Source organism: Gekko japonicus, unplaced genomic scaffold (genome assembly GCF_001447785.1).
Source record: "Gekko japonicus isolate JY-2015 unplaced genomic scaffold, Gekko_japonicus_V1.1 scaffold1940, whole genome shotgun sequence".
NCBI classification, from domain to species: Eukaryota; Metazoa; Chordata; class Lepidosauria; order Squamata; family Gekkonidae; genus Gekko; species Gekko japonicus.
The window spans coordinates 96,898-154,456 of NW_015162539.1; the positions used below are offsets into that span (position 1 = coordinate 96,898).

Here is a 57,559-nt window from a genome sequence, read left to right on the forward strand (position 1 = left end):
GCTCTGCAGCTTACCTGGCTGCTTCTTGCTCTGACTGAGGGCTGCTGGGAGCAAGGGGTGGGGCTTGTTGCATGTGCCCGCCCCCTAGGATCTTTACTGCCGGAGCTCCGCTCCTGTGCGCTCCTGCAGGAAATACCCCTGCAGCCGTCTCCTCTCCAGGCTAAACATACCCAACTCCTTCAGCCTTTCCTCACCATCTTCGTTGCTCTCCTCTGGACATGTTCCAGCTTGTCTTAAATCGTGGTGCTCAAAACTGAACACAATACTCTACGTGAGGTCTAACCAGGGCAGAGCAAAGTGGTACCATCACATCTCGTGATCTGGACACTATATTACGTATGGGAGATGTTAGCTTTGCCCTTGTCACCTATTCATTCAGTTTATTCCACCGTTCCTTCAAGTCTGGACACATTTCACTGCCTTCCATTTTGCTGTGAATATTACTCTTTCCACTGTCACCGTATACTTCTATAACTCACTGTGAACTGTTTCAATATTGCTTGGGAAGACATTTAATAGCATACTTTTTGGGTCCATTGCAAACTTAAGTTTATTTATTTATTTATTTATTTTATTAGCTTTATATACCGCCCTCCCCAATGGGCTCAGAGACCCAGTTTGGTGTAGTGGTTAAGTGCGTGGACTCTAATCTGGGAGAACCGGGTTTGATTCCCCACTCCTCCACTTGCACCTGCTGATGTGAACTTGGGTCAGTCACAAGTTCTGGCACAGCTGTCCTTGAAAAAGAGCCATTTCTGTCTCAGCCCCACCCACCTCACAGGGTGTCTGTTGTGGGGAGGGGAAGGGAAAGGAATTTGTAAGCCGCTCTGCGACTCCAAGTGAAGGGCGGGGTATAAATCCAATCTCTTCTCTTCTTTTTCTTCTTTTTCTTCTCAGGGCGTTGTACAACATTTAATATACAATTAAAACAATTGTATCTTTTGCGTTTCTTCATTTGTCTCTGCCCAGTAAATACCTACTTTTTTGCGAGCCACACTAGGGCGTTTTTTAAAAATACCATAAAAAGGCAAAATAACATTTTAAATTTTGCCAAAGAAGGAACATAGATAATTTCTTTGCTTGATTAGAAGAAGAGAAAGAGGAGGAGGAAGAAGAGGAGGAAGAAGAGATTGGATTTATACCCCACCCTTCACTACCCAAAGGAGTCTCAGAGCAGCTTAGAATCTCCTTTCCCTTCCCTTCCCCTCCCCACAATGGACACCCTGTGAGGTAGGTGGGGCTGAGAGAGCTCTTCTGAGGACTGCTCTTGAGAGAACAGCTCTGACCAAACTTGTGACTGACCCAAGGTCACACCAGCAGCTGCATGTGGAGGAGTGTGGAATCAAACCCAGTTCTCCCAGATTAGAGTCCACGCTCTTAACCACGCCACCAAACTGGCTACACCAAACTGAGGTGTTTATGGAGTCCCGCATTTCCTTTCCAACAGCGGCATGAAGTGGAGAGACAGTCCCCAGTTTTTTGTTCACAGGGATCTAGTATTAAGAGGTAGCCTGCTCCTTCCACAGAAGTTCTATCTATTTCATTTTATTTATGCTATTTATAGTCCACCTTTCTCACTTGGAGGCGGATTACACAGAGCGAGTCAATGCAATTGACAGGGCAGGACATCCAGTAGATGATGCAATAGGATTTAGGGTTGTAGAACCAACCGGAAGTCTAACAGCAGAAATGAAGCAAAGTATCAATACTAACATGACACTTGTTTCAGCGGGCTGTACACAGTAGAACAGACCACAGTGCCCAATCGTTGATCTAAGTAACCAGGGCTATTTTGGGGCAGGAACCCATAGCAACGGAGTTCCGGCTGGCTTCAGAGTTGGCCACACCCACTACAGCCAAAACCTCTGCGTGTGTGGCTACAGAGAGAAGGCCTGGAGAGCAAACCCCCCCCCCCCCAGGCAGGCGGGCCAGGGAGGGCCCTGGAAGGATCAGGGAGGCATTTAAATGCCTCCCCATGCCTTCCCTGGCCTATCCAAGGGCCGGCTTGCCCGGGCACCCCACAGCCGCGGGGCGCCTGGTCAAGCCAAGGGGAGGCATGGGGTGTGGCCTCATATGCAAATGAGCTGCACTGTCATTGGTGTGGCCTAATGTGCTAATGCGCTTCTGATGTTGGGTGTGGCCTATTATGCCAATGAGTTCCTGCTGGGCTTTTTCTACAAAAAAACACCAAAAAACCCTGCAAGTAACTTTGCGAAGCCTATTGTACAGTGCGACTCTATTGCCTGCGTAGAGAAACCCTCTTGAATAAATTCATTTTGCATAGTTTGTGGACAGCCAGGAGAGTGGGATCCTTCCTGGCCTCCTCAGGCAGGCCGTTCCACAAGGTGAGGGGCCACCACGGAGAAGGCCACGTGTTGGCTTTGCCCATTTGATGGTTGGCACCTACAGAGGATCCTGCTCCCATGAGCGGTGGCACAGAGGATTTATCCTCTGGTTAACATCTGAACTGAACAGAGTTGCTGTCAGTTCTAGCCCGCACTGGTGTGAGCTACCGGCCTTGTCCTCAGCTCGCCGTCCACCCAGCGGTTCGAAAGCTTCGGCGAGTAGATAAAATGGGTACCACTCCTTAGAGAGGGTGGGCACACTAAACCCCCGGAGGGGAGGTGTTAGCCGGCGAATGGAATGTCCAGCTCGTAAGCCTGATAAAAAGACCTTTTCGGCATTAAGAAGCCTGTAATGGGCCAATCCGGCCAGGCGGTGGCAGTGCGGCGCTACGATTCAAAGCAGCCCAGGAAGAACCAAGCCAAAAAGTGAATGCCTCCGGAACACGTCTGAAGCCTACAGCTGAACGAAAAAATCCCCGTCGGCTGCAAAATGTGTGCGATTTAAAGAATTATATGTTGTCCTCCCTTACCCCTATGAAATTGTTAGTTCCTTGTGTGAAACCGTGTAACTGTAAATCGCTCAGAGCCAGCAGCTCTGCCGGATTGAGCGATCAATAAATCGAAAGGTATTATTATTATTATGATGATGATGATGATGATGATGAGCGAAGCTGTCATGGTGGAGTTTAGGGGGAGAGGCGGTCTCACAGATATGAGGGTCCGAGGCCATGTAGGGCTTTGTATGTGACAGCCAATACCTTAAATTGAGCCCAGTAACTGATGGGCAGGCAGTGGCGTGACCGTAGAATGAGAGTGATACGCATGCTCTGTCTAGCTCCTGTAACCAGTGCATGGACTGGGCAAAGAGGGTTTTTTCCCCCTCACAGTGGCTTATGTGTTTTGATCTCACCCACCAGCATTTTCTAAGTCAAATGTCTACTAAAGGTAATACTTTCTGAGACCATTTGGTATGACAAGTTTCTTAAAAGATATTTATGGGTCTCTTTCTCAACTTTCTTATATCGGATCCAGAAGAACCAACTCTGAGTCACAGGGTAGTTTGAGCGCCAGTTTGGTGTAGCAGTTAAGAGCGGGGGACTCAAATCGGGAGAACCGGGTTTGATTCTCCACTCTTCCTCCACATGAAGCTGGGTGACCTTGGGCCAGTCACAAGCTCTCTCAGAGCCATTCTCTGAAGAGCAGCTCTCTCAGAGCTCTCTCAGCCCCACCTACATCACAGGGTGTCTGTTGTGGGGAGAGGAAGGGAAGGGGGTTGTAAGGCACTCTTGAGTGAAGTGCAGGGTATAAAGACCAACTCTTCCTCTGCTATTCCACAATGGAAGGGAGAAAGAAGTTGAGATTTCTCAGATTTTTGGATTTTACTTTGGAACCCACATGGCTGCTAACGATGTCTTGGAAAGAAGTGTGCCTTTAATGTCAGGCAGAGTCTGGAGTAGCAGAAGAAGCGTTGCCAACCTCTAGGTGGGGCCCAAAGGTTCCCCGGAATTACAGTCGATTTCCAAGCTACGGAGATCAGTTCGGCTGGAGAAAATGGCTGCTTTGGGCAGTGGACTCTGTGGCATTATACCCTCCCCAGGAATTTCCCAACCTGGAGTTGGCAACCATACAAGTCTGGTTCTCCTCACTCAGGAATTGCCATGAAATGCAGCGCTGAACAGATCAGGTCTCCTGGATCAGAGGGTCGGGCTTTTGTCTGGCGTCTCTCGTTTTTAGAAACGTGTATACTTTTGAAAAAGTGAAACAGGCCCACTTTCTGTGTAAGCGACTGGCGCCGAAAGGGACGGTCTTGGTTGATGCGTTTATGCCATTATTTTTAATCCGGTTCTGCAGCTGGGGAATCCGTATTGTTCTCCAAGTTCAGCTGAGTTTTACAGCTAAATATGCATTAACCAAACATAGCAGATTTGCAGACTTTATCTCAACGGTGCCTTGTCACAGGATGGGACACACAGCCCCGCCCCCATCAGCATGCATCCAGTCATATCTTTGTGGTCAAGAGCAGTGTTCCCTCTAAGCTGAGTTAGTGTGAGCTAGCTCACAGTTTCTTAGCCTCCGGCTCACACATTTTTGTCTTAGCTCAGGAAGGATGGCTCCAGAGCAAACTAATTTATGCAGCAACCAAATCGCTCACTCACAACTTTAATGCCAGTAGCTCACAAAGTAGATTTTTGCTCACAAAACTCCACAGCTTAGAGGGAACATTAGTCAAGAGGTCTAGAACCTTGCCTAACGAAAACGAAAAATTCAGCTAATATTCTCAGAACCGAATTCCTCAACCGGTGCGACATTTGACGCTTTTCTGACATTCTGAGAGAATCCTGTCTTAACGTGTTGTCTTGGGATCGATGTTTTTGGACGATATCGGTTTTTACTTCTCAAGCGGCCACTTTTTAAAAATTTGGGGCAGGTGTTCTAATAGGCATCTTTGTGGCCCTGGTTGGCCAGCCTTGGTGGGCTTTTTCGTGTTGGCTGTAACACTGGAGTGTATTCTCATCATCCAGCTAGTGTTAACGACAAACACCTTGTGCATTATAGGAAGTAGACAGAATGAGAAAGGAATGAATGGATCCTGGTGGAAAAACAACACTGGAGAATGAACCCACACAGCACAAAAACACACACGCACACACTTCCTTGAGTCCCTTTCCTTTCCTGTCTTCTCTAATGAGTTTCCCGGGAGGAAGAGGCTGATGAAACCGGCCCCTTCCTTACATAAGATCTGCCTGCCTGCGTTATCGAGCATATGCCCTGTCGAGCCGAGCCTGAATTCGGGCAAAGAATAGTACAGAAAGCACCCGTTTACAACTGGCCAGGTTTTCCTTTATTTACGCTGTTCTTTACACCTCTCTATGGAGCTGCGGTGGCTCAAATGGTTAAGACGCTGAACTGCAGGCTGTGGAAGGTCGGTAGTTCAGCAGTTCGAGACCCGAGTGTGCCGCATGACGGAGTGAGCTCCCGTCTCTAGTTCCAGCTCCTGCCAACCTAGCAGTTTGAAAGCAAGAAATTGCAAGTAGATAAATAGGTACCACTTCGGTGGGAAGGTAACAGCGTTCCGTGCGCCTCGGTGTTTAGTCATGCCGGCCACATGACCACGGAAATGTCTTGGAAACGGAAATGAGCACCGCAACCCTAGAGTCGGATTCAACTGGCTTTCGAGCAAGGGAACCTTTACCTTTACCTTACACCTCTCTGCTGTCCTTCGCAGGTCTCTGCTGTTGGAACGTCCCCTGCCTGCTTCCAATTAAGGAAACAAGTTTATTTTTAAAAGGATTTTTTAAAATATAATTTTTATTTTGAACTTTTTGAGGGAATCCAGAATTTAAAAAGGGGGTAAGGGGAAAGAATAAAAGGTAAAATTACTAAAACATAGTATAAAGGGCATTTTTTGCAAATTCAAATACTAGAATATTTAGGAAAATTATATAATATTATAACTTTAAAAACCGCTATAGCAACCTAGTCAACATATTACCATTTTCTCATAATATATTAACATTTTTATCTGATCTTGTCTCTCTTATCAGTTATATAATAAACAATGTATAACAATTTGTTGTGGTAAGAATCATACGAAAGAGAACATCTTTAATATTTCAGACTGAAACCGTCCTGTCATATGAACCATTCAACTGCATGACTAAAAAGACTGGTTGGAGTAATCATAGAAAACTCCCCAGTTATTTTCAATTTAGTCTTTCAGTCTCTGGTTAATGAAGTCTGTCAGTTTTGCCATAACAACATATTCTTGCATTTTACCTATCCCATTCTCAAGAGTTGGACAGCTTTTCCACTTTGCTGGAATTGCTACCCTTGCTGCAGTTAACATATATTTTAAAAGTTTTGTCTGTCCGGCTGTTAGCATTGTTTTAAAGCAGTGTGTGAAGCCGGTTTTAAAACGTGAAAAATCTCAGCCCCAATAGCGGCAAATGCACCACACTGGTCAGAGCCAGTGTGGTGTGGTCAGAGGTCATTTCATAGAAAAAGAGGTGCAGGAGCTCATTAGCATAACTTATTAGCATAACTTATTTGCATATGCCACACCCCCTGACATCACCGGAAGTGTGTCAGAAGGCAACACCCACTGCTCAGGCTCCACTGGACTGTTTTGGATTGCTGGCTACTGTGGGGGGGGGGGGAACGTGCAGATCTGTCCACACGAAGGAGGGAGAGCTTGTACCCAAAGGCAGGCGGGGGGGGGGGGCTCTGCAACTTACCTAGCTGCTTCTTGCTCCTCGTGGCCTGACTGAGGGCTGCTGGGAGTAGGGGGCGGGGCTTGTTGTTTGTGCCCGCCCCCTGGGCTCCTTACTGCCGGAGCTCCGCTCCTGTGCGCTCCCACAGGAAATGACCCCTGGGTGTAGTATACTGGTGAGAGCACTGACCTGGCTCCAGGGAGACCGGGAGATCTCCCCTCCCCCGGCACTGTTGTGAGGTGGGGGCAGCCCCCCCCCATATTTCAACTCTGAGTTTCTTGGAGGAAGGGGTGGCACAGAAATGTGGGGAATGAACCCATTTCCAGCAGTTCAGAATTTGCAGCACCTCTGCTGTGCTCGATCTCTTATCATTATGTTATTTAAGTTTGGGTTGCCATTTTGCCGTAGGGGCATCACGTTGACCGTTGTTGGAAAACAGGATGCTGGACTAGATGGATTTGGGCTCTGATCCAGCAAGGGGGTTCTTACGCAGGCCATTACGATCTCCTACCCCTCCTCCAAGTCCAAAGACTTTAACTGCTGTTGCCGCTATGGTTGCCAACGTTAGGTTGGGAAATTCCTGGAGATTTGGGGATAGAGTCTCTAGCTGGGCCTTTTTTTGGGCAGGAACGCGCAAGAGTTCCGGCTGGCTCCCAAGTTGGCCACGCCCAGCAGGAACTGATTAGCATAATAGGCCACACCCAACAGCAGAAACCCATTAGGATTGCCTCCATTAGGGGTGTGTGGCCTAACATGCAAAGGAGTTCCTGCTCCAAAAAAAGGCCCTGGGTTTTGACAACAAACAAGGTCAACAGAATAAGAAGCAAAAGGTGGGTGTGGCTGGATGAGCACACTTCTGGTAACCTGGGGGTGCGGCCTAATGTGCTAATGAGCTGTGCTGTCAGGGGTGTGGCCTAATATGCTAATAGGTTTCTGCTGTTGGGTGTGGCCTAATATGCTAATCAGTTCCTGCTGGGCGTGGCCAACTCCGGAGCCCTGGTCTCTAGAGGGTAGAGTCTGAGGAAGGAAAAGACCTTGACAGAGTACAAGGGCATAGAGGCCTCCCTCCGAAGCAGCCGTTGTCTCCAGGGGAACTGCTCCCTGTTGTCTGGAGATCAGGTGGAATGCCGGGAGAACTCCAGGTCCTTTCTGGAGACTGGCAACCCCTTGCATAAGCTTTCTGAGCATACCCATAGGAACAAAAATAAATGTGGAGAGCTTTTTTTTTATTATGAAAAAGAGAATAGGTATTTGACTGTGTATATGACAACAGCTGCAAGAATCTTATATGCCAAATATTGGGAAAGTATGGCGATACCAACGAAACAGGAGTTTGTGAATAAACTTTTTGAAACAGCAGAAAATGATAAACTGACTTTAGAAATGAGACTAAGCAAAGAGTGGACATTTCAAAAAACATGGGAAAAGTTTTATGATTGGTATCATGTAAATGAAATTGAGCCAACTTCAGAAGACAGCGGAAGACAGGAGGGCCTGGCGGGAGCTGGTCCATGGGGTCGCGGAGAGTCGGACTCGACTGTGCGACTGAACAACAACAAGAACATCATGTAAATATAACAGAAGATTAGGCCATTATAGCACATTGGACTTGAGAACGTAGAAGACAGAAGAATGGAAAGCGTCTGATAGAGCATTTTTATTAATTAAGTAATTGGATATAAGCATACAATGTAACTGTACTCTTGGTATATATGTTATGTGTAGTAGAGTGTCAGTTTGTAGTGTGTAGATTTGTTTGTTGTAGATTATAAAAGAAAAATTAATAAAAGTGTACCTATGGGTACTTTAAAAAAAATGTGGAGAGCTAATTTTATATGCCCATTTGCAAATTCTGCCCTGCTTCTGCACTCAGGACAAATGCAATGAATCCATGCGCATGGACGTCAAGCCCTGGGGTCATAGGTGTAGGCTTGCCTCCGACAGCAACCATACCTTTTGCCTTGGCTGCTGAGTCTGGGGTATGAGTGCACCAAGCTGCCTTATACTAAATCGGGCCCTTGATCCGTCAAGGTCAGTATTGTCTGCTCAGACCAGCAGCGGTTTTCCGAATCTTCCACGTCACCTACGACCTGGTTCTTTGAACTGGAGATGCTTGGGATTGAACCTGGGACCCTCTGCGTGCCATGGCCCCTACCCTCTGATCAACGGAGACAAACAAGGCTATTTGTGAGTTCACTGCAGCAACTCGGTGAGGCTCTGGGCAAGGAAGGGGGCTTCCCCCAGGGAATATTCTACAATTTCCCCCTCCCGTCGACCATAGTTCCTGTGCAAACGTCTGGCCGTGTACCTTTCAGTGCCCTGCGTGGGCGAGGACTGGCACGGCCGTGGGTCATGGGAACTCTGTCAGAGTTTCCTGCCAGCTTTTAAATTTAGTTCTGACCCGCTAAATTTAGACTGTGATGCTCGATGGCCAGAAGTCGAGGCAATTGAAGGAGATCGAGCGCGGAGGGATGTAGAAAAACCTGAGATGAACTCTTGGGGTGACGATGCAGATCTGGAGAGTCCCAAGGTTTTGTCCCCTGATCTGGGGATCTGCGATCTTCCTCTGCCCTTGGGGTGGTTTTGAATCATTCTTCCTTGCTGTTCAGCCTGAAAATCCCCATTTTGATTTTGCTCGTGCCCAAAACAGACATGGTTAAGAACATAAGAAGAGAGCCTGGCTGGATCCGACCAGCGGTCCATCTAGTCCAGCATCCTGTCTCACACAGTATCCAGACGGTCATCTTTATCTCTTCATCATTTCTGGGGTTTTTTCATGCTGAGTTTTTCCTGTAAAAGGTATGCTTTTTTCCACCCTGATTTGGGCACCCATAAATCGACTAGTGACATGCATTGCATGTATTAAAGCCGGATACAGTGCATGTGTTATATTTTTTAAAAAGTACAAACCAGTCTACAAAACCAGAAAAAATAACTCTCGAAAGAAATGAAATTGGGAACAGTTATTCACGTCTGTGTTGTGATTTAGTTGACATAATGGCCCTCTCTTTTTTATATGGGTTTCAAGTGATTTTATTTTGCTGTTGGCCTTTCATACTTTATTTGTATTGAATGTTCTACTGTGTGGTTTGCATTGAGTGGAAGTGTAAGAACATAAGAACATAAGAGAAGACAATGTTGGATCAGGCCAATGGCCCATCTAGTCCAACACTCTGTCACACAGTGGCCAAAAATACCAGGTGCCATCAGGAGGTCCAGCAGTGGGGCCAGGAGGACACTGGAAGCCCTCCCACTGTTGCCCCCCCTCCAAGCACCAAGAATACAGAGCATCCCTTGCCCCAACCTGAGAGTTCCTATCTAGACCTTGTGGCTAGTAGCCGCTGATGGACCTCTGCTCCATATAAGAACATAAGAGAAGCCAATGCTGGATCAGGCCAATGGCCCATCTAGTCCAACACTCTGTCACACAGTGGCCAGAAATACCAGGTGCCATCAGGAGGTCCAGCAGTGGGGCCAGGACACTAGAAGCCCTCCCACTGTTGCCCCCCCCAAGCATAAAGAATACAGAGCATCACCTGCCCCTGTACCTATCTATACCTTGTGGCTAATAGCCACCGATGGACCTCTGCTCCATATGCTTATCCAATTCCCTCTTGAAGCTGTCCATGCTTGTAGCCGCCACCACCTCCTGTGGCAGTGAATTCCATGTGGTAATCACTCTTTGGGTGAAGAAGTGCTTCCTTTTACCTGTTCTAACCCGACTGCTCAGCAATTTCATGGAGTGCCCACGAGTTCTTGTATTGTGAGGAAGGGAGAAAAGGACTTCTTTATCGACATGCTCTATCCCACGCATCTATATATCTAATAGTCAAGGTGCCCCCTGCGTGCGGATATCTAAATCTGCACATCAGGGGCACTTGGGGGGCAGGGAGATTTTCCTGCACTTGGGGCAATCCCCAGATGTGTACAAAAATCTAAAAACTGTAAAAAAATATAGGGGGGATATTTAAATCCCCCAAAATGTAGGAAAGCATTCATTGCACATGCGCAGTGAACGCACGGGGACCGGTGCGTCGCAGCCATTGTGGGGGGGGGGCTTGGCGGGCCTGCATCTGCGTGGACCTTGCTGTCACTGCTGGGGGGGGAGGTTTGTCAGTATTTAAATCCCCCCAAAAGTGTGTAGTCAGGCTGCGGCTTGGCGCTACAGAAGAGCAGGTGGTCGCGGAGCCTCCCGCTGCTGCCCCAGTGCCCGCTCGCTGGCTGGGTTGGAGTCCCTGTGCCCGCCCATCGTGCCACAGCTCTCCCCCTTGGCTCCGCAGTTGCCTTCTCTGCGCCTGGCACCACCCCCCTGATCTCCCGGCGGTCCGCCTTGCCGGCTCCCTAACACCGGAGCACTTCTACCCTTGCACGGCAGCCCAACTTCATGTCTGCACGCCTCTCCTGCTTCCTCAGCCCTGAAGAGGCCCCCCCTGCGAGTATCGCGGGTCCCTCTTCTTGTAATCTTATAAACCTCAGTCATGTCACCCCTCAGCCATCATTTCTCCAAGCTAAAGAGCCCCAAGCGCTTTAACCTTTTTTCATAGGGAAAGTGTTCCAACCCTTTTATCATTCTAGTTGCCCTTTTCTGCACTTTTCCCAATGTTATAATATCCTTTTAGAGATGTGGTGACCAGAACTGTACACAGTACTCCAAATGAGGATGTACCATCGATTTATACAGAGGCATTATGATAGTGTAGAATGTGGTTTAGAGGGTCAGGCTAGGGCCTAGAAGACCGAGGTTCAAATTCTGCTTGGCTGCAGAGCTCACTTGGCCAGTCATTTGCTCCCTGTCACATAGGGTTGCCAACCTCCAGGTGGCCTCTGGAGATCTTCCGTTATTGCAATTGATCTCCAGACGACCAAAATCAGGTCCCCTGGAGAAAACAGCTGCTTTGGAGTCTGTGGCATTATACCCTGCTGAGGTCCCTCCCCTCCCCAAACCCCGCCCTCTGTAGGCTCCACCCCCAAAATCTCCCAAATATTTCCCAACCTGGAGCTGGCAACCATACTGCCACAGCTACCTCACAAGGTTGTTGCTATGAGGACAAAATGGAGAAGGAGAAGAAGAAGAAGAAGAAGAGTTGCTTTCTATACCCAGCTCTTTACTACCTGAAGGAGTCTTGGAGCGGCTTATAGTCTCCTTTCCCCTCCTTTCCCCACAACAGACACCCTGTGAGGCAGGTGGAGCTGAGAGAGCTCTGAGAGAACTGTGACTGACCCAAGGTCACCCAGCTGGCTTCACGTGGAGGAGGAGTGGAGAATCAACCCCGGTTCCCCAGATCAGAGCCTGCCGCTCTCAGCTGCTACACCAAGCTGGCTGTGTTGGAGGAGAGATTGACTTCTTTTGTGAAACGTTAGACATTTTTAATGGAGAAGGCGCTACACAAGCGTCTCAGTGAAGCAAAAGGCAGATAAATCGGGCTGCCAGCATTCATGTGTTAGCTAGAGGTCTGCTGGGGTTCCAGCTGAAATCCAGGTGACGGAGATCAGTTCCCCCTGGAGAAAATGGTCACTTTGGAAGGTGGGCTCTATGGCGTTGAATCCCGTTGGAAGCCCCTCCCCTCCCCAAACCCCACCCTCCTCAGGCTCCACCCCCAAAACCTAGTAAGGTAAAGGTAAAGGTTCCCTTGCTCGAAAGCCAGTCGAATCCAACTATAGGGTTGCGGTGCTCATCTCCGTTTCAAAGCCGAAGAGCCAGCGCTGTCCGAAGACGTTTCCGTGGTCATGTGGCCGGCATGACTAAACACCAAGGCGCACGGAACGCTGTTCCCTTCCCATCGAAGTGGTACCTATTTATCTACTTGCAATTTCTTGCTTTCGAACAGCTAGGTAGGCAGGAGCTGGAACTAGAGATGGGAGCTCACCCCGTCTTGCGGCACCCGGGTCTTGAACTGCTGAACTACTGACTTTCCACAGCCTGCAGTTCAGCGTCTTAACCACTTGAGCCACCGCAGCTCCTCAAAACCTAGTAGGGGCCCAAATAAAGCCTCATAAAATGTACAAAGTTACAAATACATCACAAAAGAGAACAGTGTGTGACGCGACGCGTTCCGGCTCACAAGAGCCTTCTTCAGAGGTCAAATAGTGCAAAATGTAGCAAGCAACAGAGTCCCTGTAGCACATGTAAGGCAATTAACAATCAATAGAAAATAAATAAATAAAACAGGACCAAAATTGGAAGGTTCCAATATGGAATTGAATGGCACACCAAAAAGTTTCTATTTGGGGCCACAAGTATATCTGGCCTTGTGTCAGAAGTTGCTGTATGAACTGGAAATATTATGTATTATATTAAATATTATGAGCCGCCTCGGCGGGAGGCCAGGGTAAAAATCCAATTAATTAATTAATTGATTGATTGATTAATTAAATAAATAAATAAAATGTACCTTCCAGTTTAGGTCCTAAGAGTGCAAATAGAATTGCCTTGTCAGGGACAATGTGCCATCATGTGTTACATGTGCCTTACATGTGTTACCTCCTGCCAACCTAGCAGTTCGAAAGCAAGAAATTGCAAGTAGATAAATAGGGACCACTTCGGTGGGAAGGTAACAGCGTTCCGTGCACCTTGGTGTTTAGTCATGCCGGCCACATGACCACGGAAACGTCTTCGGACAGCGCTGGCTCTTCGGCTTTGAAACGGAGATGAGCACCGCAACCCTAGAGTCGGATTCGACTGGCTTTCGAGCAAGGGAACCTTTACCTTTACCTTTACATGTGTTACAGGGACTCTGTTGCTTGTTATATTTTGCACTATTTGACCTCTGAAGAAAGCTTTTGTGAGCCGAAACGCGTCGGGTCATACACTCTTCTCTTTTGTGTGTATTTGTAACTTTGTACATTTTATGAGGCTTTATTTTGGGCCCCTGCTAGGTTTTGATATGTCTTTGTAATAAACACTCTTTTGTACACCTACTTATGTTTTTGAATTTTCGTCCCTCAATTAGTTTCCTAAACTTCCTTTGTCAGTTTAGATTCCCCCCCCCCTCTCTTTTTGGGTGTCCACCTCCAAAATCTCCAGGTATTTCCCAACTATGAGTTGGCCAACCTACAAATAAACCTCAGGAGAGATACAGCCTGATGTCGCACTAGAGCTGCCTCGATGTTGTGCCGCCGTTTGCCCCGATACTATTGGCCAATTTCACACCCGAAGCCGCGGGGCTGCATTTGACCCGCGGCTTTGCCCGATTTCCTCCGCAGTTTCGTGATCCTCAAAAAAACTGGTTGACATTCATGGCCTGGATGTGTCCCACCTCTCACTTCTGGGCCTTGCCTTTCTGTCGGTGTCTAATCATCCCTTTCTCCTCTCCAGAGCTGCCTCTATCCCTGCCGATCTGCTATGGGGCGGAAGAAAATCCAGATCAGCCGGATTTTGGACCAAAGGAACCGGCAGGTGAGCCTTATTCCCAAACGGGTGGTGCTGCCGTGAGCGGCATGCTAGCTGTTCCGGAGAAGAATTGGGGTTATGTTTCCTGATCTTCGAAGGCCGGGGTCATGATTAATGTTTCCCCCCTCCCCGAATAAAAGACTGTATTACTACACTGAGCTCCTCCCCGCCTTCTGTACTCTGTGTTGAGCACCCCCTGCCTGCCTGCAAGGAAGGGAACTCATGCAGAGATGCAAGTTGTAGTCCTGTTTGTGTCTGCATGGGGAGGGGCTGAAGGCCTCATGGCACCTGGCACAGACAGACACAAGTGCAACAGGGTTACTCACAGAGCCTGTTGCCAGCCTCCTCTGCAATGAAAAAGCAAACGCAAGGCTAAAGCGGGGTGGTGGTGAATCATGCAGAGATGCGCCGGGCAGAGACGGTTTTGGTTAATGGGCAACAGGATAGCTGCCCCAGGACCCATGCGGGAGGGGCCTGGCTGCCCGTGGTCCCGCCTCCTGATGGGGGGGGGGAGAAGAAAAAGAGGGGTGTTCTACCACTGCTGTTTGCACATGTCCGGGGGGGGGGGGCTTAGGTGCCTGTTTGCATAGGGTTACCATTTCTGGGTTGGGGAATTCCTGGAGATTTGAGGTAACAACAGCAAAAATTTCCTGTTATTTTTAAATGTATTATTATGTGCATTTATGATGTGCATTTGATATGTAATGATTCGGCGTTTTTCTTTCCTTTTTGACAATTCCAGAAAGCAACACCTGGCTCTAAAGAAAATCTTTGTTCATATATTTATTTCTGGATGTGTGTTGTTTTACGGTAGTAGCATTGACCACTGAGGAAGGCCATAAGGGGCCGAAAGGCATATGGTCTACTGGTCATAGGGTGTTTGGAGTGAGAGCCAGATTGGTGTAGTGGTTAAGTGCGCGGACTCTAATCTGGAAGAACCAGGTTTGGTTCCCCACTCCTCCAATTGCACCTGCTGGATGACCTTGGGCAAGCCATAGTTCTGTCAGAGCTGTTCTTGAAAAAGAGCCGTTTCTGTCAAGAGCTCTCTCAGCCCCACCTACCTCACAGGCAGTGTTCCCTCTAAGCTGAGTTAGTGTGAGCTAGCTCACAGTTTTCTAGCCTCCGGCTCACACATTTTTGTCTTAACTCAGGGAGGATGGCGCCAGAGCCAACTAATTTATTGCTCGCTCACAGCTTTAATGCCAGCAGCTCACAAAGCAGAATAATTGCTCACGAGACTCCACAGCTTAGAGGGAACATTGTGTCTGTTGTGGGGAGGGGAATGGAAGGGAGTTTGTCAGCCGCTCTGAGACTCCTTTGGGTAGTGAAGGGTGGAGTATAAATCCAATCTCTTCTTCTTCTTCTACCCATCAATTGTATATGTAAAACGGTCAGTTCTCTGTGTAAAAAGTTTTAAGAGTCTGATATTTGGATCGTTTATTTTAACCTATTTTATCTTTTACTAATGTGTACACCATTATAAATATTTGTATTTTTATAACAACTTATTTTGGAAGGCTGCAAAGCCAGAGCAGTGACTCGTGCAGAGATATATTGGGCACACTCTTCTCTGCGTGTGTTCTTTCGGCTTTACGGTTCTTGAAAGAGTCTTATGAGGGGTACTGCTGCCCTTCCCAACTATGTCCTTGAATCATTTCCTTTCGGAAGCCCTCCCCTTCCACGCAAGCCAGCTGACCTGCCCTTCTTCCCCTTTGTGACCACAGCTGGCCCTGCCCTTCTTCCAAGGTTCTCCCCTCTGTATGGTCTTCACTACAACCCTGTGAGGTTGGCTAAGCTGAGAGAGTGAGAAAGAGTGCGCAACTGGTCCTAAGGTCACCCAGAGAACTTCACGGCCCTCTTTTCTCCCTCTTGCCCGGGGTCATCCACTGAAACTGAAGGGTGGGAGATTCAGGACAGACAAAAGGAAGTAGTTCTTCACACAGCATGTAGTTGATTTGTGGAACTCCCTGCCACAGGATATAGTCATGGCTGCCAACTTGGAAGGCTTTCAAAGGGGAGTGGACAAATTTCTGGAGGACGGGGCTATCAGTGGCTACTAATTATGATGGACAGCTACTCCCTCCAGTACCAGAGGCAGTGTGCACAGGGCAGGATGATGCTGTCGCAGTCTTCCTTAGGGTTGCTTGGTCCTTACCGTGTTCTGGCAGGGGGGCTCCTTCTTGAAGCCTTCGGTGTGTGCCTCCGGGTGATGTCAGCGCAGGGCGTGTTTTGAGGGGGGACGACGCTCTAGCATTTGAGAAAAAGCTCTATGGTTACCATAGAGGTTTTTCCTCAAATGCTAGAGTGTCCATCCGTCCCCGCAACATGCCCTGCACGATGACTTCACCTCTGGGTGACATCTTCACACCGGGCACGTCAGCGTGGACAGGGATGTTCAGGGGCGGGGCTGCCCTGCTGGCCAGCTGAGTGGCGGCATATTGGGCCTCCCGAAAGTGGGGAAGGATGGCAACCTTCGCCTTCCTGTTTATGGGCTCCGTAGAGGTAGCTGATTGGCCGCTCTGTGAACAGAATGCTGCACTGGATGGGCCTTTGGTCTGATCCAGCAGGGCTCTTCTTCTAATGTTACGTTCTTATGGCTACATCGGGAGTTGAACTCATGTCCTCCTGGAACCCAATCTGACACTCTAGCTCAGGGGTCCCCGCGGCACCTGCTGACAGCTTTCCCAGGGCCCGCCAAGTGTTTTTGGAAAGTGGGTGGGGCTTTTTGTCCAGCAGGGCTCCCGAGTGGCCATTGGAGGTTCAGTTGTGTGCACGGATTCTTAAATACATTGCTTGGGCAGGAGCGGCCATCACAGCACAACGTTCTACAGCTGAAAGCAAACTCCGGACGCCATTTTGTGGCTGGCCCTGCCTCCTGCTTCAGTAGGGACCCCAACCTGCCCCCCTCCGGTCCGGGAGGGGGTTCCCTGGATTTGGAGTGGGCTTCCCCCGACACGATGACGTCGCCCGGGAGTAACGGTTGCCACGCCGGAAATGTTGTGTAGGGGGTGCTCTGGTATTTGGGCAAACGCCATAGAGTTCCACCCAAATACCAGAGCGTCCCCACATGCCATTTACGGCGCAATGACGTCACTTCCGGATGACATCATTGTGTTGGGGATGTTGCGTGACGTCGTCCCCCCCCCCCGACCTCCCAGAATGCCCCCAGAGCCCCCTGCTGGCAGAGGTAAAGGTTACAACAATTTGAGGAAGTTCAGGAAAAATGTAAACCAGGGCTATTTTTGGGCAGGAACGCACAGGAACGGCGTTCCGGCTGGCTCCCAAGTTGGCCACGCCCAGCAGGAACTCATTAGCATAATAGGCCACACCCAGCAGCAGAAACGCATTAGGATTGGCTACATCAGGGGTGTGTGGCCTAACATGCAAAGGAGTTCCTGCTCCAAAAAAAGCCCTGGGTTTTGACAACAAGCAAGGTAAACAGAATAAGAAGCAAAAGGTGGGTGTGGCTGGATGAGCACACTTCTGGTAACATGGGGGTGTGGCCTAATATGCTAATGAGCTGTGCTGTCAGGGCTGTGGTCTAATATGCTAATGCGTTTCTGCTGTTGGGTGTGGCCTATTATGCTAATGAGTCCCTGCTGGGCTTTTTCTACAAAAAAAGCCCTGATGTAAACCGTATGAAACTTAACATCAAGAAAGCTCCACAGTATTACAGTTCCTAAACAGCTCTTCTTATTTCAGTTCAGTTCAGACCAATACAATACAATAGTTACACAGACAAATAAAGAACTTGAAGGGAACAAACCATCCCCAAGTGAGGCTTCACTGTTTTAGGTGGAGAAAAGGCTTCTCAGTTCCAAACTGGAAAAATGAATGTCCACGAAGCAAATGCATCCAGTCTTTAAGACTTGAGGCAAACACAAAATGATGAACTGCAGTCGATCCAATCCTCCACATGAAGCTGCTGGCGTGACCTTGGGACAGTCACAAGTTCTCTCAGAGCTGGTCTCTCAAGAGCAGTTCTCAGAAGAGCAGTGGACTCTAAACCAGAGAACCAAATTTGATTCCTCCCCCCTTCACCTGAAGCCTGCTGGGTGACCTTGGGCCAGTCACAAGTTCTCTCAGAGCTGTTCTCTCAGGAGCAGTCCTCGAAAGAGCTCTCTCAGCCCCGCCTCCCTCCCAGGGTGGGAAGGGAAAGGAGTTTGTAAGCCGCTCTGAGACTCCTTCGGGTAGTGAAGGGCGGGGGTATACATCCAATCTCTTCTTCTCTTCTTCTCTCTTATTCATCCCTCTTATCCATCTCTCCATCGATCCCTTCATCAGGACTGCACGTCGATGGGTTCTCCCAGCAAGTAGTGCCTCCAAAACTGCTTTGTTTTGCAGCAACAGGAACTCCCTCCGAACAATGTCTCAGAACTGCCTTATTTGTCCTTATTCATGATGGACATGTGGCCTCACTTTGCAGGCATTCTCTCATCTAACTATTGTATTGTATTGGTCTGAATTGAAATGAAAGAATAAGAGTTGCTTAGGAATTGTAATCCTGCCAACCTAGCAGTTCGAAAGCAAGAAATTGCGAGTAGATAAATAGGTACCACTTCAGTGGGAAGGTAACAGCGCTCCGTGCGTGTTTAGTCATGCCGGCCACATGACCACGGAAACGTCTTCGGACAGCGCTGGCTCTTCGGCTTTGAAACGGAGATGAGCACCGCAACCGTAGAGTCGGATTTGACTGGCTTTCGAGCAAGGGAACCTTTACCTTTAGGAATTGTAATGCTGTGGAGCTTTTTGGATGTTACATTTCATACGGCAGAGGTAAGGGACCTGGCAACTCTGTGCTTCAACCATTTTGTGACGGCCATTTTGTGTCAGAATTCCAAAAGTGGCCACAGCCTCATAAAGGTTGAGGGGGCCCCCCTGCTCCAACTATCCCACCACATTACCTCTTTGCCAGGTCACCTTCACCAAGAGGAAGTTTGGGCTGATGAAGAAGGCTTACGAGCTGAGCGTCCTGTGTGACTGCGAGATCGCCCTCATCATCTTCAACAGCACCAACCGGCTCTTCCAGTACGCCAGCACGGACATGGACAAGGTGCTCCTGAAATACACCGAATACAGCGAGCCGCACGAGAGCCGGACCAACTCAGATATCCTTGAGGTAAGTGCCGGATGCCCCCGGGGAAGGGCAGGAGGTCGGCTGACCCTTAGGAAGTTCAGGCCCTTCTTCAGACGATGCCTTTCGAACTTGTGGAACTCACTGCCACCAGACATGACAATGGCTCCTAGCTTAGGGTGCGTTCAGACGGGCAACTAATACTGCCGTTGGCCCAGCTCTAATTTGATCCCAATCTTTTTTATCCAGCGTTGCACGACCAGACAGCTCCCCTTCCCGCGTGCGTACTCCGCGGTGGATTGTCTAGACACCTGAAGGAGCCACACGGTCGGGGTTTTTTAAAAAAATTCTGTTTGCGCATGCGCATCCGCGCCTCAACGTGTACTTGTTTTCCCGCGCATGCGCAGAGTTGAATGGTTAAAGCACTGGCAGTGGTACCTCCCTCTAGGTACCTTTTTAATTTAACACAGTTCATAAAATTCACGGGCCGCTCAGAAACATGAAATTGTCCGCAACGTTTGAGCGGCTGTTGCGCGTTTACACGTTTATCGCTAAGAATTTTTTAAAATGGTGCCCGCTCGGGATGGTCTGACATCAGACCATGCCGATGGGAGGATTGCGCGCTGGAATGATCAGACGGGGGAAAGTCTGAAATCAGCCCATCGGGAAGCGAAAACTCCGGACTTTAACTAGTATCTTTTAAGTACGGCTCCGAAGCGCGGCAAAACGGGATGATCACGGAAGAGGCACGTTTCCCAGATGTTGCTGTCTGGTCATTACCTTTAAATTGCTGGCACGGGGAGTGGTGGCACAGTGGGTATATCCCAGTGTCTTAACATCTGAACTGTGTTAGTTCAAGCCCCGCACTGGTGTGAGCAGCCAGCCTGTTGTCCCCAGCTCATCATCCACCCAGCGATTCGAAAGCTTCGGCGAGTAGATAAAATGGGAACCACTCCTTAGAGAGGGTGGGCACGCCAATCTCCCTTGTGGGAGGGTGTTAGCTGACGGTCGGACGTCCTGGTCGAGGCTTGGAAGGCGAAACAGCTTTTCAGCTATGAAAGAATCCCTGCAATGGATGTTCAGGCCAGGCGGTGGCAATGTGGTGATTGACATTTGGGTCCTGAAGCCTGGCCAACACACAGCCGTGCGGAAAACGACAGAGCCAAGCCAGAAGACGTCTATACCGGGCAGTGAAGGCGTGTGCAATTAAAAATGAATATATGTTGTCTTCCCTATCCCCTACAAACATTGTTAGTCCCTTGTCTATATTGAGTAACTGTACATCGCTTTGAGCCCACTGGGGAAAGCGATTAATAAATGGAAATTATTATTATTATTATTATTATTATTATTATTATTATTATTATTATACCCATCTGATTGGGACCTTAGAATGGCTTTTAAGGGGTGATTTAACTTTTGGAGAAGGCATGAGAAGACAGGACTCACTGAAAATGACAATATTGCCGGGGAAAGTGGAAGGCAGGTAGGAAAAGAGGAAGCTGCAACATGAGATGCATTGACTCAGTGGAGGAAGCCCTGGTACTTCAGGAAACCACATTCTAGCTATCCTAAACCCCATTCTGTCTATCCTAAATCCTATGTATCCAAGGCAATTAGTCACAATAGCTAGATGGAGCTTCCGTGTATAGATGCACTCTATCTTTGAGCACTAGGTGCTGCGGGACGAGCCACAAACGGCTTGCGTGCTTCTCAGAGGCATCCGGTGGCCTACAAAACCTACGTACCTTTTTGACAGTGTGGACATTTAGTAGTATATAGTTTTAGTGTCTATTTTTGTTAGTTAAGAAGGCCCCTGCTTCCTCCTGGCTTAGTGAATAAAATGACAGACACGGATACCAGGGAGTCGAGCTCTGGTTTAACCACTGGACTTTCTCCTCCTTCGTTTGGGCTCTCCTGCACCTTCATTTCCTTATTGATTAAAAGAAGAAACTTTATTTTTTACTGTCTGTATGGAAAGTGGGTTTCACATGTGCAAAGATTCATAATTAAAATTGTTCATAACTGACAGAAGAATGGCTTTTCTTGTGTTGCCGAAAGCACCATTTTTTTTTTTTAAGTACGCTGAAACTTTGGGGGGTGGCGGGCGCTGTCTTTTCTTGGGGACATCAGAGGTGCACTATACCACACACTCCCTCAGTTTCTAGAGTGTTCCAAGTAAGTCTTGGATTTCTTTCCCCATTTCATTCTCACATGTATATTGTATGTTGAGTTCATTGAGGTTGGGATTGCTCTACATCTCAATTTAAAATATAGGCCTGTAAAGAAGAGCCCTGCTGGATCAGACCAAACTTGCTCAATGTAAGAGCCACATAGAATAAATGTCAGATGTCTGAGAGCCACGAGACATGAACAGATACTACAAGCACATTTTTACTTAGAAATATGCAAATTTGCTTTTTAATTAACACTAAACGAGACTGCCGAAAATAAAAGCAAAAGGGGTAAAAACAGATATTGATAATGATATTTATTTGTCCAATGATATTTCTTTGTTTGCTAATGATATTTATTTGTCAGAGAGAGAGGGAGGGAGAGAGGGGGGGAAGGAAAGAAGGAAAGAGGTGGAAAGAAAGAAAGAGAGAGAGAGAGAGAAACAAAGAATGCGGAAGGAAGGAAGGAAGGAAGGAAGGAAGGAAGGAAGGAAGGAAGGAAGGAAGGAAGGAAGGAAGGAAGGAAGGAAGGAAGGAAGGAAGGAAGGAAGGAAGGAAGGAAGGAAGGAAGGAAGGAAAAACATGTCTCCCCTCCGCATCCCCAGCCACCCTGCCAGGAGCCGCACAATATGTGTGAAAGAGCCGCATGTGGCTCCCGAGCCACAGTTTGGCCACCCCTGGTCCATAGTCTCTTTTCTGTTATTGTTCTCCAGTGACGTTCGCACTTATTCTGTCTTGGAACATGGAGATTCAATTTAGAGCTATTGCAAAATAGCCATGGAAAGAACCATTCTCTCTCGCTGTGTTCAATCTACTTTTGAAGCCCCTCTAAGCAAGCGGCTGCCATTCCATCTTGTGGCAGTGAGTTCCACGGATGAACTATTTATATGCGTGCGTGTGTTTAAAAGCATGCCAGTCCTTTCCAGTGTTCCCTCTAAGCTGAGTTAGTGTGAGCGAGCTCAGTTTTTTAGCCTCCGGCTCACACATTTTTGCCTCAGCTCAGGAAGGATGGCTCCAGAGCAAACTCATTTATGCAGCAGCCAAATCGCTCGCTCACAACTTTCATGCCAGTAGCTCACCAAGTAGGATTTTTGCTCACATGACTCCACAGCTTAGAGGGAGCATTGATTTCTATAAGCCTCAGAACCTACGCCAGGGGCCCCCAATCTTTTTGAGCCTCTTGGCACTTTGGGAATTCCGACACGGCGCGGTGGACGCAGCATCAAAATGGATGCCTTTGGAGGCGGAGCCAGCCACAAAATGGCTGCCACCGCTTAACTTCAGTCACACAGTGCAGATCCTTGTACTGTGACGGAAGCTGCTGCCAAAGCAACCTTTTAAAAAATCTGCACCTTTAAAAAAAATGCTGCCTTGCTGGGCAAAAGCCGTATCTGGCGCGGCCCACCTCCTAAAAACACTTGGTGGGCTCCAGAATGTTAGCTGGCGCCCACGAGCACCGTGTTGGGGACCCCTGATCTATGCTGCCTTATCCCTGTTTAGAGATGTAAAATTTCCGGAAATTTTGAAGCTCGGGAAAAAAAACTTTTTTTTTTTTCCGGGGGGAAACGGAAATTTTTGGAAAAATTGAAAAAATGCTACATTAGCATTTCTTTTGTCTTTTCCAGATTGAAAGTCATTCTGTTACTTTAGGAACATAAAATATGACTATGGACATTTTTACTTGGCATGAAATTATCAAAACTAGAATATTAAAAATATAGTGTATCCAAACAATTATTTCAAACAGAATACCCACCCAGATGCAAAAACAAAACTGAAACTTTTTTATTTTCTTCTGACAATCGCACCTCCTAAAGGAAGAAATGCATCTTGTTCTTGCATTGGAGGGTTCAGTTTGTAACCTAGGACTTGCTTGTCCTCAGTGCACAGAAATTAGATCAATCTGATACCATATATATATATTTTAGAAATGATTTGGAGAATATTTGAACACCTTGTCTTAAAATATTTTATTCATCGTGTTAAAATAAAACGTTCCATAATCAATTTTTTTTCTTTTTCAATTTTTCGGAAAAAAACAAAAAGGCTTCAGGAAAAAAATGGAAAAAACCCGTTCCCCCCCCCCCGAATTTTTCCGGTTTTTTTCCGGGCCTTCACATCTCTATTCCTGTTCTCTAGACTCTCAAACGAAAAGGCCTGGGTCTGGAGAGCCCGGAACTGGATCTTGAAGACGCTTTGGCCCCCGTGGGGAAACTGAGGCGCCTTGGTGAGGGTGTGGACCTGAGTGCGTCGCGGCCAAAACTAACCGTGAGTAATCACTTCCTGAGTCTAGACAGGCCTTTCTCCCCTCCACCCCACCCCCCAGCCTAACCTTTTTGCCTGTTCACCTCTCTTAGCAGTCGGCTGCTTCCTTGTGTAGTCTGGAGGGGGCGTCGGCGGGGACTCCCCCCTCTGGAAGCGAGGGGGGGCCGAGCAGCGCAGGAGGGTCTCCCCTTCAACCGAGTCGTCTGCCGCCGTTCAAGCCGGCTCTCCCCAAGCACGGGACTCCATCCAGGCCCTCTCCAAGTTCCCTCACATCCGGTATGGAATTCTTCCTTAGGCTTGGCCAGAGCAAGCGGACTCAGCTGCAGTGGGGGCCAGTTTGGTGCCGTGGTTAGGAGCACGGACTCTAATCTGGGAGAACCGGGTTTGATTCCCCACTCCTCCCCTTGCAGCTGCTGGTGTGACCTTGGGTCAGTCACAGGTTCTCTCAAGAGCAGTCCTCGAAAGAGCTCTCCCAGCCCCACCGACCTCACAGGGTGTCTGTGGTGGGGAGGGGAAGGGAGAGGAGTTTGTAAGCCGCTCTGAGACTCCCTTGGGAAATGAAGCCAGGGAAGTGAAGTTACCTTTACCTATACGTTAGCAGGGTGGATCCTCTGGGACTCTTTTCTCCACCAAAGCAATGACGTAAGCAACCCCAGGTTTTCCTTTCTCTTCCCAGGCCCTTTCTGCACCAGTCTTTTCCCTCGCTTTCACAGCGCATCTCCGTCGCAGTATCTTTTTCGTTCTGTGTTTCCACCCACTTTCACCTGGCATGTATGTTGGGGTTTGTTTGTTTTTTTAGTTCCGCATTGATGTTTGTCCCTTCAGCTCTCCGTTCGCTTTCCGTTCACTGTTTCCCCAGCTTTTCTGAGAGTGCTTCTGCTGTGGTCTTTCCCCTTTGAGAGTTGTGAAAGACATTTGCTCCTTGGTTAAGAAGAAATGGAAGGATGAGCCAGTGTGGGGTAGAGGTAACTGTGCCAGACTAGGATCTGGGAAACCCAGGTTTGATTCCCCGGGCCGCCATGGAAGCCTGCTGGGTGAGCTTGGGCCAGTCGCGCACTCGCAGCCTAACCTACCTCACAGGGTTGTTGTGAAAATAAAATGCAGGCCTCGCGAATATTCTGAGCCACTCTGGATCCCCAGTGGGGAGAAAGGTGGGGGTATGAATGAAGTAAATGAATAAAGGTCCTCTCCGCATTTGCCTGCCGCTCCAGATTTTCTGTGTTCGAGTTGAGGCCATTCATGTCCAGGGCAAAACAGCATCCAAATAAACCGGGGCAACAGCAAGCTGAAACCAGGCTGGAAGAAGAGGAAGAAGAAGAGGAAGAGATTGGATTTATACCCTGCCCTTCACTACCCAAGGGAGTCTCAGAGCGGCTTACAGACTCCTTTCCCTTCCCCTCCCCACAACAGACACCCTGTGAGGTAAAAGGAGAAGAAGAGATTGGAGTTATACCCCGCCCTTCACTACCCAAAGGTGTCTCAGAGCGGCTTACGAACTCCTCTCCCTTCCCCTCCCCACAACAGACACCCTGTGAGGTAAAAGGAGAAGAAGAGATTGGAGTTATACCCCGCCCTTCACTACCCAAAGGTGTCTCAGAGCGGCTTACGAACTCCTCTCCCTTCCCCTCCCCACAACAGACACCCTGTGAGGTAAAAGGAGAAGAAGAGATTGGAGTTATACCCCGCCCTTCACTACCCAAAGGTGTCTCAGAGCGGCTTACGAACTCCTCTCCCTTCCCCTCCCCACAACAGACACCCTGTGAGGTAAAAGGAGAAGAAGAGATTGGAGTTATACCCCGCCCTTCACTACCCAAAGGTGTCTCAGAGCGGCTTACGAACTCCTCTCCCTTCCCCTCCCCACAACAGACACCCTGTGAGGTAAAAGGAGAAGAAGAGATTGGAGTTATACCCCGCCCTTCACTACCCAAAGGTGTCTCAGAGCGGCTTACGAACTCCTCTCCCTTCCCCTCCCCACAACAGACACCCTGTGAGGAAGGCGGGACTGAGAGAGCTCTGAGAGAGCTGTGACTGAGAGAGCTGGCTTAATCTTGGAGGAGGAGTGGGGAACCAACCCCGGTTCTCCAGATTGGAGTCTGCCGCTCTTAACACTCACAACAGGGTTCAGCCATTTGCGATTCTCTGTCTCCACTGGCATGGCGCGGGGTGAAGTCTACCGTTCCTGGGTTGTGTCCCTGCACGGTGACCTCAGACTGATGTTTTCCCTGGGTCTCTCCCAGCAGGTGTCAGCTATCCGATCTTCTCGCATGGCAACCTGAGTCGCGCGCTGTCCAACAGAACCCCACCCCCACTGTATCTGGGGGCTGATGCCCGTCGGACCGAAGGGCACCATTCCGGTGGCAGGAACAACGTGGCGTCGGCTGTGAGTGCCACTTCACTCCCTTCTCCGGGCAGGGCAGGAGGGCCAATGTTTGTACCTCTTAGGGTTGCCGGCTCTGGGTTGGAGCACTCCTGCCAGTTTGGAGGTGGTGCCAGGTTTTGCAGGGGGAGGTGGGGCTCGGGAGGGCATGATGCCACTGAGTCCACTCCCTGAAGCTTTCATTTCCTCTGGGGAGCGGACTTCTGTCATCTGGGGATCAGTCTCAGGTAGGTGCACATCACTGTTCCCGCTAAGCTGAATGAGTGTGAGCTAGCTCACGGGGTTTTTAGCCTCTGGCTCACCCATTTTCGTCTTGGCTCAGGAAAGACGGCTCCAGAGCAGTGCTCCCTCTAAGCTGTGGAGTCTTGTGAGCAGGGGTCATTTCGTAGAAAAAGAGGTGCAGGAGCTCATTCGCATAACTCATTCGCATAACTTATTTGCATATGCCACGCCCCCTGACATCACCGGGAGTGTGTCAGAAGGCAACACCCACCGCTCAGGCTCCACTGGACTGTTTTGGATCGCTAGCTATTGGGGGGGGGGAACGTGCAGATCTGTCCTCGCAGAGGAGGGAGAGCTTGTACCTGAATAAAACTTGGCCTTAAAGGTGCCACTGGACTGTTTTGGATTGCTAGCTGGGGGGGGGGAATGCGCAGATCTTTGATCACAGAGGAGGGAGAGCTTGTTCCTGAATAAAACTTGGCCTTAAAGGTGCCACTGGACTGAGAAGGAAATGAGAGGGAAGGAAGGGAAGGGAAGGGAAGGGAAGGGAAGGGGAGGAAGGAAGGAAGGAAGGAAGGAAGGAAGGAAGGAAGGAAGGAAGGAAGGAAGGAAGGAAGGAAGGAAGGTTCTTGCTCCTTGTGGGCTGGGGCCGCTGAAAGCTGGGGGTGGGGCTTGTTGCATGTGCCCGACCCCTGGGCTCGTTACTGCCGGAGCTCCGCTCCTGTGCGCTCCTGCAGGAAATGACCCCTGCTTGTGAGCAAAAATTCTACTCCGTGAGCTCCTGGCATTAAAGTTGTGAGTGAGCAATTTGACTCCTGCCTAAATTAGTTTGCTCTGGAGCCGTCCTTCCTGAGCAAAGGCAAAAAATGTGTGAGCCGGAGGCTAAAAAACTGTGAGCTGGCTGACACTCACCCAGCTTAGAGGGAACACTGCTCCAGAGCAAACTCTTTTTAGCAGCAGCCCGATCGCTCGCTCACAACTTTATTGCCAGTCGCTCACAAAGTAGACTTTTTGCTCAGAAGGCTCCACAGCTTAGCGGGAGCGTGAACTGCCTTTTACTGAGTCAGACCCTCGGTCCATCAAACTCGGTATTGCCTACTCAGACTGGCAGCGGCTCTCCAAGGTCTCACGCAGAGGTCTTTCCCGTCCCTTCAACTGGAGAGGCCGGGGATTGAACCCGGGACCTTCTGCATGCCAAGCAGATGCTCTGCCACTGAGCCACAGCCCGTCCCTAATTGGGTAGCTGTGTCCGTCTCCAGTAGTACAGTTCGATTATAGTCCATAGCACCTTAGAGACCCACAGGAGTTCAGTTGTCATCTGGGTGAACTCCAGACCCCACCTGGAGGTTGGCAATCCTATGCTGGAAGGTGGAGTGATCCAGCACTGGCAGGGCGGGCAAGAACGGGAAAGGGACCCTATCTAATTAGGGTTCACCGTTCTTCTTTTGCACGCAGGCAGCTCTTGTGGTCAGGATGGGGTGGGGGGCAGTGTTGCCGGACACCTGTGATCTCCCCCTTCTCAATTATTTTCCCAGCAGCGTTCCTTATATCCCAGCTTCCAGACCATGAGCCCCGTGTTGCCCTCCGGAAGTAGCTCTCTTCCCGGACACGGTCTCCCGGGTTATCCTTTTCTCCCCTGCAGCCAAGCAGGTAAGGTCACCTTCTGGGATGCTGATGTGGCCAGAAATCGGGCCTGACTCTTGGGAGCTACTGAGAAGCTGTCTACAGATGGGGGAGGAAATTGGGGTGGGTGGGTGTTCAGTTCCCTGTGACTGGCAGGTAGTATGAAGTCTCTGGGTTGGCCAGGCCTGGTGTACAAGGGAAGAGGCTTCTGTGCTTACTGGAACAACAGAGTTCTCTGGTTGTCATTTCCTTTGCATAAGAACATCAGAACAGCCCTGCTGGATCAGACCAGTAGTCCATCTAGTACAGCATCCTGTCTCACCCAGGGTCCAACCAGTTCCTCGGGAAGGCCAATAACAGGGCATAGAGGCCGAGGCCTTCATCAGAACATAAGAAGAGCCCTGCTGGATCAGACAAATGGTCCATCTGGTCCAGCATCCTGTCTCACACAGGGGCCAGCCAGTTCCTCTGGGGGGCCAACAACAGGGCATAGAGGCTGAGGCCTTCCCTCATAAGAGCATAAGAAGAGCCCTGCTGGGTCAGACCAGTGGTCCATCTGGTCCAGCATCCTGCCTCACATAGGGGCCAGCCAGTTCCCCTGGAGGGCCAACAACAGCAGGGCACAGAGGCCGAGGCCTTCCCTGATAAGAACATCAGAAGAGCTCTACTGGGTCAGACCAGTGGTCCCTCTAGTCCAGCATCCTGTCTCACACAGTGGCCAACCAGTTCCTCTGGAGGGCCAACAACAGGGCAGAGAGGCCGAGGCCTTCCCCTGAGAAGAACATCAGAAGAGCCCTGCTGGATCAGACCAGTGGTCCCTCTAGTCCAGCATCCTGTCTCACACAGTGGCCAACCAGTTCCTCTGGAGGGCCAACAACAGGGCAGAGAGGCCGAGGCCTTCCCTGATAAGAACATGAGAAGAGCCCTGCTGGGTCAGACCAGTGGTCCATCTAGTCCAGCATCCTGTCTCACACGGGGGCCATCCAGTTCCTCTGGAGGGCCAACAGCAGGGCGTAGAGGCTGAGGCCTTCCCTGATAAGAACATAAGAAGAGCTCTGCTGGGTCAGACCAGTGGTCCCTCTAGTCCAGCATCCTGTCTCACACAGGGTCCAACCGGTTCCTCTGGAGGGCCAACAACAGGGCATAGAGGCCGAGGCCTTCCCTGATGTTGCCTCCTGGCTCTGGGCTTCAGAGGTTCAGTGCCTCTGACTGTGGAGGTTCCCCTCGGCCACCATGGCTAGTGACCCCTGACAGACTTGTTCTCCAGGAGTCTCTCCAATCCCGTGACATCCCTCTGGCAGCGAATCCCACATTTGAATCAGTGTGTCAAGCAGTCCTTCCTTTTGTCTGGAGAGCCAGTTTGGTGTCATGGTTAGGAGCGCGGACTCTGATCTGAGAGAAACAGATTTGATTCTCGACTCCTCCACATGCAGCTGCTGGTGTGACCTTGGGTCAGTCGCAAGTTCTTTCACAGCTGCTCTCTCAAGGGCAGTTTCTGTCAGAGCTCTCTCAGCCCTGCCAACCTCCCAGGGTGTCTCTTGTGGGGGAGCGGGAGGGAAAGGAGATTGTAAGCCACTCTGAGACTCTAAATCTCTTCTGCTTCTCCTCCTCCTCCTCCTCTCTCTCCTCCTTCTTCTCCTCCTCCTCTTCCTCCTCCTTCTACTCTTCCTCCTTCTCCTCCTCCCTCTCCTTCTTCTCCTCTTCCTCCTCCTCCTTCTTCTCCTTCTTTCTGTGGTACCCCCAAATGGCACTGCAGAGTATCCCTCTGGAGACGGCTCCTTGCATCCCTTTGGCTTCCAGGCTGGCACCGTGGCTCCGTGGCAACGAGACATGGCAGTTGCTGGACACCCATCGTTGGGGTAAGATGTGGAAGGGGGCGGCATGACCAACACAGCCCTTCCGTGCAGGGACAGCGTCAGCATACCCTGAAGTGGGACAGACTACCAGGGTGTTCAACAGGCCCGTAGCCACAGTGGGGCTTTGGGGGGCTCCGCCCCCTTTCTTAAAGGCACAACCCCACAAGAATTTATCCTGTAAATCAGGGATTTTTTTGGTAGAAAAAGCCCAGCAGGAACTCATTAGCATAATAGGCCACACCCAACAGCAGGAGCTCATTAGCATATTAGGCCACACCATTGACAGCACAACTCATTAGCATATTAGGCCACACCCCAAGTTACCAGAAGTGTGGTCATCCAGCCACACCCACCTTTTGCTTCTTATTCTGTTGACCTTGTTTGTTGTCAAAACCCAAGGCTTTTTTGTAGCAGGAACTCCTTTGCATGTTAGGCCACACACCCCTAATGTAGCCAATCCTAATGAGTTTCTGCTGTTGGGTGTGGCCTGTTATGCTAATGAGTTCCTGCTGGGTGTGGCCAACTTGGGAGCCAGCCGGAACTCCGTTCCTGTGCGTTCCTGCCCAAAAATAGCCCTGCTGTAAATGCATTTTTCAATCACTTTAAAACACCTGTACACCTTTAAGCAGAGTGGGGTGCTATAGTTGACAAATCCCCGCAATGAGAAAGGGGGTTGGAGTAGGTGACCCCTAGGATCCCTTCTAACTCTGTGTCAAGAAACTGGTCTCCTTTCTGAGAGTTCTGTTGGCTAAATGGCTTTTCTTTCTGCACTGAGAACGTCAGTCCCACCAGAAAAAAAATTGCCCCACAAGCCACAAAATCCTGCCTATGGGCCTTGTGTTGGATATTTAGCAGAGTAAATGAAGCTCAGTGGGGCAATGCAGCACAGAGACGTGGGTGATCTAAGGAAAACGTCTAAGGAAAAGTTGACTTCAAAATCAGGGAAAGGGTTACATGGAAAGAAAACAACACTTTAACAAACTCATCTTTATAGTTTTGATCTTCTCCAAATTGTTTCTTCGCGCCCTCTGACCCTAAGAAGGAAGGCATAGAAGTTTCCCCCAAAGCTCTTGTGTATGTGCAGAATAGCATGAACTATTTCCATTATATCCATTAGCCAATAGTCAAGGTCACCTCATAAGACCCTCCCCCTTTTTGGTTTCGAAGAATCTACTCAACACCTGATTGGTTCCGTGCTGAACTTGCTACTTATCAGCTTACAGAAACTTCAGATTAACCCTTTCATGGCTGAAGGAATGACACTTGCAAGTTTCTGGCATGGCCCACGGTCGTTGACCAGGAGCCTTCCCTGCTGCCCACCTGCTTGTCCCCCTCGGCCGTGCCTGCTGTCTGTGGTAGGCACTGCCCAGTATCATCAGAGAGCAGGCGTGTGAGCAAGAGCGGGCATCCATGAGTGCCGGTGGCGAGAGGACTTGCAAGAGGGTGGGGAAAGGCGGTGCAGGCATGTGGGTCAGCGGGTGGGATGGGGGGCCTGGGCACTCTCCGCCCAGGGCCTCCCCAAATCTGCAACCAGCCCTGCCTCTAAAGTTTCCCATTTGGAGGCGTCTCCGATCCCAGGGCCACCGCGCAGGCACGTGTGCTGTTCGGTCCCTCGGCCCCTTTCTCCCCAGCAGAGAGGTAGTAAAAGGCTATGGAAGGCCTCCCTGGGCAGAGCTTTCTCTTCCTCCTGCGCCTCAGTCGCTCATTCCCAGCCCTGAGCCAAAGCCTCAGAGGAGAGACCGTGCGGACCACACTGGGAGAGAAGGGGCCGAGAGGCCTTTGGCTGGTGTGGAAGTCCATCCAAACAAGAAGGTCACAGCCACAATCAATCACAAGCAGGGGTCATTTCCTGCAGGAGCAGGGCTCCTGCAGTAAAGAGCCCAGGGGGCGGGCACATGCAACAAGCCCCACCCCCTGCTCCCAGCAGCCCTCAGTCAAAGCAAGAAGCAGCCAGGTAAGCTGCAGAGCCCCCCCCTGCCCCCCTGGTCCAGTGGCACCTTTAAGACCAAGTTTTATTCAGGTTCAAGCTCTGCCTCCTCTATGAGGACAGATCTGCATGTTCCCCCCCCCCAATAGCTAGCAATCCAAAACAGTCCAGTGGAGCGTGAGCGGTGGGTGTTGCCTTCTGACACACTTCCGGTGATGTCAGGGGGTGTGGCATATGCAAATAAGCCATGCTAGTGAGTTATGCTAATGAGCTCTTGCACCTCTTTTTCTACGAAACGACCCCTGAAAGGATAGTATGCACAAAGCTGTGAAGGCAAGCGCTGTAATACACAAAAAGAAGACTGCACACTTGAACATAAAGTGAATATTATAATGGCAGATGAATATAGACACGTCCGGTAAGTATATAATGATAACAAAGTCTACGGTAAAGCACGGATTGAATAAGAAGTCCTCAGAAGACTTATAGCAATGAACCAAGTTGACAAAATTTCCCTGGAGTAAACTTCCATTTCGTTGGCAACTTCTTCCGAACGACATCAAAACAACAGAATTGTGTCTTCCATTATTCCATAGATTGCATATTCCAAAAGGGAATACAAAAGTCCTCATCCATTGTGTAGGGTGATTCTTAGAAAGCGGGCACATTACTTTTCTTACTAACGGAATTCTGAAGGCTAAGAGACAGCCCAAAGTCCATCACTTCCAACAGTCTCCTGGAGATCAGTTGTCTTAAGGTAAAGGTAAAGGTCCCCTTGCTCGAAAGCCAGTCGAATCCGACTCTAGGGTTGTGGTGCTCATCTCCGTTTCAAAGCCGAAGAGCCAGTGCTGTCCGAAGACGTTTCCGTGGTCATATGGCCGGCATGACTAAACACCAAGGTGCACGGAACGCTGTTACCTTCCCACCCAAGCAGTACCTATTTATCTACTTGCAATTTCTTGCTTTCGAACTGCTAGGTTGGCAGGAGACGCAGGTTAAACGCATCGGCAAAAGCAGAGAACTGAAATCCTGGCCCAAATTATTTTTTTATTTTGTTAGAAAGGACTGCAAGGAGGAGGGAGAGGGGGATTTTGCTGCTTGGTATTTTGACCGCAAAAGTTTTTCTGAAGAATTGTTCCAAGGCTGATGCGGCAAGTTGGACTGGAGGCCATTGATGGGCTCTGGTATCTGGCGCCACCTTGTGGCTTACGCTGTGCTTTGCACCAAGGAGGTCTTGGTGGCTTGCTGCATGGGTTAGCTGCTCAGGTGCTTTCTGTTTCTCTCCAATTTCTTGAACAAATCCAAGAATGCGGCTGGCCAATCCTTGACTGAGACGACTGAGAGGTGATATGGTCCCTATCTTCAAGTACTGTCATCTAGAGGATGGGGCGGAGTTGTTTTCTGTGGCCCCAGAAGATCTGACCGGAACCAGCGGGTTGAAATTAAATCAGAAGAGTTTTCAGCTAAACAGTAGGAAGAACTTCCTGACAGAGCGGTTTCTGAGTGGGACAGGCTTCCTCGGGAGGTGGTGGGCTCTCCTTCCTTGGAGGTTTTCAGACAGAGGCTAGAACCAGGGGTGTCAAACTCACTGGAAATGTGTTATTTAAAGTTTTTAAAAATCTTTTAATTGTGTTGGTCTGTGTCCTTTATAAAGTTTATATCTCTGCTAACCTGGCATTACCACCTATGACACACATGGCCCGGCCCAACAAGGTCTCATTTATGTCAGGTCCGGCCCTCATCACAAATGAGTTCGACACCCTTGGGCTAGATGGCCATCTGACAGCAGTGCTGGTTCTGTGATGGTGCAGCTGTGTTTGAAGTACTGTCTGCCCTTTGGTTACCTTGAGCCCCAGGGCGGTGTAGTGGTTAGAGTGCTTGACTAGGACCTGGGCAGTGTTCCCTCTAAGCTGAGTTAGTGTGAGCTAGCTCACCGTTTTTTAGCCTCCGGCTCACACATATTTGTCTTGTCTCAGGAAGGAGGGCTCCAGAGCAAACTGATTTATGCAGTAGCCAAATTGTTCGCTCACAACTTTAATGCCGGCATCTCACAAAGTAGAATTTTTGCTCACAAGACTCCACAGCTTAGAGGGAGCATTGGACCTGGGCGACTCGGGTTCGAATCCCCACTCTTCTATGGAAGCTCATCGGGTGACGTTGGACCAGGCACACTCTCTCCGCCTCACAGACCTCACCGGGTTGTTGTGAGGGTAAAGCAGAGGATAATGAGGTCAGCTGCTTTTGGTTTTCGTTGAGGAAGAAGATGAAGAGTTGGTTTTATATCCCACCCTTCACCGCCTGAAGGAGTCTCGGAGCGGCGTACAATCGCCTTCCCTTCCTCTCCCTACAACAGGCACGTATTGTGAGGCAGGCGGGGCCGAGAGAGCTCTGGGAGAACTGGTGACTGACCCAAGGTCACCCAGCTGGCTGCATGTGGAGGAGTGAGGATGCAAACCCGGTTCTCCCAGATTAGAGTCCGCCGCTCTTAACTGCCGCAGCACAGCTGGCTCTGGAGAGCAGCAGGGCACGAAGGATGTAAATCAATATCACAAAAGGGTTATCGTAGAGCTGGAGAAGGAATGGGAATCGACAACCCGATCAGTCAAGGGATCAGAGCGTGTTCCCAGCAAGGGATGTTTTATTTATTTATTTATTTATTTATTTATTTATTTATTCCATTTGTACCCCAGCCTGCTGTCAATTCATAAATAAAGTTAAGTTACCCTCAAGCATCCAACAGATGTTGGAAATGTAAAGCAAATGTGGGGACCTTTTACCACATGTGATGGAAATGTAGTGAAATTCAAAAATATTGGGAAATGGTATATAAAATTATTGTAGAAATAATGAATGTAGAAGTTGAGTTAACCCCTGGAATTTATTTACTGAATATGGTCCAAAAAGGTTATGTAAAGCAAGGTATATATCTAATAGTATATATTATAACGGCGGCGCGAATACTTGTGGCCTAAAATTGGAAGTCAGATAAAATACCCTCCAAAGAGGACTTAATATCAAAAATCTTAGAATTGGCACAAATGGATAGTCTGAGTTTATTACTTCAAGGTAAAGATCAAAATATACAGAATAATAGATGGATAAGAGTATATAAGTGGATAAAGGATGTAACGGCTTAATAAGTAACTAAGTAATAAGTTGTATAAGATTTGTAACTTGTTTTAACAACTCTACAAATTTATGTAATCTAAGAAAATGTTTAGTTTGCGGAAAATATGGAAAATATTTTTTTTTAAATAAGAACAACATAAAATCATCTAAAACAATGCCAGTATAACTAATACAATTTCATAAAGTGCTGAAGATGATTCGTTAGTTATTCAAGATGGCCTACTTTCAGAGAACACAAAGCTTAGCTGTCATTCCGCTCAAGATCTTTTTACAGCGCAGGCTAGACGTCAGAAACCAAGGCTAGGGGTCAAGAACCCAGAGCCAGGGCTCTATAGTGGTGGCGGCACCCTAGCTGGAAGCCTGGCGGAAGAGCTCCGTCTCGCAGGCCCCGCGGAACTGTAAAAGGTCCCACAGGGCCCTGATATCCGGGAGCTCATTCCACCAGGATGGGGCCGCCACTGAAAAGGCCCTGGAACCTACTGGTAGCAAGCCTGGCATCCTTGGGGCCCAGGAGGGTCAATCGATTTTGAGACCCCAACCCCTGTATACCCCAGAGAGCACTACGGTCGGGATCTCTTGGGCCTTAGGTGTTTTTGCTGTGCTTTTCTCCCAAAAGCAGCTTACAATCTCATTCTCCCCTCCGCCATTTTGTCCTGACAACCACCACCACTCTGTGAGCCGGATGAGGCTGAGCGAGAGAAAGAGGGACTGAGGCGAGGCCAGCCAGGGGGTTTCGAATCCGATCCTCCCGATTTAGAGAAAAGATCAGGGAGGAGAAACGGGACAGGGGTTTGTAAGGCTCGGCTCAGGGCTGATGAAGCAAGCGTTCCTTTGTATGCTTCATTTATGCCTCGCCTTTCTCCCCCATGGGGTTGTGAAGCACCTTCCATCCTCCTTTCCTCCTTTTATCCTCACAACAGCCCTAGGAGGTAGGCTAGGCTGAGAGCGTGCGACTGGCCCAAGGTCACCCAAGGAGCTTCCATGGTACAAGTGGGGATTTGAACCTGGGTCTCCTCCTCCTCCTCTTCCTCTCTGGAAGGGCCAGGGAAAAGTACTAAAAAGAAAAAAGTACTAAAAGAAAAAAAGTACTAAAAGAAAAAAAGTACTAAAAGAAAAAAAGTACTAAAAGAAAAAAAGTACTAAAAGAAAAAAAGTACTAAAAGAAAAGTACTTCTTCTCTTAATGCGTCATTGACATGTGGGACTCACGGCATTCAATAATGTTCACTACACTACTATATAATGATAGTAGAAGACAAAAGCAATTGTAGTTAACAGACTTAACAATGACAACTTGCCGAAAAGCTGAAGAACATGTAATAGAGAATGGTGTATACAAAGCAGCTGCAATGAAAAAGTACAAAATGTAAACAGCCGGTCCCGCTGCAAGTCTGAAGCTATTGAAGCTGACTACATGTTGGAGATTGGCGTCTGATTTTGTATTGAACTGTTCACAGAATATGAACAGTATGAAAACCACAGCAGCTTAAAGGGAACACCCTGATGAAGGATGAACTTTGAAACGTTGTTATCAAACATCCGGACACAACGTCAAATTATTTCGTAGTTCTCCATTGTTTAGACGTTGTAGCCAGTGTTCCCTCTAAGCTGAGTTAGTGTGAGCTAGCTCACAGTTTTTTAGCCTCCGGCTCACATATTTTTGTCTTAGCACAGGAAGGAGGGCTCCAAAGCAAACTAACTTATGCAGTAGCCAAGTCACCTGCTCACAACTTTAATGCAGGCAGCTCACAAAGTAGAATTTTTGCTCACAAGACTCCACAGCTTAGAGGGAACATTGGTTGTAGCACATACCAGTTCTCCACTGTTTTGGATTGCTAGCTATTGGGGGGGGCATGCAGATCTGCCCTCACAGAGGAGGGAGAGCTTGTACCTGAAGTTGGGGGGGGGGCTCTGCAACTTACGTAGACGCTTGCTCCTTGTGGCCCAACTGAGGCCTGCTGGGAGCAGGGGGCGGGGCTTGTTGCATGTGCCCACCCCCTGGGCTCCTTACTGCTGGAGCTCCGCTCCTGTGCGCTCCCACAGGAAATGACCCCTGGTTCTACTTTGTGAACTACTGGCATGAAAGTTGTGAGTGAGCAATTTGGCTGCTCCATAAATTAGTCGGCTCTGGAGCCATCCTTCCTGAGCTAGGACAAAAATGTGTGAGCCGGAGGCTAGAAAGCGGTGAGCTAGCTCACACTAAACTCAGCTTACAGGGAACACTGCCAGTCACTGTCCTGCAGTAGAGAAGAGGATTATGTCATTGGGTTATTCTTATAGTGAAGGATATGTATGTCCAGCGGTCATTTCCTGTGGGAGTGCACAGGAGCGGAACTCCGGCAGTAAGGAGCCCAGGGGGCGGGCACGTGCAACAAGCTCCGCCCTCAGCTCCCAGCAGCCCTCAGTCGGGCCATGAGGAGCAAGAAGCAGCCAGGTAAGTTGCAGAGCCCCCCCGGCCCGCCTTCAGGTACAAGCTCTCCCTCTCTGAGGGCAGATCTGTGCATTTCCCGCCCCCCCCCCATAGCTAGCAATCCAAAACAGTCCAGTGGAGCCTGAGCGGTGGGTGTTGCCTTCTGACACACTTCCGGTGATGTCAGGGGGTGTGGCATATGCAAATGAGTTATGCTAATGAGCGCCTGTACCTCTTTTTCTACTAAATGACCCCTGTGTACGTCCACACGATTTCACAGAAATGTGTTAATATTTATCAAACACTTGGAAAATTGAATTGACTTTTCGCAATTATATCATGGTTGTCATTGGCCAAGTGGTTAAGAAGCTGAACTGCAGGCCGGAAGGTCGGTAGTTCAGCAGTTCGAGACCCGGGTGCCGCGTGATGGAGTGAGCTCCCGTCTCTGGCCCCAGCTCCTGCCAACCTAGCAGTTAGAAAGCAAGAAATTGCAAGTAGATAAATAGGTACCACTTCGTTGGGAAGGGAACAGCATTCCGTGCGCCTTGATGTTTAGTCATGCCGGCCACATGACCACGGAAACATCTTTGGACAGCGCTGGCTCTTCGGCTTGGAAACGGAGATGACCACCGCATCCCTAGAGTCGGATTCGACTGGCTTTCGAGCAAGGGAACCCCCTTTACCTGTTGTTGTTTATTTTCCATTTACTGATCCCGTGGTCTCTCTGGCTACTGTAACTGCCTGGAGATTGGCAGCCCAATCCCCTGGCTCCTGTGTGTTCTGAGCCCTTCTCCCCACAGCTGCTAGGGGGCGTGATTTATTTTTTAAAGTACCCGAAGGTACACATTTATTGTTTTCTTATATTCCTAAACACAGACATAAACAACTACAACAAACAACATATAAACCAAGAGACTTATTACAGTTTGTTACTACACCTAATCCATCGCTTCATTATTCTCTAACATTTGTTAATATTCTCTAATTCCATTATTATGTATTACTACATACTCAAATATTATTTTTGCCATATCAGTTTAATCTTTAACTCCATTCACATTATACCAATCATATAGTCTCTTCCAGGTTTTTTGAAATGTCCACTTCTTCGTGCCTCTCATTTCCATAGTTAGTTTGTCTATTTCCGCCGCTTCTAAAAGTTTATTAATATATTCCTGTTTAGTTGGTGTTTCTTGATTCTTCCAATATTTGGCATATAATATCCTTACTGCCGTTGACATGTATACAATCAGGTATCCTTCCGTTTCCTCAAATTCTTTTGGAAAAATATTTAACAATAGCAATTCTGGAGTAAAGGGGATGTTACATCTTACTATTTTTTCCATTATACAATGTACCCATTTCCAAAAGTTTTTTTGAAACATCACATAACCACCACATATGATAAAATGTGCCTATCTTGTTTTTACACTTCTAACATTTATCTGAACAATTACCGCCTTGCTTTGCTAACCTATCTGGAGTAACATGCCATCTATCAAACATCTTATACATATTTTCTTTATAAGCAACAGCATTAGTCATGTTAACATTTTTCTCATTAACATTTTATTGGTAGGATTAAAACAATAAAACAAATATAACAATAAAAATATACATAAAGGTCATAAGAACAGTTATACATTCAAACCAACACACTAATTACAAAAATTAAGCTTTAAAGAATGATACATTCTTCAATAAATCTTTGAACGAAGTAACTTATTCTAGCCTCAAGTTGTAATTGATGCCTGTACTGTTTGTTGCTTTAGATACAACCAAGTGTCTTCTGCCCTCAAGAATATCTGTAGACATTCAATGATATATCTAACCATATTAAACACAAAGTACTACCCACAAATCAAGTTTTACCAAAGCCTACTTACTATATTTTATTTGAACCATAAAAAATCCTCACAACCATTTAACATAGTTATCCCAGGATGCTGAGATAAATTTTTTGTCTGATAGAGCTTCTAAAATTGGCATCCATTTAGCTTCGAACCCAAAATGTACGACGTTCCTTTTATTTCTGTTAACTTTATCAGTGATGCTTTCCATAATGAACTGATTCTACAGCTTCTTGTACCAAGTTTGAATGTTAGGGGGGGAGATATCTTTCCAGCAAGATGCTATTCATCCATATTTGCTCCCAATCCTCTAGTGGGCGTGATTGACCACTGTGGCAAAGGGGGACGCCAAGCCGGAAGGGTCATGGAGCTCTTCTGATAATCTTCTGCCTTTTTCTTTTCTGACAGGCCGAGCAGTCGAGTGGCCGACCAGCCTCCCCTGACTTCCGCTGCCCCTCCCTCGCACCCGCCGGTCAGCATCAAGTCTGAGCGGGCCTCCCCCACAGCCGGCTGTCTCTCAACCACCCCACAGCCCCCTCTCTGTGTCCGCCCGTCCCTCGGGGAGGCCCCCGTGGTGGACGACTACGTCAAAGCGTACCACTACTCCCTCCTCTTCTCCCGGCCCCTGGCTGAAGAACAGAGGCACCCCAGTGTCCCCGCACGCCGTTTGCAGTCCGCCGTTGAAGACTGGCAAAGATAAAGGGGCGAAATCGGCTGTGCAGCGTAAATGGGGGAGGGGTATTTGGGGAGGGGTGTGTGCGTATGTGTGCGTTCTGAGTCAGACTTTGGGCAGGGACTCCACAGGGTGGGGCAGGAGAGCGAAGACTGCTGTTTTTTGGGGGGGGTCATAAGAATACTGAACGAGACATGGTTTGCCTATAGATTCGGGATGGTTGGGGAAAACGCCTTCCTTCACCCAGGGCAAAAATGTGTTTAAGGCATTCATTGCCGTGAAACGTGGTGGCAGTGAATTCCACGGGCTTTGTAAAAATGGATTAGACCAGTTTATGCAGGAGGATTCATTGATGAATATGATCCCTGGTGGCCAAAGGAAACCTCCTGTGACAGAGGCAGTCTACCTTTGAGTATAACATGGTATAGTCCAGTGATGGCGAACCTTTTAGAGACCGAGTGCCCAAACTGCGACCCAAAACCCACTTATTTATCGCAAAGTGCCAACACGGCAATTTAACCTGAATACTGAAGTTTTGCTTTAGAAAAAACAACTCATAATTTAACATAAGATGATCCAAACAAATTAAGGAAAGCAATCCCAAATGCTTTCATTTACTTAAAATTATTTGGCAGAGAATTCGACACTTTAATGATGGTCTGGGCCTGGCTGGGGCGATGGCACGCGTACCCACAGAGAGGGCTCTGAGTGCCACCTCTGGCACCCGTGGCATAGGTTCGCCACCACTGTTGACAAACCCTGGAGGAAGGCTGTTTGCCTTTGGGCACTTTGTTGTGAATTGGGAAAAGAAGGGGGCTTCGGACCTGCAATCAATTTGGTGAGCTTAAAGCCATGTTCGTTACCTTTTTACTTTTGAGGTTTTACGATCCACTTTTCGCCTCCAATGAATTATTCTCAAAAAGAACATTTTTTTAAAAAAAGAAAAAAAACAGAGTTTCTGTCAGGGGTCCCCAGCTGTGGATTCTTGTGAGCAGAAATTCTGCTTTGTGAGCTCCTGGCATGAAAGCTGTGAGCGAGCGATTTGGCTGCTGCATGAATTGGTTTGCTCTGGAGCCACCCGTCCCGAGCCAGGGCTCTATTTGTAGAAAAAGCCCAGCAGGAACTCATTAGCATATTGGGCCACACCCCTGACTGCACAGCTCATTAGCACATTAGGCCGCACCCCCATGTTACCAGAAGTGTGGTCATCCAGCCACACCCACCTTTTGCTTGTTATTCTGTTGACCTTGTTTGTTGTCAAAACCCAGGGCCTTTTTTTGTAGCAGGAACTCCTTTGCATGTTAGGCCACACACCCCTAATTGTAGCCAATCCCAATGAGTTTCTGCTGTTGGGTGTGGCCTATTATGCTAATGAGTTCCTGCTGGGCGTGGCCAACTTGGGAGCCAGCCGGAACTCCGTTCCTGTGCGTTCCTGCCCAAAAATAGCCCTGGCTAAGACAAAAATGTGTGAGCCAAGGGCTAAAAAGCTGTGAGCTAGCTCACACTAACTCGGCTTAGAGGGAGCACTAGTCCGCAGCCTTTCTGACCCTGAGGGCACCTTTGGAATTCTGACACAGCATGGCGGAAACAACCACAAAATGGCTGCTGCGGCCTACCTTCAGTCACGCAGTGAAGAGCCTTGTGCTGTGGTGGCAGCTGCCGCCGGAGCCGTGTTTTTAAAAATCTGCGCAGCCAATCAAGTCTCCAGTGGTCCATGACCAATCAGAAGGCTAGCTGGGCAAAAGCCACACCTGGCTCCGCCCACATTCGAAAAACCCTTGGTGGGTGCCCTGAGCGAAGTGTTGAGGACCCCTGGTGTATGTTGAAACATTCAAAGAAATGTCTTTCAGTCAATTGCCTTGTCTTAATAGCGGAAAGAAATCATACAAAGAATGAAGCTTTGTCACACGTGCCTATTTTACACGAGGAAAGTCTTCACGGTCTCTTAAAATAAGCCAGGCTCTTAAAATATGGGGTAATAACAAGCGTCGTTGAGTTCCAGAGACGCAGGGCGACGACTGTCATCTCCAAAGAAGCTTTGTGTTAAATTTAATGGGTGGTTTAAAAAGAAAATGCCCACACCCTGGTGAAAAGAGGCTAGGGGAGCAGGGAGACCCCCGTGGTGTGAGGCCTTTGAGTTTTCCCTGAAAGTGGACTGTGAAACTTGCTTGAGAAAGACTTGGCAGGTCTTCAGAGTAATTTGTCTGGAAGCCCAAGAGAGTGCTGAGGAGCAGTGTTCCCTCTAAGCTGAGTTAGTGTGAGCAAGCTCACAGTTTTTTAGCCTCCGGCTCACAGGAAGGATGGCTCCAGAGCAAACTAATTCATGCAGCAGCCAAATAGCTCGCTCACAACTTTAATGCCAGGAGCTCACCAAGTAGAATTTTTGCTCACAGGACTCCACAGCTTAGAGGGAGCCTTGCTGAGGAGACGGGTAAATATTTCTCTGGCGGAAGGCTCACACCCTTTGAGTGACGCTAGATCCTTTTTGGTTTCTTACATCCACAGGTAAATTGGACACTGGTCCACCTTGTCACCCAGCCGCCCCCATCTCCCAAGCAGGTGCTTCCTTCTTCCAGAAAGTTCTGAGTGTGGAGTCTGATTGGTTTTTTTTATTTTATTTTCCCAAGGATTGTCAATATAAGGCAACTCAGCATCTGGCATTCGCTCCACATTTCCTCAACGCTGAGGAAAAGGTGCAGCTCAAAACCACATTCAGACACCCCCGGGGCCAACGCTGTACTGACTGCAAAGTCAACCCTGAATGGCCAAAAATCTATGCAGATGGTACCATAAAATCCGACGTTCAAAGGAAGTGAAAGCGGCATGGAGTGCAGTGTTCCCTCTCAGCTGAGTGAGCGTGAGCTAGCTCACAGTTTTTGAGCCTCCGACTCACACATTTTTGCCTTCGCTCATAAAGAAGGGCCCCCGAGGAAACTAGTTTATGCAGGAGCCAAATCACCTGCTCACAACACAACCAGTTTGGTGTGGTGGTTAAGTGCGCGGACTCTAATCTGGGAGAACCGGGTTCGATTCCCCACTCCTCCACTTGCAGCTGCTGGATGACCTTGGGTCAGTCACATGTTCTCTCAGAGCTGTTCTCTCAAGGATGGTTCTGAAAAGAGCTCTCTCAGCCCCACCTTCCTCACAGGGTGTCTGTTGTGGGGAGGGGAAGGGAAAGGAGTTTGTAAACCGCTCTGAGACTCCCTTGGGTAGTGAAGGGCGGGGTATAAATCCAATCTCTTCTTCTTCTTCTCTCTCAGCCCCACCTGCCTCACAGGGAGTGTCTATTGTGGGGAGGGGAAGGGAAAGGAGTTCGTAAGCTGCTCTGAGACTCCCTTGGGTAGTGAAGGGCAGGGTATAAATCCAATTTCCTCTTCTTTTACCTCCCAGGGTGTCTGTGGTGGGGAGGAGAAGGGAAAGGAGTTTGGAAGCCGCTCAGAGACTCCCTTGGGTAGTGACGGGCGGGGTATAAATCCAATCTCTTCTTCTTCTTCTTCTTCTTCTTCTTAATGCACTGATGTTAGTGTGGAGGCAACCATAAAATCCGATGCTCACAGGAAGTGAAAGCGTCATGCGATGCAGAGGGGAATTTCTGTTCCAGCATGGGTTTGGTAAAACAATAGAGGGTAAAGCCAATGCAGGATCACCCATAGGTCTCCTTTTCTTCCGTTCCATCCTCAGAGCAGCCTCATGAAGACTTCTAGGTGTCAGGGAGGCCATTGCCCTGGGGAGCTGTGTGGCTGAGCCAGAATTTGAATTCACGTCTCCTCATTCCTCATCTATTCCTCTAGCTACTCTGCTGCACTGGGGTTGGATCAGCCCTGTCGCTAGGGACTTTGGGGGGAGGGGGCCTCGGGGGGGGGCAGCTAATTAAACCAAAGTTAATTACATTAATTTAATTTGGGGCCAGCCCGGGAGGGAGGGGCCCCGGAAGAAACGGTAGGGGGTGGCGTGCTCTGCGGGCGCTGTGTTAGCGATGGGCCATTGTTTGATAACATCTCTGGGCGTATCACTGATTCCCACCATCCCCATCTCTGCAAGAGGAGACCAGAAGTTGTAATGGGAGGGGAAGTGAAATCGGGCCTTACCACATGACTTGCCCTGGCCTATAGCTGTACAGGGCTCTTTTTTGTAGAAAAAGGACAGGAGGAACTCATTAGCATAATAGGCCACACCCAACAGCCTGAACTCATTAGCATATTGGGCCACACCCCTGACAGCACAGCTCATTAGCACATTAGGCCGCACCCCCATGTTACCAGAAGTGAGCTCATCCAGCCACACCCACCTTTTGCTTCTTATTCTGTTTACCTTGTTTGTTGTCCAAACCCAGGGCCTTTTTTTGTAGCAGGGACTCCCTTGCATGTTAGGCCACACACCCCTAATGTAGCCAATCCTAATGAGTTTCTGCTGTTGGGTGTGGCCTGTTATGCTAATGAGTTCCTGCTGGGCGTGGCCAACTCAGGAGCCAGCCGGAACTCCGTTCCTGTGCGTTCCTGCCCAAAACTAGCCCTGGCTGTCCAGCGGGCTTCCTCATATCTCTGTCTTATTACCATGCAATTCCCGTCTTGGCCAGAATCGTGGGTGGGTGCCCAAGCTTGAACCCTTGCATGACGTTCCATAGGTTCAGGACCTACCACGAGTTCAAATCCTGGCATTGACTGATGTTTCTGACCAAGCGTGACTAGCTGTGGGCGAGTGCAGGCCTTTGGTGGGGCAAAGTTGGGAACCCCAATACCCACGGGGATTCACAATTAAAAGAAACAAGGGATGATGCGTTCACCTGATCTCAGCCTATTTTGAGGTGGGCTGTGGCCATCCATCGGCTAGAGGAAGCTCTCTGCACATGCTCATGGGCATTTATTTCTTTTTTTTATATGTCCAGGCTTTAAAAGCGGGCTGATTAGTCACACTGTTCGAGGGTCCCCGAACCCCTTGAGCGATTTCTGGACTCCTTCCTGGCACTTTTATTATTCTCTCTGTGTGGATTTCCTGAGCTGAATCAAAATGAACGCAAGGAAGTGTTCATACTTCCACTTTGACTTTTTTCTCTCTGACTGAAACATTTCCTGCCCTCCAAATGCAGCCAACATTATTCCATTGACAACCTATAAAAGCACCAGAATTCCCTCTGTCACCCCTTTGTGTCATACAATCCAAGGAGAAGGTGGAAAATAAAGATTTCTTTTAAAACCATTTCGGGAGCACTTGGCTTTTATATGACGTGGCTTTTATTTCCAGATGCCTTTATTTCTTCTGCAATTTGGGGACAGTGTGCAGTTGCTGGCAGACTCCTAATGTTCTTTGCTCTCTCCATAACGAGACTCCAGATTTTGGTGAAGTGAAACCAAATGTCTTTGCCGTGGATTGCAAATTCCATGTTCCTGCCACCAGATGGCCCCCTCAGCTGTGTATTATTTTTAAGCCGCTTTCAGAACTCCCCACCTTTGAGGCTGACCTAGAATGGGACCAGGGAGCCAACTGCCTCCCCTAAAAATTCCCCTCACCACAAATTTATTTAATTTGTTTGTACGCATTTTGGTGTAGTGGTCAGGAGCATGGACTCTAATCTGGGAGAACCGGGCTTGATTCCCCCCTCCTCCACATGCAGCTGCTGGGGTGACCTTGGGTCATTCACAAGTTCTTTCGGAGCTGTTGTCTCAGGAGCAGTTCTCGAAAGAGCTCTCTCAGCCCCACCTATCTCACAGGGTGTCTGTTGAGGGGAACGGGGAAGGAGTTTGTAAGCCGCTCTGAGACGCCGAGTGAAGGGCGGGGTATAAATCCCTTCTCTTCTTCTCTGCCTTTCTCCCCAACGGGGACTCAAGGCGGCTTCCATCATTCTTATCACGTCCATTTTATCCTCACAACAACCCTGTGAGGTAGGTGAGGCTGAGAGTGTGACCGGCCCAAGGTCACCACAGGTCTCTCAGCCCCCCTCCCCCCAAATAAACCTAGCTCGCCACAAAGAGTTAGAGTTTCAGGCTGCCAGACAATTGGTGGTCTCTTGCCTGTACTACACCCACTATAGTACGATAATTAATTAACCCCATGGCACGGGTGGGGAATTCATCCTGGGTCTCCCAGATAATAGTCTGAATCTCCTAACCACTTTTAAACACGATTTTTCATTTGTGTGACTGCCATTTTGTTTTACCGTAAGAAAACCTCTGGTTTTTTTAAATCAGTGGCAGTTTAATCATAGGTAAAGGTAAAGGTTCCCTTGCTCGAAAGCCAGTCGAATCTGACTCTAGGGTCAGTTTCAAAGCCGAAGAGCCAGCGCTGTCTGAAGACGTTTCCGTGGTCATGTGGCCGGCATGACTAAACACCGAGGCGCGCGGAACGCTGTTCCCTTCCCACCGAAGTGGTACCTATTTATCTACTTGCAATTTCTCGCTTTCGAACTGCTAGGTTGGCAGGAGCAGGAACTAGAGACGGGAGCTCACTCCGTCATGCGGCACACTCGGGTCTCGAACTGCTGAACTACTGATCTTCCAGAGCCTGCAGTTCAGCGTCTTAGCCACTTGAGCCACCGCAGCTCCTTAATCATTAATCATAGAATTAATCGTAGAGTCACAGAATTGGAAGGGGGCCTCCAGGGTCATCCAGTCCAACCTCCTGCACAATGCAGGAAATTCACAAATACCTCCCCACCCCCACCCCCAGTGACCCCTGCTCCATGCCCAGAATATGACAAAAACCCTCCAGGATCGCCAACCACACTGGCCTGGAGAGAAATGGCTTCCTGACCCCAAAGTAGTGATCGGCGTTTCCCAGGGCGTGTAAGAAAGGGGCACGGGAACTGAGCACTGAGGCAACCCTTCCTGCCCTCCCTTCTCGTGATCTGCCCAAGTTCACAGCATCAGCATTGCTGTCAGATGGCCACCATGTCTTTGTTTGAAAACCTCCAAAGAAGGAGAGCCCCCCCCCCCTCCCGAGGCAGCCTGTTCAACTGAGGAACGGTTCTCAGGAAGTTCTTCCGAATGCTGTGTCCCTCCTCCCCCCAGTCTTAATTCTCTAAACCCATAAACGGTCGCCAACTCGGGGTTGGGAAGTTCCCGGACATTTGGGGGTGGAGCCTAGGGAGGGTGGGGTTTGGGGCCGGGAGGGACGTCAGCAGGGTATAATGTCATGGAGTCCACCCTCCAAAGGAGCCATTTCCTGTAGGAAGAAATGGTCGCTGTTTTGCACCCTAGGCGAGGATCCCTTCTGGCACTCCCCCCCGTACGCCCACCAATTTTCAAAAATAAATGCATTTTAAGAAGAATGAAAAACAAATAAAGAAACTCCCAGAGTACGGGGCCGGGTGCAGTTTGGCGCCCCTAAGGGCCGGCCCGCTCTAGGCGATTGCCTAGTGAGTGAGCCGGCCCTGATCGCTGTAGTCTGCAGATCAGTTGCAATTCCAGGAGATCTCCAGGGGCCCCTGGAAGTTGACAACTAACATTGGACCCCCGCTAAGACTGAATTTCTCCAGATCACCGTTGCCTTAAGTCATGATTGTGATTCCTGCCAGAGAGGGTACTTAAACGGAATGGTGAATTCACCTTACTTATAAGCAGAGGTCATTTCCTGCAGGAACACACAGGAGCAGAGCTCCGGCAGTAAAGAGCCCAGGGGGCGGGCACATGCAACAAGCCCCGCCCCCTGCTCCCAGCAGCCCTCAGTCAGAGCAAGGAGCAGCCAGGTAAGTGGCAGAGCTCCCCCGCCCACGGGTCCAAAACAGTCCAGTGGCACCTTTAAGACCAAGGTTTATTCAGGCACAAGCTCTCCCTCCTCTGCGAGGGCAGATCTGCACGTTCCCCCCCCACAATAGCTAGTAATCCCAAACAGTCCAGTGGAGCCTGAGCAGTGGGTGTTGCCTTCTGAGACATGTCCGGCGATGTCAGGGGGTGTGGCATATGCTAATGAGTTGTGCTAATGAGTTATGCTAATGAGCTCCTGCACCTCTTTTTCTACAAAATGACCCCTGCTTATGTCCCCTTTTCTCACCAAGACGCAAGGCTGATTACACAATGTAAGTCAAGGCAATTTATAGGAATCATGCATCTAATGAGCAATGTAAGAGGACTAGGAATTGCAGAAGCTTGGAATATGGCTGTTGTCTGAGCTAAATGCAACTATTAAATAATGGCATCTTAACCAATGCAAAACGTGGTTCCAGCATCAATAGAAACACAGTGCCCTTTCTGGAGCCAATTTGGTGTAGTTGGTTTGGAGCATGGACTTTAAGAGAACCAGGTGTGACTTCCCCACTTTTCTTCCACATGCAGCCAGCTGGGTGACCTTGGGTCAGTCACAAGTTCTCTCAAAGCTCTCTCAGCCCCACTGACCGCCCAGGGTGTCTTTTGCGGGGAGGGGAAGGGAAGGAGTTTGTAAGCCGCTCTGAGACTCCTTCGGGTAGTGAAGGGCGGGGTATAAATCCAATCTCTTCTTCTCTTCTGTCAGCGCCGTAGCTCCTGTCTCCTTTATAAAAATGCCCTCCCGAACAATTCTGTTTGTCAAATGCCAGGAACATGGGAGCCTTCATGACCTTCCCGGGCAGGTCATTCCACGGTTGCCAGGTCTGGGCTGGAAAATACCTGGAGACTTTGGGAGTGGAGCCAGGGGAGGGCGGGATTTGGGGAGGGGAGGGGCCTCAGCATAGTACAATGCCACAGAGCCCACCCTTCAAAGCAGCCGTTTTCTCCAGGGGAGCTGATCTCTGCCGGCTGGAGATCAGTTGTGAAAGAGGGAGTTCTCCAGGCCCCACCTGGAGGATGGCAACCCTAGGTCATTCCATAAGGTGGGGGGGCACTACAGAAAAACCACATGTATGGACAGTCATCAATCTTGCCAGGGGTCATTTCCTGCGGGAGCGCACAGGAGCGGAGCTCCGGCAGTAAAGAGCCCAGGGGGCGGGCACATGCAACAAGCCCTACCCCCTGCTCCAGCAGCCCTCAGGCAGAGCAAGAAGCAGCCAGGTAAGTTGCAGAGCTCCCCCGCCTACGGGTCCAAAACAGTCCAGTGACACCTTTAAGACCAGGTTTTATTCAGGTACAAGCTCTCCCTCCTCTGCGAAGACAGATCTGCACGTTCACCCCCCCCCCATAATAGCTAGCCATCCAAAACAGTCCAGTGGAGCCTGAGCGGTGGGTGTTGCCATCTGACACACTTCCGGCTATGTCAGGGGGTGTGGCATATGCAAATGAGTTATGCTAATGAGTTGTGCTAATGAGCTCCTGCACCTCTTTATCTACAAAATGACCCCTGGATCTTGCCCATTGGCAAGGTGGCCCCGCAGAAGGCCCTGCTCTAGGGCTGTCAGCTCCAGGCTGGGAAATGCCTGGAGATTTGATTTACCGTAGCTTGGGAAGAGCAGAGTTTGGGAAGCGGAGGGAGCTCATCAGGGAAGGGATGCCTCTGGAACTGCCACTTCCTCCAGGGGGCAGCTGATCTCTGTAGTCGGAGAGCGGGTCCCACCTGGCAGCTGGCAAGCCAACCAGCCTGCTCAGAGGAGGAGGCGGAGGAGAAGTTGGTTTTATACCCCACCCTTCACTACCTAGAATCATAAAGTTGGAAGCAATGCTCCCTCTGAGCTGTGGAGTCCAGTGAGCAGAAATTCTACTTTGTGAGCTCCTGGCATTAAAGTTGTGACCGGGCAGGGGCCACACAGGAGTGGAGCTCCAGCAGTAAAGAGCCCAGGGGGCGGGCACATGCAACAAGCCCTACCCCCTGCTCCCAGCAGCCCTCAGGCAGAGCAAGAAGCAGCCAGGTAAGCTGCAGAGTTCCCCCCGGTCCAAGACAGTCCAGTGGCACTTTTAAGACCAAGTTTTATTCAGGTACAAGCTCTCCCTCCTCTGCGAGGACAGATCTGTACATTTCCCCCCCCCAATAGCTAGCAATCCAAAACAGTCCAGTGGAGCCTGAGCAGTGGGTGTTGCCTTCTGACACACTTCTGGCAATGTCAGGGGGTGTGGCATATGCAAATGAGTTATGCTAATGAGTTATGCTAATGAGCTCCTGCACCTCTTTTTCTATGAAATGACCCCTGGTTACATTGATTTTTTAAAAGGGGTCCGGAGGGGAACCACGAAATTACAGGCCAGTCAGTCTAACATCTGTCCCCAAGCAAATTAGTAGAAACTGTAATCAAAGCTAGAATTGTTAGGCACATAGAAGGACAAAGTCTGCTGAGGGAAAATCAGCATGGCTTCTGCAAAACGAAGTCCTGCCTCACCAACCTTTTGGAGTTGTTTTTTTTGGGGGGGGTTGTTTTTCACCAATATTTTTTATTGTTTTTCACCAATATAGAAAGGAACATAGGTAGATATAATGATATACATCAAGAACGAATCATAATATCAAAATCACTAAACATATTTTACCCTTATAGATTTGTTATCAAATATAAGATCAACAAATACTTTTTACCAAACTTTTAAACTAGACTCAGCGTGATAAGTGTATGTAATACGCGTTCAACTAATTTGTGTGGTGTCTAAGAGTTGATGCAAGAATTCATAGCTAGTCAGTAAGGTGAATAACTTATAGAGGTATCGCTTATACAAAGTGTGCTTTATGAGTGTAAAAGAGTGAGATAGATTGGACTGTATGGTTGGCATTCTGTGTTTAGGATATACTAGAAATAATGCCCGTTGCAGAAATAAATACAACGAGATCTAGAAAGAGGCTCTGGGAGAGTGCTCTGGCTTTGGGCAAACAGTGTCAGTTTCCTGTGGCGACCTCAGCAGGGTTTAATGACAGAGTCCACTGTTTTCTCCAGAGGGACTGATCTCTGCTACCTGAAGAGCATTTGTATGTTTGAGTTATCTGTAGCCCTCACCTGGAGAGTGGTAACCATTGTTACCCATTCTCCTCTCCCCTATGAGGTATGTTATGCAACTGAAAATTCCAACTGCCTTGCGGGGGGGGGAGTTTGAGGTGTGGAATGGAGTGAAGTCCAATCAGCTTCCATATGCAAAAGACCAGGTTGTCGCAGCAGTTGTGGTGTGGGCGGGACCCGGGCTTTGCCTTCTGATTGGTGGCGATATATGCTGAGGAGCAGTGCCATCAGCCATACACTAAGGGAGTGCATTTTAGAATTAGAACTTTGGCACCCACTATTCAATTATATATAAGGAGAGATTCCAAGAATGGGAGCCATTTCTCATTAAAACTTGATCGTCTAGGATGTATTTCAGATTGTTGCAATCGGTCAGTGATCTTCTCCATAATGTAGCGGTCCCAGATTTTATTAAACCAGTTGTTGCAATTCGCGGCATTAGAAGATTACCATTTGGATGCAATTAGGTTTTGTGCAGCAACCAAAAGGCTGCGTACGAGATCTTTTCTGATTTTTGGGATGTTCACATTTTGCCAATTATCCAGAAAAACTAATTCTGGTGAGAAAGGAATGTTATATCCTGTTATTAGATGTATGAACTGTAAAACGTCGCTCCAAAAGTTAGAAATGACTGAACATTGCCACCAGCAATGTGAGAATAATCCTACTTCCCTGCAGTTTTTCCAGCAGAGGGGAGAGTGATTAGACGTTTTTGAGTTTTTGAGAAAGTGAACAAGCGTGTAGGTAACGATGACCCGATAGACATTATATACTTGGATTTCCTGAGGGCTTTTGACATGGTACCTCAACAAAGAGTCCTGAGTAAGACAAGAAGACAGGTTCCCTTATGGATTCGTAAAGGTAAAGGTTCCCTTGCTCGAAAGCCAGTCAAGTCCGACTCTAGGGTTGCGGTGCTCATCTCCGTTTCAAAGCCGAAGAGCCAGCGCTGTCTGAAGACGTTTCCGTGTTCATGTGGCCGGCATAACTAAACATCAAGGTGCACGGAACGCTGTTACCTTCCCACCAAAGTGGTACCGATTTATCTACTTGCAGTTTCTTGCTTTCGAACTGCTAGGTTGGCAGGAGCTGGAACTAGAGACGGAAGCTCACTCTGTCATGCGGCACACTCGGGTCTCGAACTGCTGAACTACCGACCTTCCACAGCCTGCAGTTCAGCATCTTAACCATTTGAGCCATCGCAGCTCCTTTAAATAGACATTGCAGAGATGGAAAAAGTACAGCGGAAGGTGACCAAGATGATGACCTTGAAGCACCTTCCCTACGAGGAAAGGCTGATGAGTGAGGGACTTTTCAGTATAGAAAAGAGACAACTAAGGGCAGGACAGGATAAAGGTTTATAAAATTATACGTGGGGTAGAAAGAGTGGGGTAGAAAGAAAGGCTGCAGTGGCTCAAGTGGTTAAGACGCTGAACTGCAGGCTGTGGAAGGTCGGTAGTTCAGCAGTTCGATACCCGAGTGCCACGTGACGGAGTGAGCTCCCCTCTCTGGCCCCAGCTCCTGCCAACTTAGCCGTTTGAAAGCAAGAAAGTGCAAGTAGATAAATAGGTACCGCTTCGGTGGGAAGGGAACAGCGCTCTGTGCACCTCGGCATCTAGTCATGCTGGCCACATGACCTCGGAAACGTCTTTAGACAGTGCTGGCTCCTCGGCTTTGAAACGGAGATGAGTCGGATTCGACTGGCTTTCGAGCAAGTGAAACCTTTACTAGACAGAGTGGACAGAGGTTACTTTTCCTCCTTCTCCCAGAATACTAAACCTCAAGAGCATCCAGCGAAGTTCATGGGCAGGAGATTCAGGCCAGACAGAAGGAAATACTTCTTAACAAGTTAGTAAACTGTGGAATTCATTGCCGGCGGAGGTAGTGATGGCCACAGGCACAGACAGCTTTAAAAGTGAATTAGATAGATTTGTGGAGGACAGCCTATCAGCCACTATTAACTGCAATGACTAAAGGGAACCTCCACAGGGCTCTTCTGATGTTCTTATCAGGGGAAGGTCTCAGCCTCTGTGCCCTGTTGTTGGTCCTCCAGAGGAACTGGTTGGCCCCTGTGTGAGACAGGATGCTGGACCAGAGGGACCACTGGTCTGACCCAGCAGGGCTCTTCCTATGTTCTCATCAGGGAAGGCCTTAGCCTCTCTGCCCTGTTGTTGGCCGTCTGGAGGACCTGCCTGGCCATTGTGTGGAACCGGATGATGGTCTAGAGGGACTGCTGGTCTGATCCAGCAGGGCCCTTCTGATGTTCCTACATGGCTTGAAGTGCCTGAAGTAGGGCTACGGGAGTTGTACTAGGGTTGCCAGGTCCCTCCTGGTGAGCAGTGGGGGTCATGGGGGGTAGGGTTGCCATATCCAGGTTAGGAAACTCCTAGAGATTTGGGGGTGGAGCTTGGCAAGGACAGGGCCCTCAGTGGGGTAGAATGCCACAGAGTCCACCCTCTAAAGCATCCCTTCCCCCCCCCCGGAGAACGGATCTCCAGTGTCTAGAGGTGACCTGGAATCCCGGGGCTCCCCAGGTCCCACCTGGAGGTTGGCATCCGGTTCAGATCAGGAGGATGAGGAAAATCCCAGTTCTCTGCCCAAGCCTTGCGACCTAAGAAATCGACAGCCTTTCAAACGTACTCAGGACGCTGCAGCCAACGGCAGGCCTTTAAACCTTACTGTGAATTTCTTGGCTCCCCTCCCCTTACCCTAACCAGCAATGGATTCCTGAAGTGCATTCCCAAGAACGGATCAGGGCAGGGGGGAGCTGGGGGGGGGCAGCCTTAGTTGTGACTGGCGGCTGGGCAGCTGGCCTTATTTGCATGGGGGGAGGAGGAGATGCATATGAGAAACCCTCCTGTCTGGCTTTCTGTTTGATTCTCCTGACTGATGGCGAGGGTCCCCCCCCCCCATCCCGGCAACCAATCCACTTGACACTGATTGAATGCCTGATTTATGGAGTGTGGGATTTGCATGCCTCATCTGAATATATGCTAATGCGCCTTTCCCACACCCTCCTCCTTTGTTGGTTGAGTAATGGGGGGCTTTCTTGCTTTTGTGCAGCTGCCGCTGAGTCCAGACTGAGGGCTGCTGGAGAAAAAAGAGCGTAACAGACGGGGTGTGTGTGTGTGTGTGTGTGTGAAAGAGGAGGGGCGGGTAAAAACAAAAGCTCTTTGGTCGAGGAAGGAGAGCAGGGAAAAAAGGGTCTCTTCTGGTAAATAAAATTTACATGCATGCAAAACAGCAGCTGAGATTTTCCCACCCCTTGGAGTCGGTCAGACGTGGGGGAGGAAAGTCAGCCGGCGTCTTTGAACCGAGTCGGCGCAGGAATTGGCGGCCCAGAAACAACAACAACAACAACAAAACAGAAAACTATTTCAATAAAAAGTCAACCAAACGTTTTAAGATGCTTTTTAAGGCCACGGTTAGGGGTGGGCTGTCTGTTCCCATGTCCACCTTGAGCTTGTGGAGAGTAAGCAGCCCGAGTTAAACTTGAAGGCCTGTCATGTGTGTTAGGGGTCGCCAAGTCTGGTTTGGGTACATTCCTGGAGATTTGGGGGCTCAGCCTGAGGTTTGCAGGATTTGCAGAGGGGAGGGAGTTGGGGGAGCTATAATGCCATGGAGTCTACGGGAGGAGAGCCAGTCTGGGGGAGTGGTTAAGAGTGCAGACTCTTCACTGGGAGAACTGGGATTGATTCCCCACTCCTCCGCATGCAGCCAGCTGGGTGACCTTGGATCAGTCACAAGTTCTTTCTGAGTTGTTCTCCCAAGAGCGGTTCTCTCAGAGCTCTCTCAGCCCCACCTCCCTCACAGGGTGTCTGTTGTGGGGAGAGGAAGGGAAAGGAGACTGTAAGCCGCTCTGAGACTCCTTCGGGTAGTAGAAAGGTGGGGTACAAAAACCACCTCTTCTTCTTTTCTTCTTCAGAGTGGCGCAGAATGACAGTACGGTTTGTTAGTTGGATTTAAACCTAAATAAAATGAGAGTCAATCATTTCCTAGAACAGCAGAGTCGAGTCCAGGAGCACCGTAAGGGAGCCAGTTTGGTGTACTGATTAAGAGCAGCAGAATCTGATCTGGGAAAGCCGGGTTTCATTCCCCACTCTTCCACAGGCAGCCAGCTGCATGACCTTGGATCAGTCACAGTTCTCTCAGAGCTGTTCTCTCACGAGCAGTTCTCTCAGAGCTCTCTCAGCCCCACCATTTTCTCCAGGGGATCTGATTTCCTGTGAGGAGAACGGGGGTGTTTTAATAATTTTTTTCCCCCACATCGGAAAAAAATATGAGATTTTAGGGCCTACAAAAATCTTTTACATTTTGCCTAAATCAGAAAAAAATATATCATTCATTCATATTCATGTCGGTGAGGTTCTCCCAACCGCTTCACCCCTTTTCACCTTACCTACTCCCCACTCCAATCCTGGCTAGCTTGCGGAAACACTAAAGCATGCGTGCCTCCATCTTCAGTGGAGACGCCCCATCTGAGGTGCCAGAGGTGATCTTAGGCTTGGTGAGGGATCCAGAGTAGTAGTAGTAGAAGAAGAGATTGGATTTATACCCCGCCCTTCACTTGGAGTCTCAGAGCGGCTCACAAACTCCTTTCCCTTCCCCTCCCCACAACAGACACCCTGTGAGGTGGGTGGGGCTGAGAGAACTCTGACACAAACTGCTCTTTCAGGAACAGCTGTGCCAGAGCTTGTGACTGACCCAAGGTCACATCAACAGGTGCAAGTGGAGGAGTGGGGAATCAAACCCGGTTCTCCCAGATTAGAGTCCGCACACTTAACCACTACACCAAACTGGCTCTCAGTCATGCTGCCATGGGGTTGGGGAGTTCATTCTGTGTCTTGTTAATTGCTATTGCATTCCTATCCCTGCTACTCTGCCTTTTGCTGAAATGCTTATCTCTACAGATGTGCAGGAGGAGGTTGTGTTGTCTGGAAGTCTCCCATCTACTGTGAGAGACTCCTGGTTCCCAGCTTTCGCCACCTAACGGTTGCCTGACTTATCCCGCGCGCGGGAGTGTCCCTAATTGGCCCATGCCATGGGGGGGTGCATACGAATACCCTATATCCTATTATGCTCTAGTGGCTGTGGCCATTCCGAACAGTGCCTGTGTTACTGCATCTTTGCAATAAAAGTATAACCTTTCCTGAATGTGTGTACTTTGTTGTTAGCTGTGGGTTCTGACAGTAGGGTTGCCAGCCCCCAGGTGGGGCCTGGAGATCTCCCGCTTTTACAACTGACCTCCAGCTGACCGAGATCAGCTCCCCTGGAGAAAATGGCTGCTTTGGAGGGTGGACTCTATGGCATTGGACCATGCACAGGCCCAGGGGTGGATTAGCCATTAAGCAGACTAAGCACGTGCTTAGGGCACCACAAAGTTGGGGAAAGGGTGAAAAAAAAAAGAAAAAAAGAATGAAGGTTTGTAAAACAAAAACAAAATGTGATAAAACTAGTGCAAATCGATCATGGTGCACCCTAGGGTTATCTTCTATTTTTTTGTTGGTGAAGTGCAATCTGAGAGGTATTAATTTCGAGGATGTGATCAGTGATTTTGCAAAAATGAAATGTAGAAAAATGCCTTTCAGGTCATGAAGACTGGAACTCTGATACATTTAACTTGTGAAATATTAAAATAGATGTTGTATGGCATTTCTGTAGAACTTTATGTAGCCCAAGCTTGGCTTAGTTTGTACAGTCCATTGTGTTATCATAGGAATACATTTTTGCATTGCTGCAACCTGCATTGTGTATCTGGTCAGACAGGTCAACAAGTAAAATGGACTGGGTCTGTGTGGAAAGGAGGGGGGCACCAAAATTGGTCAGTGCTTAGGGCACCACTGAGCCTTCATCCGCCCCTGCTCAGGCCCCTCCCCTCCCCAAACCCCTCCCCTTCCGGATCCTCCCCCAAAGTCTCCAGGTATTTTCCAATCCAGGCCTGGCAACCAGTGTTCCCTCTAAGCTGTGGAGTCTTGTGAGCAAAAATTCTGCCTTGTGAGCTACTGGCATTAAAATTGTGAGCGAGCAATTTGGCTCCTGCATAAATCAGTTTGCTCTGGAGCCCTCCTTCCTGAGCTAAGACAAAAAGGTGTGAGCCGGAGGCTAAAAAAACTGTGAGCTAGCTCACACTAACTCAGCTTAGAGGGAACACTGCGGCAACCCTAATCCAGAGACAAACTTCTTCAGTTCCGTAGGGCCTCAGAGATTATGACGGCCCAGGCCAAAGGTCTGAATTCAGCTGAAGGGGCTGTCCATACCCTTAACTTGAGCAAAGTAGAAGATGAAAGTCATCTGCAATGATAGAAATGCCCACTTTACAAGGAATTGCTTTCTTATTGCTTGTAAATTACCTATTTGTCTTTTTGGAGGTCCACAATATCTGTCAAACTCTCCTCCAACACCACATTTCAAATGAATCCGCTTTCTTCCTGTTCGATTTCTGCATTGTCCAACTTTCACACCCAGACGTAGTCTTGGGGAATACCAGGGGTCATTTCCTGCAGGAGCGCACAGGAGCGGAGCTCCGGCAGTAAAGAGCCCAGGGGGTGGGCACATGCAACAAGCCCCACCCCCTGCTCCCAGCAGCCCTCAGTCAGAGCAAGGAGCAGCCAGGTAAGTTGCAGAGCCTCCCCCCAGCCCCCCAGTCCAAAACAGTCCAGTGGCACCTTTAAGACCAAGATTTATTCAGGTACAAGCTCTCCCTCCTCTGTGAGGACAGATCTGCACGTCCCCCCCCCCCCAATAGCTAGGAATCCAACACAGTCCAGTGGAGCCTGAGCAGTGAGTGTTGCCTTCTGACACACTTCCGGTGTTGGCGGGGTGTGTGGCATATGCAAATAAGTTATGCTAATGAGTTATGCTAATGAGCTCCTGCACCTCTTTTTCTACGAAATGACCCCTGGCGGAATACTATGGCATGAATTATCTTGATCCGGGTCTCCAGTGACACATTGCCTTCTGACACACTTCCAGTGATGTCAGGGGGTGTGACATATGCAAATAAGTTATGCTAATAAGTTGTGCTAATGACGTCCTGCACCTCTTTGTCTAGGAAAGGACCCCTGAAAACCATCCTCAAGGACTTGAAGGGCTGTCATCTAGAGGATGGGGCGGAGCTGTTTTCTGTTGCCCCAGAAGGTCGGACCAGAACCAACGGGTTGAAATTAAATCAAAATAGTTTTTAGGTAAACATTAGGAAGAACTTCCTGACAGAGCGGT

General features: G+C 49.1%; 1 protein-coding gene across 1 annotated transcript; it reads left to right on the forward strand.

The window, feature by feature from the left end:
* The first annotated feature begins 13,885 nt into the window (after nucleotides 1–13,885).
* On the forward strand, nucleotides 13,886–39,552 carry MEF2B (myocyte enhancer factor 2B). The gene is made up of 7 exons (XM_015406311.1): nucleotides 13,886–13,952; nucleotides 18,862–19,065; nucleotides 23,334–23,462; nucleotides 23,552–23,735; nucleotides 25,700–25,839; nucleotides 27,701–27,708; nucleotides 39,261–39,552. The coding sequence occupies exons 1-7, from the start codon at nucleotides 13,899–13,901 to the stop codon at nucleotides 39,550–39,552; spliced, it is 1,011 nt and encodes a 336-aa protein (XP_015261797.1). The 5' UTR covers nucleotides 13,886–13,898.
* Nucleotides 39,553–57,559: the final 18,007 nt, after the last annotated feature.

Excerpts from the sequence above, each read along its gene's own strand:
- MEF2B (XM_015406311.1), top strand. The coding sequence starts at position 13,899 with ATGGGGCGGAAGAAAATCCAGATCAGCCGGATTTTGGACCAAAGGAAC. Across the intron at positions 19,066-23,333 it reads CCAACTCAGATATCCTTGAG|ACTCTCAAACGAAAAGGCCT; the intron begins GTAAGTGCCGGA and ends CCTGTTCTCTAG. Across the intron at positions 23,463-23,551 it reads CGTCGCGGCCAAAACTAACC|CAGTCGGCTGCTTCCTTGTG; the intron begins GTGAGTAATCAC and ends CACCTCTCTTAG.